Raw genomic sequence first — 70,039 nt, forward strand, 5'->3', positions numbered from 1 at the left:
AAGACATAATCTCGTTTATTTAAACGAAGACGAAGAACACTTGAACAACTACAAAATAACAAACGACGTGAACAGACCTGAACTTGAGAACAAAACACATGAACACACGAACAGGACGGAACACACGAACGAACGAAACGAAACAGTCCCATGTGGTACAAACACTGACACAGGAACAAATACCACCAAACAAACAGTGAGAACAGCCTACCTTAATATGGTTCTCAATCAGAGGAAACGTAAAACACCTGCCCCTAATTGAGAACCATATCAGGCTAATACATTGAACCCAACATAGAAACACATAACATAGAATATGTCCACGGTGGCGGCTCTGGCTCTGGACGTGGTCCCCACCCCACCATAGTCAATCCCTGCTTCCGTGGCCTCCTCCTAACGGCCACCCTCCATATAAACCCCACTGGATTAAGGGGCAGCACCGGACTAAGGGGCAACACCGGAGTGAGGGGCAGCTCCGGACTGAGGGGCAGCTCCGGACTGAGGGGCAGCTCCGGACTGAGGGGCAGCTCCGGACTGAGGGGCAGCTCCGGACTGAGTGACGGCTCTGGCAGGTCATGGCTGGCTGACGGCTCTGGCAGGTCATGGCTGGCTGAAGGCTCTGGCAGGTCATGGCTGGCTGACGGCTCTGGCAGGTCATGGCTGGCGGGCGGCTCTGGCTGCTCCTGTCTGGCGGGCGGCTCTGGCTGCTCCTGTCTGGCGGGCGGCTCTGGCTGCTCCTGTCTGGCGGGCGGCTCTGGCTGCTCCTGTCTGGCGGGCGGCTCTGGCTGCTCCTGTCTGGCGGACGGCTCTAGCGGCTCCTGTCTGGCGGACGGCTCTAGCGGCTCCTGTCTGGCGGACGGCTCTAGCGGCTCCTGTCTGACGGACGGCTCTGAAGGCTCAGGACAGACGGGCGGCTTTGAAGGCTGAGGACAGACGGGCGGCTTTGAAGGCTCAGGACAGACGGGCGGCTTTGAAGGCTCAGGACAGACGGGCGGCTGTGAAGGCTCAGGACAGACGGGCAGTTCAGATGGCGCTGGGCAGACGGATAGCGCAGGCGGCACTGGGCAGACGGATAGTGCAGGCGGCACTGGGCAGACTGACAGTGCAGGCTGCACTGGGCAGACGGCAGACTCTGGCCGGCTGAGGCGCACAGTAGGCCTAGTGCGTGGTGCCGGAACTGGTGGTACCGGGCTAAGGATACGCACCTTAACCTCTAACGCCTCACAAACCCGGATCCGGGAGCACCCCCATCAAAAAAGCTGACTAGCATAGCCTAGCCTAAAGCCACAGGGATATCATATAATAAAATGTTCATGAAATCACAAGTCCAAGACACCAAATGAAAGATACACATCTTGTGAATCAAGCCATCATTTCTGATTTTTAAAATGTTTTACAGGGAAGACACAATGTAAATCTATTAGCTAACCACGTTAGCAAAAGACACCACTTCTTTACTCCACCATTTTTTTACTCCATCAGTAGCTATCACAAATTCGACCAAATAAAGATATAAATAGCCACTAACCAAGAAACAACCTCATCAGATGACAGTCTGATAACATATTTATTGTATAGCATATGTTTTGTTAGAAAAATGTGCATATTTCAGGTATAAATCAACTAGAATAACTACAGAGACCATCGTGTATTAGCTAATTACTCATCATAAAACATTTCTTAAAACTACAAGGCGTACAGCAGATGAAAGACACAGATCTTGTGTATCCAGCCAATATTTCAGATTTTCTAAGTGTTTTACAGCGAAAACACAATATAGCGTTATATTAGCTTACCACAATAGCAAACATCAAAACAGCATTGATTCAAGGCAAAAATAGCGATAACGTATAAACCACCAAAATATATTAATTTTTTCACTAACCTTCTCAGAATTCTTCAGATGACAGTCCTATAACATCATATTACACAATGCATATAGAGTTTGTTCGAAAATTTGCATATTTAGCGGCACAAATCGTGCTTATACAATGAGAATAGTGTCCAAAACCTCAAGCAATCTGTCCGGCTCCATCTTGGAGAGGCACCTATTCTAATCGAAAACTATTCATAAACTTGACTAAAAAAATACAGGTTGGACAGCAATTGAAGGACAAATTAGTTCTTAATGCAATCGCTGGGTTACATTTTTAAAATGAACGTTACTTCAAAATACAGCGTGCGATAAAGCAAGGCTGCACTGCAAGTAATGGCGGCTTATGCATTTTACTTTTTTCAACAGAACAACGAATTATCAGCATAAATAGTTCTTTTGATGAACTCTCATCAGAATCTTGGGAAAGGTGTCCTTTGTCCAAAAGAATCGTTGCTAGGTTGGAGAACGTCCTCTTCAGCGTTGCAATTAGCAGTAAACAATAGCAAGAGAGAGAGAGATACCCAACTTCCTACAACGCCACGAAAATAAATACCCGAAAATCGCAATATACTGACATAAACTGATATAATTCGGTTCAAAATAACAACATTATGATGTCTTTAACACCTATATCGAATAAAAACAGAGCCGGATATATCTAAGAGCTAAAACAGGAGCTTCTGGCACGACATGCCAAGATCCTCCCTGCGTCAGAGCGAAGAGTCAAAAGAGGGGACACCTCGTTTCCAAGCAATTTATAAACAAAAACAAAATAAAGGAAATAAGGTCAGGAACGTGACAGCTATAATGACATTTAGAGGGGCGGGTGGGACTTTGGATATCGGCTATATGTTGTCTTACCTCCTTTAGTAATAACAGTAATCGCATTTAGTCATTGGTCCATTTCTCATTGACCGGGATTGTCTTTCAAAAAACGTTTTGCCTCTTCGGGAGTTTTTGAAGTGTCGCAGGGCTCCTTGGTGAAGAATCCTGAGCTTGTTTGGGTATTTGAATCCCCTAAAGATGCCTCGGTCAATGGAGTATATCTTCACCTCTTCAAACTCTCAGCGCTTTCGGCGTATTCCAGCTGACAGGTCCCGGTGTAAGGTGAGTTTGGCGTTTCCCACTGTAATGGTGTTGGTTTTTGCCGCCTGTAGAACTCGTTCCTTGTCGGTGGTTGTCTGGCTGCTGGTGGGGGCCTCAGTGCTCGGTGAGCTCTCTCGAGTTCTATGGGCCTGTCGGTGGACAGGTGGAGCCACTCGGGAAATTTGTCTTGCAGGTAGCGGATCAGTGGCATGTTTCCCTCTTCTTTTTCGCCCAGATTTAATAGAACACAATTATTCTTTCGCCCCCTGTTTTCCAGGTCCTCTGTTTTCTCTTCCAGCTGCTCAATTTTTTTTAGCATATGCTATTGTTTCCATGGGATCTGTCAATAAGTTTTCCGTGGATAGGATTCGCCCCTCTGCCTCGTCCAGGCACCCCGCGTTTATGGTTATCTTGTTGTTGATGTCAGGCAAAGCATTTTCCAGGATTGTCACCTTGCCCCCTATCACACTGAGCTGAGAGTTAATGGCATCTAGTTTAATGTTGAGTTCTCTACATTGGGATCTCAACTCAGAAAGGATGTCTTCGACAGAGTGCGAGGTTGGCATTCGTTGGGCCTCGGGGGGAAATGGGTCCTCTTGCTCCTGGCTAATGGCGCTCGCTTTTTCTGAAGCTAGCTGCTTCTCGGAGGCTTTTTCCGTCGCTAATGCTCGAGTCAGGGTAAAAATGTCACCTGTAGTGTCGCCTTTTGTAGCCGCCATGACTTTTTGACTAAAGCTAAAGGAGTTTAAACTTGAAGTGGAGGTAAGATTAGGAATTGGAAACTACTTGTTCAGGGGTCACGAGATCCCCCTCGGGAAAAAGTATTCTTGAAACAAAGCACATTCGTTGGGTGAATTTGGAAAGGGAGAGCTGAATGTTCTGTCCTTCATTTACAACAGGGTGTGAGTTATTAACCCCCACCAGTTCCCTCCTCCCCCCTCTGCAGGTGAGAGGGGGTCTGGTTGAAGTCATTCATTGCAAATCTGATCTGACCTATTTGGGTCCTCACAGGACACTCACGACAGTCCCCCTCTGGTGGTTTCAATCTTGAAATGATTCTGCAAGTTGCAACCCACCACGTGAATGACCACAGGGTGTCCTGGTTTGTGAATCATCATGGAAGTCCCCCTCTGATGGTAAACCTGGTAGTATTTCTGCAAGCTGCAGATCCCCACAAGAATGGACATGGTTGTGGATCGTCGATCCAGACCCGTCGTCCGGTTGTCCAGGCTGGTGGATCTAGGCAGTAACTTAGACAGACGTTAATAATGCACAACACTCATGCAATACATCATTACAGGTCTCCCGGGTGGAGCAGTGGTCTAGAGCACTGCATCATAGTGCTAGCTCCGCCACCAGAGTCTCTGGGTTCACGACCAGGCTCTGCCGCAGCCGGCCGCGACCGGGAGGTCCGTGGGGCGACGCACAATTGGCTTAGCGTCGTCCGGGTTAGGGAGGGTTTGGCCGGTAGGGATATGTGGATATTGTAAAGTGTAAAGTGTATATTGTAAAGTGGTTGTTCCACTGGATATCATAAGGTGAATGCATCAATTTGTAAGTCGCTCTGGATAAGAGCGTCTGCTAAATGACTTAAATGTAAATTACATTTCTTCCTCAAATTAGCGGGATTGTGGCCCTAACTGGTGGTTGTAGCGGTGTGTTGCTTAGGACCTAAGTTGATAACTACATGATGAGTCTACAGCTGTAAGGCTTTGAACAGTCTACAGGGATGACCTATGGACCTCTTGGGAGAAACTGGTGATTAATGTAGCTGTAGAGTCAAAGGGGCTTCTGGGTTTATTTTCAACTTTACCAAGACTGGTATTTTGCTCTGACACTTTGTATTTTGCACTGATCCTAGTATAAATCCTCATTAAATGTTTCATTGTGCATGTGCGTTTATGCTTGCACAAGCGTACATGCCAAGGGCAAGAAAATCAAGTATCCTGGTAGGCTGCGACCTGGGCAGAATGAGTCTGACGTCATCAGATAATTTCCATGTCAATGACCAAGTGTCAGGAAGAATGGGTGCTGACCTCAAGCCATATGCCAAGGGGACCTGTATTGGTTTTAGTACCATTGTAGTGGCAATAGGTATGAAGAAGTCTATTTCATAGCTATGTTATCCACGGAGGAGCTAACCTCACGACGGAAGTACTCTATAAGCACTGAACCAGTCGTATGCGGTATGATCATGGTTCATGACTTCTTATAACTTTACTCCTGAATGGAGGGTTCTATTTATTAGCGTCATGTGTGTTAACCATCAGAAGAGTGTTTTGGAGATTCCCTTCCACGTGTTGCAATATGAGAGACTACTATTTCCTCTGTCGCTGTTATCAATGGCAATTTGACTTGTTAGGTCTCTAACCTTCTTGCTGACTGTCGCTAGACTGACAGTTGCTGGCATTGGTAATGTTTACCCAAGGGGACCAGCTACCCTACCAATTTATGCCGAAATGTTATCCTACTGGAACACATGATTAGAGCATTTTACTAGTTGTAGTGTATTTGAGACTACACATAATAATTATTGTTACTATTTTTGGGGGGGTAGGTGGAAAGTCCACTGGACTTCTTTTACGACCAGTGTGGGACACCTCAAGATGTATTCTAAGGTTATCCCCATCGAGGGGCTCGTCCGCTCCTCTCTGTTCTCGTGGGGAGGTTTACAAATTGATTTGTTTCCTGATCGGGCGGCCTCATACAGTGTTGCACGTAGCCTCGACCCCCGCACTGGCCTCAACGAAGCTCATCATGGGTCTCGGCTAGTATTACCCACCTTTGTGTCTCGGGACCCCCCTCCCAGCGTGGTTGATGTTGGTGTCCGAGGTACAAACTAAAAGATTGTGCCCTTTGTACGAGTTGTCAGCAGCCGTGTTGTCAGTAGATTGGTTGTAACATTTCAAACAAATCTAAACTTGTACGTGCTTCAAAACGCCTGCCATTCACCACAGCGTGCGCGTGTGGCAACCGTTCCTGTACTTGCAAACTGAGACGAGGATATCTTTCGGCGATATCGCACAGTGTTTCACCAGTTGGAGTCACCGGGTCAGTGGCGGGACTGACTCCATTAGTTTTATTTCAAGGTGTTTCAGTCCCCCTTAAAGCAGAAAATGTATCATCAGAGGCAGAGTCCACTCTGAACGTTGATGCTTTGTTTCGTGATATGGCCGCGGTGCTAGTGGAAGTGTCTGAAGGACAAGATAAGTTAATCTTAGCTACAGTGTTGCATGACTCCAAGGAGGAGGAAGTTGCTCACTCACAGAGACTGTGGACTCAAAATCATGAAAAGAATAGTCTACCACGTTTGTTGATTGTATGTGCCGAGATATCGTAATATCTGCTTGAGTCAGATTCTGCACGAAGAGGTATCGAAAAGTGTTTATCCCAAGGGGGCCTGTCGACAGATACGCCTTGTGGATGACTGTGTTGCAGCCAGTGTTAGGAGAAGTCAGTGTGGTCGGTGGAGACAGCACGGTTACTTGTGACCAAAATTGGTTGTTTATCCAATCCATCATTGGGACCAAACAATCCATCAAGTCTGCTCCGAGTAGCAGGTATAAAGTTTCGAGGCTCGTAACCATACACAGGGTGAACAAGCAAAACATTTTGGAAGTGTAGTTTCAGCATGAGTCTCAATATGAGAGGCGAGGTAGTCTGAGTGAAATCTCAAAGTTTAGTCTTGCATTGTTCTGTTTTTAGCCAATGTTTAGCTGGGTTCACAGCCCTTTTGAGATCATTAAACAATGTTTGAGAGATGAGCGATATTGTCGAGCCTGAATAAATTAGTGCATCACGGTTTAAGCAATCCTCCAGGATTGTTTCCAGATAGCGAATTTCAGAGTTGCGTTTTGTGGTCCATATTCCCCACAAAGTGGAGTGGTTGTTCGCAATAATGTGATAGTCATTTGTGTTTATGGTGAAAACAGATCGACTTATCGGAGTTTGAGTGGAATTGGCTATTGTGATGTGGTTTACCTTCCGCGTCGCAACATTTGTATCTGAGTCTATAGTCTAAGCCTGTGGGCTTGTTTCTTGATCAAGCAGGCCAGGATAGGGTTTTGAGTGAGAGCGGGGGTAATTTGAATGTTTACGTACTCGCTAATGGTATTCATTTCGGCGGACATGTTCTCCGGAAAATCCACGCCTAGTCATGGCGACTCGTCTTTTTTCTCGTTGTCAAATTTATGGCACGTTTGTACTTCTCTCAGCTGAACTTCTAGAGAGCATCAGTCTATGCTTCGGTCGTCATTGAACCCTTTGTCACTCTTGTGCCCTGACCCTTTGTGTGGGTTGGGTGCAGGAACGTAGCGATCAGATTGATTGTAAGCGGTAGTCATTTCACTAGCAACATTCTTTACAGTTATTTTGACCACAGTGATTATTGGTATCGTGGTTTTGTGGTAGATGCCGCTGTTGAGCATCATCTCTCACCGCTATTATCCCTGATTATGCACCCTCTAACTGGAGTGAGTGCTCCTGTTAAGTATTGAAAACCGAAATGTCAGGGCTCTTTGCGCGACTCACTCTTGATGCCTCAAAAGCTGTGCTCGCAAGCTCTCTGAGTTCTGAGATTGGCAAACCAACATAGGCTGTAGGGCCCAAGTAGATAATGAAGTTGGGATACATGTTCGAAAGAAACATTTGTTTGAATGGTAATTCCATTCCTGTTTCAGTAAGCTAAACGATGCCTATAAAAGTATGCTTGTGGGTGTTCATTCTGTGCTTGTTTGACAGTGTTAGCCAGCGAGCTGTTGTGTTTGCGAGATGCAGAACCACTGAATTCTATTTTCAAAGCCGTGGAGAGTTTTGCGTAGTTGTTTTGCACGTGTTGCTGTTGTAGACGGATGAACCTTGTCACGAGTCTATTCGACGTTCGCTTCAACAGGTAAAGCCTGTCAGTACCCGTAGCGGTCAGGTAGCCATCCAAGGTGTCCTCGATGTCTGCTAAGAATGTCTCAGTGTCGTATGGCTTCCCTGGATTGGGGTCAAATGTGCGGAAATTCTTGATGATATTGTCAAGGCGTTCTGTGCCAAGTGCGCGGAGAAGGTTGGCTTCATCCTGTGGGGAATTTTGGGCCGAAATGCAAAGAGGAGAAGCCAAGCATTGGCAGCGAGGAGCGGCCATATTACTCTGTGCCGAATGGCCAAGAGGAAAAGACTGAGGGACATCTGAGAGAGGCAACGTCTGAAACATTATGTCATCTTCACTCCTTTGTGTACCGAGCTCCGGTTGTGAGCTTGGTTGCTTTGTTGGGTAGTCACGCTGTGGCTCGTGACTTTTCTGGAGTTCCTCCAGATGGTACCTAAGCGTGGTATTCTGCTGCATAGCACAGTCCACTTGGGCGCTTAGAGTACTTATTTTAGACACGTGAGTGTGGCACTTGCTCCGTTTGGCCTAATACTTATCTATCTGTCATGGTTTGCAGGTAGAGGTCTTGAGTGCGGAGCGAGGGATTCATTAATGAGATTTCCTCCGTTTCTTGTTCGTGATTTCCTCCGTTTCCTTTTCTTGATCGTGCTTCAGCTGGGCACTGCGGTACTGGACCAATCTTTGCTGGCGGCCATACTTCTGTGCTAAACTGAAGAGAACCTTTACAATGCGTGGGCCTGATGGTTTATTTTGAATGGTGTTTATCACCATTTCTTCAGTTCGCTTATGGCATTGTCTTAGTCCATGTGAGGTCAACGACATCAGGAGGGCTAGCTCGGAACATTTGAAAATTGATTTTAAAGAAGCATTTAGCATTAAAAGACTCCAAAAAACAGCCAATAATTTCAGGTCCAGTACCTGCGTTGGGCCGCGGGTGTGAAAGACTGCTCTGCTCTGCTGGAGTCACCTTTATTGATAACTTTGACACCTTCTGGAAACAGAAGATACTCTACAGGAATGACGGAATCCATCCAAATCATCTTGGCTCCTGGACTCTGTCCACACACTCAAGGCTGCGTTGAAACAATGACTGGTAAATGATCGAAGACCAGCTCAGTTAATCCCTACCATTGTGACAATGAGTCGTCATAATGCTGCATCAAATGTACATGAGCTTAGGGACATCGGCAAACACAATGTAAGTCATTAATTTATGTACCCCTAAATGCACGGAATACGTTTGTTTATCCTACAGCTATTGTAAGCAGTAATCATGAGCCTATAAACCAGAGTTGCACTGTTAGCACTGAGGCGGTGTGCAATAGTAAGAAGACCATTCATGCCGCTCACCCTGCACTATTAGCTCCAATGTAAATAACATGAGCAAGTCTACCTCTGATACGCTTCCCAGTAAAGCATTAAAAACAATCAAGCAACCCAGAAAAGTGCTAAAAAAAAAGCCCATATTAACATATGGAGCCTAAGAAACAAGGTCCATGAAGTCAATAACTTGCTAGTAACAGATGACACTCATTCTGAAATCTCTGAAACTCACTTAGATAACACCTTTGATGATACAGTGGTAGCAATACATGGTTATAGCATCTTCCGAAAAGACAGAAATGCCAACGAAGGCGGTGTTGCGGTCTATATTCAGAACCACATTCCTGTAAAGCTTAGAGACGATCTAATGTTAAATACTGTTGAAGTAATATGGCTACAGGTTCATCTGCCTCACCTAAAGCCCATTCTTGTGGGAAGCTGCTATAGACCACCAAGTGCTAAGAGTCAGTATCTGGATAATGTGTGTGAAATGCTTGATAATGTATGTGATACTAACAGAGAAGTATTTTTCTTGGTGATTTAAATATTGACTGGCTATCACCATTCTGCCCACTCAGGAAAATACTTCAAACTGTAACCAGTGCCTGCAACCTGGATCAGGTTGTCAGTCAACCTACCAGGGTAGTTACAAACAGCACAGGAATTAAATTATCAACATGTATTGAGCACATTTTTACTAATGCTGCAGATATTTGCTTTAAAGCAGTATCCAAATCCATAGGATGTAGTGATCACAATATAATAGCCATATCTAGGAAAACCAAAGTTCCAAAGACTGGGCCTAATATAGTGTATAAGAGGTCATACAATAAGTTTTGTAGTGATTCATAAGTTGATGATGTAAAGAATATTTGCTGGTCTGTGGTGTGTAATGAGGAGCAACCAGACGCTGCACTTGACGCATTTATGAAACTACTTATTCCAGTTACTAATAAGCACGCACCCATTAAGAAAATGACTGTAAAAACTGTTAAATTGATGAGGAATTGGAAATTGTATGGTTGAGAGGGATGAGGCAAAAGGTAAGGCAATTAAGTCTGGCAGCCTGTAAGGACTGTCGTTCTCCTCCTCCTCGGACGAGGAGAGGAGAGAAGGATCATCAGACCAAAATGCAGCTTTCGGGAAATAAGCCATCTTTTTAGTTAACACGACGATGGCAACACGAAACAAAACACTTTCAAATATACAAAACAAGAAAACGACGTTGACGAAACCTGAACATAAACTTACATAACTAAACGTAAACTCACGGACAGGAAACAGACGACATCAAAATAAACGAACAGCCAAACAGTCCCGTATGGTACATACATTCGACGACACAGGAGACAATCACCCACCCACAAACAGTGAGAACACCCTACCTAAATATGACTCTTAATTAGAGGAGAACGCAAAACACCTGCCTCTAATTAAGAGCCATACCAGGCAACCAAAACCAACATAGAAACAGATAACATAGACTGCCCACCCAAAACACATGCCCTGACCTAAACACATACAAAAAACAACATAAAACAGGTCAGGACCGTTACACAGCCCAAATGATTGGCAAACGTACTTCAAATTAAGAAATCATGTGACTAAACTAAATAAAAAATAAAAATAAATAAAAATAAAAATAAACTACACTATGAAACAAAGATAAATTACATAAAGCCAACTCGGCTCCTTCATTTATTGAATCAGATGGCTCATTCATCACAAAGCCCACTGATATTGCAAACTACTTTAATGACTTTTTCATTGGCAAGATAAGCAAACTTAGGGATGACATGCCAGCAACAAAAGCTGACACTACACATCCAAGTACATCGGACCAAATTATGAAAGACAAGAATTGTACTTTTGAATTCCGTAAAGTCAGTGTGGAAGAGGTGAAAAAATTATTGTTGTCTATCAACAATGACAAGCCACCAGGGTCTGACAATCTAGATGGAAAATTACTGAGGATAATAGCAGACTGATTGCCATTCCTTTTTGCCACATCTTCAATTTAAGCCTACTAGAGAGCGTGTGCCCTCAAGCCTGGAGGGAAGTTAAAGTCATTCCGCTACCCAAGAATAGTAAAGCCTCCTTTACTGGCTCAAATAGCCGACCAATCAGCCTGTTATCAACCCTTAGTAAACTTCTGGAAAAAATTGTGTTTGACCAGATACAATGCTATTTTACAGTAAACAAATTGACACAGAATTTCAGCCTGCTTATAGGGAAGGACACTCAACAAGCACAGCACTTACACAAATAAATAACTGATGATTGGCTGAGAGAAACTAATGATAAAATTATTGTGGGGGTTGTCTTGTTAGACTTCAGTGCAGCTTTTGACATTATTGATCACAGTCTGCTGCGGGAAAAACGTATGTGTTATGGCTTTACACCCCCTGTGTCACGACTTCCGCTGAATTCGGCCCCTCTCCTTGTTCGGGTGGTGTTCGGCGGTCGACGTCACCGGCTTTCTAGTCACCACCGATCCATGTTTCATTTTAGTCTAGTTTTGTCTGTATTACACACACCTGGTTTCAATTCCCATATCATGTTCCTTATTTGACCCTCTGGCATACCTTTCTGTTCTGTCTGTGATTGTTGGTGTCTTAGTGGTTCGTGTAGGTGTTATTATGTCTGTATTTTCCTTATGAAAAGGAAGGAATAGCGCTTTGTGGAGAAATGGACTTGGGAGGAAATATTAAACGGCAAGGGACCATGGGAACAACCAGGTGAATATAGCCGCCCCAAGGCAGAGCTGGAGGCAGCGAAAGCCGAGAGGCGGCATTATGAGGAGCTAGCTCGGCAGCACGGCTGGAAGCCTGAGAGGCAGCCCCAAAAATGTCTTGGGGGGGAACACGGGGAGCTCAGGTAGGAGACCTGCGCCAACTTCCGTGCTTACCGTGAGGAGCCGAAGATGGAACCAGAGCCAGTCGGGGTGGAATTGGAGGTGAGCAAGGGGAGTGAAGCAGAGACTGTGAAGGAATTAATGGGGAAATTAGAGGAGAGTGAAATGAGGGGGTTGCTGTGTTGGTGCATGAGACACGACATCCGCCCGTCGGAACGTGTCCGGGATTTGCTGTTGCCTGAGTCAGCTCTACATACTCGTCCTGAGGTGCGTGCTAACCGCCTGGTAATGACAGTGCCAGTTCCACGCACCAGGCCTCCTGTGCGCCTCCCTAGTCCTGCACCTCCTGTGGCAGCCCAACGTACTAGCTCTCCTGTGGTAGCCCCACGCACCAGCTCTCCTGTGGCAGCCCTTCGCACCAGTCCTCCGGTGCCGGCGCCACGAACCAGGCCTCCAGTTCCAGCACCCCGCACTCGCCTTGAGGTACGTGTCCCCAGCCCAGTACCACCAGTGCCAACACCACACACCAGGCTTCCTGTGCGTCTCCAGAGTCCTGTACGCCCTGTTCCTCCTCCCCGCACTAGCCCTGAGGTGCGTGTTCCCAGCCCGGTACCACCAGTTCCTGCACCACGCACCAGGCTTCCTGTGCGCCTCCAGGGTCCAGTATGCCCTGTTCCTGCTCCCCGCACTAGCCGTGAGGTGCGTGTCCCCAGCCCGGTACCACCAGTTCCGGCACCACGCACCAGGCCTACTGTGCGTCTCCAGGGTCCAGAACTCCCTGTTACTGCTCCTCGCACTCGCCCTGAGGTGCGTGCCCCCAGCCCGGTACCACCAGTGCCGGCACCATGCACCAGGCTTATAGTGTTCCTCGGCAGTCCAGTATGCCCTGTTCCTTCTCCCCGCACACGCCTTGAGGTGCGTGTCTCCAGCCCGGTACCACCAGTTCCGGCACACGCACCAGGCCTACAGTGCGCCTCGGCAAGCCTGAGCTGCCTGTCTGTCCAGCGGCGCCTGAGCTGCCCGTCTGTCCAGCGCCGCCTGAGCCGCCCGTCTGTCCTGAGCCGTCAGAGCCGCCCGTCTGTCCTGAGCCGTCAGAGCCGTCCGTCAGTCAGGAGCCACTAGAGCCGTCCATCATTCAGGAGCCGCCAGAACCGCCCGCCAGTCAGGAGCCGCCAGAGCCGCCCGCCAGTCAGGAGCCGCCAGAGCCGCCCGCCAGTCAGGAGCCGCCAGAGCCGCCCGCCAGTTAGGAGCCGCCAGAGCCGCCCGCCAGTCAGGAGCCGCCAGAGCCGCCCGCCAGTCAGGAGCTGCCAGAGCCGCCCACCAGTCCGGAGCCGCCCCTCAGTCCGGAGCCGCCCCTCAGTCCGGAGCCGCCCCTCAGTCCGCAGTCGCACCTCCGTCCAGTGGCACTCTCTACGATGGTCTTCAGTCCGGGACCCGCTGCGAGGGTCCCCGCTCCAGAGGCACCACCAAAGCGGTTAATGACTATGGTGGAGTGGGGTCCACGTCCCGCACCCAAGCCGCCGCCGTAAGAAGGCCCACCCGGACCCTCCCCTTCTGTGCCAGGTTTTGCGTCCGGAGTCCGCACCTTTGGGGGGGGGGATGTACTGTCACGCCCTGGCCTTAGTTACCTTTGTTTTCTTTATTATTTTGGTTAGGTCAGGGTGTGACATGGGGGATGTATGTGTTTCGTCTTGTCTAGGGGTTTTGTATGTTTATGGGGTGTTTACTAGTCTAGGTGTTTGTATGTCTATGGTTGCCTAGATTGGTTCTCAATTAGAGGCAGCTGTTTATGGTTGTCTCTGATTGGGAACCATATTTAGGCAGCCATATTCCGTTGGGTATTTCGTGGGTTATTGTCTATGTATTGGTTGCTTGTGTCTGCACTCTATATATATAGCTTCACGTTCGTTTTGTTGTTTTGATTCGTTTGTTTAAGTGTTCTTCGTTTCGTGTTAAATAAATAGAAGAATGTATTCGTATCACGCTGCGCCTTGGTTCTCCTCTCTTCCTCCATACAACGAACGTGACAGACTGAAATAACTGCAACACTCAACAAAGAGCTGCATTCAAAGTGTGTGGCAAGGAATGTTAGCCCTAATATTTCTAAAATTAAAGCACTGTATTTGTAGCAAAACACTCACTAAACCCTAAACCTCAATTAAATATTGTAATAAATTATATGGAAATTAAACAAGTTGAGATGACTAAACTGCTTGGAGTAACACTAGATTGTAAACCGTTATCTTCTTTGGGATAGGGGGCGGTATTTTGATGTCCGGATGAAAAGCATGCCCAAAGTAAACTGCCTGCTACTCAGGCCCAGAAGCTAGGATATGCATATGATTGGTAGATTTGGATAGAAAACACTCTAAAGTTTCTAAAACTGTTAAAATAATGTCTGAGTATAACAGAACTGAATTGGCAGGCGAAACCCCGAGGACAAACCATTAAAAAAAAGAAAATTCAGCATACCACTGATTTTAATGCCTGGCACTTTTATAATAGGGTGAAATCGTCCCCGATTGGAGTTCCTATAGCTTCCACTAGATATCAACAGTCTTTAGAAAGAGTTTCAGGCTGGGTTTTGGATAAATGAGGGAGAAGTTGTAGTTTTTCTAAGTGGCTCCCATTTTGGCTGTAGTGTTTCCAAGCACATGGCCGAGAGAGCACATTCTTTTTGTTTATCTCCGGTAAAGACAATAACGATTCTCCGTCTTAAATGTTATTGTTTATTTGCATATTAGGGTAGCTAAGGTTTGATTAGAAATGTTTATTGACTTGTTTGGGTAAGTTTATTGGTAACGTTTGGGATTCATTTTGTATGCATTTTGAAGGAGGGAAACCGAGTGGATTATTGACTGAAGCGCGCCAGCTAAACTGAGCTTTTATGGATAAAAATAAGGAATTTATCGAACAAAAGGACCATTTGTAATGTAACTGGGACATTTTGGACTGCCAACAGAAGAAGATCTTCAAAGGTAAGGCATATATTATATCGCTATTTCGCTATTTCTGACTCGTGTCGCAACTCCCTGGTTGAAAATGATTTGATATGCATTTGTGTGTTGGACGCCGTCCTCAGATAATCGCATGGTTTGCTTTCGCCGTAAAGCCTTTTTGAAATCTGAAACCTTGGCTGGATTAACAACAAGTTAAGCTTTATTTTGATGTATTGTACTTGTGGTTTCATGAAAGTTTAATATTCATAGAAATTTTATTTGAATTTGGCGCTCTGCCATTTCACCGGATGTTGGCCAGGTGGGACGCTACCGTCCCACGTATCCATAAGAAGTTTTTAAGACACTAACAGCTTACAGACGGTAGGCAAATAAGGCCACAGTTATGAAAACTTAAGACACTATGCAGGCCTTTCTACTGACTCTGAAAAACACCAAGGGAAAGATGCCCAGGGTCCCTGCTCATCTGCGTGAACATGCCTTAGGCATGCTACAAGAAGGCAGGAGGACTGCAGATGTGGTGAGGGCAATAAATTGCAATGTCCATACAGTGAGACGCCTAAGACAGCGCTACAGGGAGACAGGTAGGACAGATGATCGTCCTCGCAGTGGCAGACCACGTGTAACAACACCTGCACAGGATCGGTACATCCGGACATCACACCTGCGGGACAGGTACAGGATGGCAAAAACAACTGCCCGAGTTACACCAGGTATGCACAATCCCTCCATCAGTGCTCAGACTGTCCGCAATAGGCTGAGAGAGGCTGGACTGAGGGCTTGTAGGCCTGTTGTAAGGCAGGTCCTCACCAGACATCACTGGCAACAACGTCGCCTATGGGCACAAACCCACTATTGCTGGACCAGACAGGACTGGCAAAAAGTGCTCTTCACTGATGAGTCGCGGTTTTGTCTCACCAGGGATGATGGTCGGATCTGCGTTTATCGTCGAAGAAATGAGTGTTACACCGAGGCCTGTACTCTGGAGCGGAATCGATTTGGAGGTGGAGAGTCCGTCATAGTCTGGGGCGGTATTTCACAGCATCATTGGACTGAGCTTGTTGTCATTGCAGGCAATCTCAATGCTGTGCATTACAGGGAAGACATCCTCCTCCCTCATGTGGTACCCTGGTGCTCATCCTGACATGACCCTCCAGCATGTCAATGCCACCAGCCATACTGCTCGTTCTGTGCAGGATTTACTGCAAGACAGGAATGTCAGTGTTCTGCCATGGCCAGCGAAGAGCCCGGATCTCAATCCCATTGAGCACGTCTGGGACCTGTTGGATCGGAGGGTGAGGGCTAAGGCCATTCCCTCCAGAATTGTCCGGGAACTTGCAGGAGCCTTGGTGGAAGAGTGGGGTAACATCTCACAGCAAGAACTGGCAAATCTGGTGCAGTCCACAAGGAGGAGATACACTGCAGTACTTAATGCAGCTTGTGGCCACACCAGATACTGACTGTTACTTGTGATTTTGACACCCCTTTTGTTCAGGGACACATTATTCCATTTCTGTTAGTCACATGTGTCACGTTCCTGACCTGTTTTCCTTTGTTTTGTATTCATTTTAGTTGGTCAGGGCGTGAGTTGGGTGGGTTTGTCTATGTTTTGTATTTCTATGTGGGGTTTTGTGTTCGGCCTGGTATGATTCTCAATTAGAGACAGGTGTGTATTGTTTGTCTCTAATTGAGAGTCATACAAAGGCAGCCAGGGTTTCACTGGTGTTTTGTGGGTGTTTGTTCCTGTGTCCTCACAGGACAGTTGAAGGTTAGTCACGTTTGTTGTTTTGTAGTTTGTAGTGTCTTGTTTGCTGTGTGTTCATTAAAAGATGGCTTATTTCCCTCAATCCGCATCTTGGTCCTATCCATGCTCCTCCTCGTTAAAGGGGGAGAACAACATTGACTGCCTTTACAGAAACACCCACCACAACAGGACCAAGCGGATTGAGGAGAGAGAGAAAGAACTAAGGCACTGGACACAGGAGGAATGGTCTTGGGAGATCATGGACGGAAAAGGACCCTGGGGAAGGGTTGGAGAGAATCGCCGCTCTCGGGAGGTGAAGAAGGCAGCCACAGCCCAGGAGCGGTGGATTGAGGAGGCAGCACGGATGAGAGGCTGGAAGCCCGAGAGGCTCACCCAAGAATTTCTTGGGGGGGGGCTAAAGGGGAGTGTGGCGAAGCCGGGTTGGATACCTGAGCCAACTCCCCGGGCTTGCCGTGGAGTAAGAGGGCGTCGTACTGGTCAGACACCGTGTTATGCGGTAAAGCGCACGGTGTCCCCAGTACGCGTGCTTAGCCCAGTGCGGGCTATTCCACCTTGCCGCACTGGGAGGGCTAGGTTGGGCATCGAGCCGGATGCCATGAAGCCGGCCCAACGTATCTGGCCTCCAGTACGTCTCCTCGGGCCGGCGTACATGGCACCAGCCTTACAGGTGGTGTCCCCGGTTCGCCTGCATAGCCCAGTGCGGGCTATTCCACCTCGCCGCACTGGCAGGGCTACGGGGTCCATTCAACCTGGTAAGGTTGGGGAGGCTCGGTGCTCAAGAGCACGTGTCCTCCTTCACGGTCCGGTATATCCGGCGCCACCTTCCCACCCCAGCTCAGTACCACCAGTGCCTACACCACGCACCAGGCTTCCAGTGCATCTCCAGAGCCCTGTTCCTCTTCCACGTACTCTCCCTATGGTGCGTGTCTCCAGCCCGGTGCCTCCAGTTCCGGCACCACGCACCAAGCCTCCTGTGCGTCTCCAGAGCCCTGGACGCACTGTTCCTTCTCCCCGCACTCGCCCTGAGGTGCGTGCCCTCAGCCCGGTACCTCCAGTTCCGGTACCACGCACCAGGCCTAGAGTGCGCCACGAGAGTCCAGTGTGCCCTGTTCCTGTTCCCCGCACTCGCCCTGAGGTGCGTGCTCTCAGCCCGGTACCTCCAGTTCCGGTACCACGCACCAGGCCTATAGTGCGTCTCAGCCGGCCAGAGTCTGCCGTCTGCCCAGCGGTGCCTGAACGGCCCGTCTGCCCAGCTCCGTCTGAGCCATCTGTCTGCCCAGCGCCGTCTGAGCCATCTGTCTGCCCAGCGCCGTCTGAGCCATCTGTCTGCCCAGCGCCGTCTGAGCCATCTGTCTGCCCAGCGCCGTCTGAGCCATCTGTCTGCCCAGCGCCGTCTGAGCCATCTGTCTGCCCAGCGCCATCTGAGTCAGCCGTCTGCCACGAGCCATTAGAGCCGCCCGTCTGTCCCGAGCCAGTAGAGCCGTCCGTCAGTCAGGAGCCGCTAGAGCCGTCCGTCAGTCAGGAGCTGCCAGAGACGCCCGCCAGTCAGGAGCTGCCAGAGACGCCCGCCAGTCAGGAGCTGCCAGAGACGCCCGCCAGTCAGGAGCTGCCCGACAGTCCGGAGCTGCCGTACAGTCCGGAGCTGCCGTACAGTCCGGAGCTGCCCTACAGTCCGGAGCTGCCGTACAGTCCGGAGCTGCCCTACAGTCCGGAGCTGCCCTACAGTCCGGAGCTGCCACTCAGCCCGGACCTGCCGGAGTCCCTCAGCCAGGACCTGCTGGAGTCCCTCAGCCAGGACCTGCTGCCCCTTATCCCGGTGTTGCCCCTTATCCCGGTGTTGCCCCTTGTCCCGGTGCTGCCCCTTGTCCCGGTGCTGCCCCTTGTCCCGGTGCTGCCCCTTGTCCCGGTGCTGCCCCTTGTCCCGGTGCTGCCCCTTGTCCCGGTGCTGCCCCTTGTCCCGGTGCTGCCCCTTGTCCCGGTGCTGCCCCTTGTCCCGGTGCTGCCCCTTGTCCCGGTGCTGCCCCTTGTCCCGGTGCTGCCCCTTGTCCCGGTGCTGCCCCTTATCCCGGTGCTGCCCCTTATCCCGGTGCTGCCCCTTCATTTAGGTGGGGTTAGTGGGAGGGTGGTCATTGGGAGGGGGATAAAGAAGCGGGGATTGATTATGGTGGGGTGGGGACCTCGTCCACCGCCAGAGCCGCCACCGTGGACAGACGCCCACCCAGACCCTCCCCTAGACTTTGTGCTGGTGCGCCCGGAGTTCGCACCTTAAGGGGGGGGTTCTGTCACGTTCCTGACCTGTTTTCCTTTGTTTTGTATTCATTTTAGTTGGTCAGGGCGTGAGTTGGGTGGGTTTGTCTATGTTTTGTATTTCTATGTGGGGTTTTGTGTTCGGCCTGGTATGATTCTCAATTAGAGACAGGTGTGTATTGTTTGTCTCTAATTGAGAGTCATACAAAGGCAGCCAGGGTTTCACTGGTGTTTTGTGGGTGTTTGTTCCTGTGTCCTCACAGGACAGTTGAAGGTTAGTCACGTTTGTTGTTTTGTAGTTTGTAGTGTCTTGTTTGCTGTGTGTTCATTAAAAGATGGCTTATTTCCCTCAATCCGCATCTTGGTCCTATCCATGCTCCTCCTCGTTAAAGGGGGAGAACAACATTGACTGCCTTTACAACATGTCTGTGGAACTTGTTCAGTTTATGTCTCAGTTGTTGAATCTTGTTATGCTCATACAAATATTTTCACTTGTTAAGTTTGCTGAAAATAAACGCAGTTGACAGTGAGAGGACGTTTCTTTTTTTGCTGAGTTTAGTACTGTGTGCCTCCCATAGTCTTTTCTGGACTTGGGGACTGTGCAGAGACCTCTTGTGGCATGTCTTGTGGAGTATGCATGTGTATCCGAGCTGTGTGCCAGTAGTTGAGACAGACAGCTACCTCTCATAAATAAAAGTAGTGATGAAGTCAATCTCTCCACTTTCAGCCAGGAGAGATTGACATGCATATTATTAATATTAGCTCTTTGTGTACATCCAAGGGCCAGCCATGCTGCCCTGTTCTGAGCCAATTGCAATTTTCCTAAGTCCTTTCTTGTGGCACCTGACCACACGACTGAACAGTAGTCAAGGTGCGACAAAACTAGGGCCTGTAGGACCTGCCTAGTTGATAATGTTGTTTAGACGGCAGAGCATCGCTTTATTATAGACAGACTTCTCCCCATCTTAGCTACTACTGCATCAATATTTGTTTACCTTAACGACCGTTCCGCAGGTGCATGTTCATTAATTGTTTACGGCTCATCGAACAAGCATGGGAAACAGTGTTTAAACCCTTTACAATGAAGATCTGTTGAAGTTATTTTGATTTTTGGGTCTGCACCACAGGCTCACACCAACATCTGTCAGATGTGTGTAGGGTTTACCAACTGGGACTCACAGCAGGTTTTGTTTGTGTGTGTACTCATATCTATGTTCTCAGTGATCACAGAACTTTAAAGTAGTATGGAGTCCTATTTGTAAATGAGTGTGTGTGTGGGAAAGGGGATGCCTAATCAGTTGCACAACTGAATTAATTAAACCAAAATGTATCTTCAGCATTTAACCCGTACTCCAGCCTTCCATACAGAGGGAGGACACGCTAGGCCAGGCAGGGCCAGGTTTGCTCGCCATCCTGCTCTACTCTGTGTTTAATGTAGCTGGAACTCTCCTCTCTCTTCTCTAGGTGTGTGTGCTGGTGAATATGCCAAAGGAGTCTGAGACTGTAGCACACATTCATTCATTAACATGAGAGAGGGGGATAGAGAGAGATAGGGAGAGCATGATTAGGGTGACCATAATCAAGGGCATGTATTACTGTAAGACATACATCAGAGGCCTGACATCTACAAAGCTGGCTCAATCACACACGCATGCATGCACGATCACACACCTATCCCAACACCATAATGTCCTTGGCAGCACATTAAGCACATCCAAAAAGAATGTCAAAAAGAGAATCAGAATGAGAGAAAGAGAATTACAATAAGAGAGACAGAGAGACCTACACCACATCACCATGGAGACACAACATGGCAACGGTACACCCAGGCGACATTTCCTCTAGGGGAGAAAAGACTGACACGTTGCTAATTGACTTTATTCCCTGCATGTCAAAGCTGAACGCTTCCCAATCCAAATAATTTCATTAGACACACACATCCCCCCAAACAGACACACGCACACAGTAGACACACCATGGAGAATGATAGACCCCTCTAGTGGCCAAAAGTGTATTTAGCATGGGCTCAATGTGGTGCATTGAGGACTTCCACCATTTTAGTGTAGTCAACTGGGTGGGACTTCCAACTTCTTTGGCTTATCCTTCCTAGGGACCCTGTTGGAGTCATGTCTAGGGTTGCACATTTTGGGGAATATTCAGAGGTGGAAACTTTCTGTGGGAATTAATGGGAATATGGGAATTAACGGAAATATATGCTAATTAATATTAATACCATTTAAAATGTAGATGTTTTTTGCATTGGATATATTTACCATATCATATGGAGACAGAAACATAGACCTTTAACCTTATCATAAGTAGATATAATTGCAAATGTTTTTTTTTTTTTAAATAGTTACTAAATGAACTTTCATTAAATGAGTTGACTCTTCACATGGGATGATTTCACTGAACATCAAAAGAAAGGGAATATTGAATGATCCCCAATGATCCATCGCATCTCCCAGAAACGTTTTCAACATACATCTGTAAAATTATAATCTTGAAACTAAAGCTTTGTTTGTCTTCCTCTCAGGCTTCCATGTCTTCTCCCTGGACTTCCTCAATGTACACCTCTTGAATATCAGACTCTGAGGCCTCATCTTCACTGTCACTTTCCAACTTTGTTGAGGATGGCTCGTTGTCAGGCTCAAAAAGCCTCAAATTTGCCCGGATGGCCACCAATTGTTCAACCCTTGTATTGGTCAGCCTGTTGCGTGCTTTAGTGTGTGTGTTCCCAAACAAGGACCAGTTGCGCTCTGAGGTGGCTGATGTTGGTGTGATTTGGAGGATGATGGAGGCAAAGTCCCTTCCATCAGGTGGCTGATGAGATATGTTGGCACGACTGCCATATTGTATCTCCATCCCAAAGCCCTTGCTTGGAAGTGTACTTCACCAGACTGCCAAGAACCTTGCTCTCATCCAGGCCAAGTTGGCGAGACACGGTAATGATGACACCATAGGCCTGGTTGATCTCTGCATCAGACAGGATGCTCTTTCCAGCATACTTGAGGTCAAACATGTACGCTACGGCGTGTATGGGCTTCAGGCAGAAGTCTTCACGCTTTTTGATGCATTTCAGAACTGCAGTTTCCTCTGCTTGGAGCAACAGTGCTATAGGTTTCAGGAGTTTCAGGCTGCTTACCACTCTCTCACAAATTACATCATCCAGGAGGATCCTCTTAATGGGGCTGTGATATGGTCATTTCTTCGAGAGACTCCTTCCCCTCCAGGAGACTGTCAAACATGATGACAACACCACCCCAATGGGTGTTGCTGGGCAGCTTCAATGTGGTGCTCTTTTCTTCTCACTTTACTTGGTGAGGTAGATTGCTGCTATAACTCGATGACCCTTCACATACCTAACCCTTCCCTTGGCTCTCTTGTAGAGTGTATCCATTGTTTTCAGTGCCATGATGTCCTTGAGGAGCAGATTCAACGCATGAGCAGCACAGCCAATGGGTGTGATGTGAGGGTAGGACTCCTCCACTTTAGACCAAGCAGCCTTCATGTTTGCAGCGTTGTCTGTCACCAGTGCAAATACCTTCTGTGGTCCAAGGTCATTGATGACTGCATTCAGCTCATCTGCAATGTAAAGACCGGTGTGTGTATTGTCCCTTGTGTCTGTGCTCTTGTAGAATACTGGTTGAGGGGTGGAGATGATGTAGTTAAATAATTCCTTGCCCACAAACATTCGGCCACCCATCAGAGATGATTGCAATACAGTCTGCTTTCTCTGATTTTGCTTGACACTCTGTTGAACTCTGCATCCAGCAAATTAATAGATAAAGCATGTCTGGTTAGAGGGGTGTACGCTGGGCGAAGAACATTCAGAAATCTCTGCAATACACATTGTCTGTGAGCATCAGAGGTGAACCACTTGCATACACAACTCGAGCAAGACATTCATCAGCATTTCTCCTCCATTGAGTCCAATAAACTTCTGATTCCAGGAGGACCATGGGCTGTTGCTATCGATAAGGTGTCTGATTCATCATTTTCACCTTGAATAGAAGTAGAGGGACTTTTGTCTGAGGTTGCTTATTTAGAGTGCTGGGGGAACTTTATGCACTTGGCCAGATGATTCTGCATCTTTGTTGCATTGTTCACATATGATTTGGCACATTAGTTGCAGATATACACAGCTTTTCCTTCTACATTAGCTGCAGTGAAATGTCTCCACTCATCAGATACTGCCCGTGGCATTTTCCTGTAAGGAATAGAAAAAAAGGAGTAAAAAAACACCAAATGCAATTCCATGTACAAATAAATAGTTAAGCAGATAGATTAAACTACTCCTTTGTAAGATAAATGTTTTAAAATGAAACATGTATGGAAACAGGTGAATTAACACTCATCAAATCAAATTTTATTAGTCACATGTGCCGAATACAACAGTGAAATGGTTACTTATGAGCCACTAACCGACAGTGTACTTTCAAAAAATATGGATAAGAATAAGAGATAAAAGTAACAAGTAATTAAAGAGGAGCAGTAAAAAATAACAATATATACAGGGGGTGCCTTTACAGAGTCAATGTGCGGGGGCACCGGTTAGTTGAGGTAGTATTTACATGTAGGTAGAGTTAATTGAAATGACTATGCATAGATGACAACAGAGAGTGGTGTGGAGAGGGGAGGGGGTAATGTGAATAGTCTGGGTAGCCATTTGACTAGATGTTCAGGAGTCTTAAGCCTTGGGGGTAGAAGCTGTTTAGAAGCCTCTTGGACCTAGACTTGGCGCTCCAGCATCACTTGCAATGTGGTAGCAGAGAGAACAGTCTATGACTAAGCTGGAGTCTTAGACAATTTTTAGGGCCTTCCTCTGACAATGCGGTCCTGGATGGCAGGAAGCTTGGCCCCAGTGATGTACTGGGCCGTTCGCACTACCCTCTGTAGTGCCTTGCGGTCGGAGGCCGAGCAGTTGCCATACCAGGCAGTGATGCAACCAGTCAGGATGCTCTTGATGGTACAGCTGTAGAACCTTTTGAGGATCTGAGGACCCATGCCAAATCGTTTCAGTCTCCTGAGGGGGAATAGGTTTTGTCATGCCGTCTTCACGACTGTCATGGTGTGCTTGGACCATGTTAGTTTGTTGGTGATGTGGACACCAAGGAACTTGAAACTCTCAACCTGCTCCACTGCAATTTCGTCGATGAGAATGGAGGTGTGCTATGTCCTCTTTTTCCTGTAGTCCACAATCATCTCCTTTGTCTTGATCACGTTGAGGGAGAGGTTGTTGCCCTGGCACCACATGGCCAGGTCTCTGACCTCCTCCCTATAGGCTGTCTCGTCGTTGTCAGTGATCAGCTTACCACTGTTGGGTCATCGGCAAACTTAATGATGGTGTTGGATTCGTGCCTGGCCGTGCAGTCATGAGTGAACAGGGAGTACAGGAGGGGACTGAGCATGCGCCCCTGATGGTTCCCTGTGTTGAGGATCAGCGTGGCGGATGTGTTGTTACCTACCCGTACTACCTGGGGGCGGCCCGTCAGGAAGTTCAGGATCCAGTTGCAGAGGGAAGTGTTTAGTCCCAGTGTCCTTAGCTTATTGACGAGCTTTGAGGGCACTATGGTGATGAACGTGAGCTGTAGTCAATGAATAGCATTCTCACATAGGTTTTCCTTTTGTCCAGTTGTGAAAGGGCAGTGTAGAGTGCAATAGAGATTGCATCATCTGTGGATCTGTTGGGGCGGTATGCAAATTCGAATGGGTCTAGGGTTTCTGGGAAAATGGTGTTGATGTGAGCCATGATCAGCCTTTCAAAGCAATTCATGGCTACAGACATGAGTGCAACGGGTCTGTAGTCGTTTGGGCAGATTACCTTAGTGTTCTTGGTCACAGGCACTATGGTGGTCTGCTTAAAACATGTTGGTATTACAGACCTGGACAGGGAGAGGTTGAAAATATCCGTGAAGACACTTGCCAGTTGGTCAGTGCATGCTCGCAGTACACGTCCTGGTAATCCATCTGGCCCTGCGGCCTTGTGAATGTTGACCTGTTTAAAGGTCTTATTCACATCGGCTGCAGATTGTGATCACACAGTCTTCCAGAACAGCTGGTGCTCTCATGCATGTTTCAGTGTTATTTGCCTCGAAGCAAATATATAAGTAGTTCAGCTCGTCTGGTAGGCTCATGTCACTGGGCAGCTCTCGGCTGTGCTTCCCTTTGTAGTCTGTAATGGGTTGCAAACTCTGCCACATCCGACGAGTATCAGAGCTGGTGTTGTACGATTCAATCTTAGTCCTGTATTGAAGCTTTGCCTGTTTGATGGTTCGTCACAGGGCATAGCGGGATGTCTTATAAGCTTCCGGGTTAGAGTCCCGCTCCTTGAAAGCGGCAGCTCTAGCCTTTATTTTAGTGCGGATGTTGCCTGTAATCTATGGCTTCTTTTTGGGGTATGTACGTAATGTCACTGTGGGGACAACGTCATCGATGCACTTATTGATGAAGCCAATGACCGATGTGGTGTACTCCTCAATGCCATCGGAGGAGTCCCGGAACATAGTCCAGTCTGTGCTAGCAAAACAGTCACGTAGCTTAGCATCCGTTTCATCTGACCACTTTTTTATTGATCTAGTCACTGCTGCTTCCTGCTTTAATTTTTGCTTGTAAGCAGGAATCGGGAGTATAGAAGTATGGTCAGATTTGCCAAATGTAGGGCAAGGGAGAGCTTTGTATGTGTCTCTGTGTGTGGAGTAAATGTGGTCCAGAGTTGTTTTCCTCTGGTTGCACATTTAACATGCTGATGGAAATGGATTTAAGTTTCCCTGCATTAAAGTCCCCGGCTACTAGGAGCACTGCCTCTGGGTGAGCGTTTTCTTGTTTGCTTATGGCGGAATACAGCTCATTCAATCCTGTCTTAGTGCCAGCCTCTAACTGTGGTGGTATGTAAACAGCTACGAAAAATACAGATGAAAACTCTCTAGGTTGGTAGTGTGGTCTACAGTTTATCAAGAGCTCCTCTACCTCAGGCGAGCAATAGCTCGAGACTTCTTTATATCGTGCACCAGCTGTTATTTACAAAAATACATAGTCCGTCGCCCCTTGTCTTACCAGACGCCGCTGTTCTATCCTGCCGGTGCAGCTTATAACCAGCCAGCTGCATGTTGATAGTCTCTTCGTTCAGCCACGTCTCCGTAAACCATAAGATATTACCATTTTGAATGTCCCGTTGGTAGTTTAATCTTCCGCACAGGTCATCTATTTTATTGTCCAAAGATTGCACGTTTCCTTGCAGAATGGAAGGAAGTGGGGGTTTATTCAATCGATTACGAATTCTCAGAAGGCAACCCACCCTCCGGACCCTTTTTCTACACCTCCTCTTCACGCAAATCATGGGGATCTGGGCCTGTTCCCTAGAAAGCAGTGTGTCGGCCTCGTCAGACTTGTTAAAGGAAAAAAAGGATTCTGCCAGTCCGTGGTGAGTAGTCGCAGTCTTGATGTCCAGAAGTTATTTTCTGTCATAAGAAACGGTGGCGGCAACATTATGTACAAAATAAGTTTAAAAAAATAAGCTACAAACAACGCAAATAAATAATCAAAAAAACAATCGGTTTGGAGCATGTAAAACGTCTTCCTTCTTCTCCGGCACCATCTGATTGTCTTTTTTTCAGGAGTCATGATTGCCAGTGCAAATAATGTGCAAATAATTAGTAGACTTATAGAAAGGTTTAACCTTACCATGGTTTTATAACTTTAAACCAGTCAAATATATGTGTGTATGTGCCTATTACCTCCCTTGTGGCATTGTCACACCTCCATGCTTATATTTGTCTCCCCCTCTCGCTCCTCCTTTCCCCCTCTTTCTCCATCTCCTACCTTTCTTTCCACCCCACTTTCTTTCTACCCCAAGTACTTCAAATATAATTCTGTAGTAGACTGGTTTGAACACTGTTTCCCATGCTTGTTCAATGAACCATAAACAATTAATGAACATGCACCTGTGGAATGGTCGTTAAGACACTAACAGCTTACAGACAGTAGGCAATTAAGATCACAGTTATGAAAAGTTAGGACACTAAAAGAGGCCTTTCTACTGACTCTGAAAAACACCAAAAGAAAGATGCCCAGTGTCCTTTCTCATCTGCGTGAACATGGCTTAGGCATGCTGCAAGGAGGCATGAGGACTGCAGATGTGGCAAGGGCAATAAATTGCAATGTCCGTAGTGTGAGACGCCTAAGACAGCACTACAGGGAGACAGAACGGACAGATGATCGTCCTCGCAGTGGCAGACCACGTGTAACAACACCTGCACAAGATCGGTACATCCGAACGTCACACCTGCGGGACAGGTACAGAATGGCAACAACAACTGCCCGAGTTACACCAGGAACCCACAATCCCTCCATCAGTGCTCAGACTGTCCGCAATAGGCTGAGAGAGGCTGGACTGAGGGCTTGTAAGCCTGTTGTAAGGCTCTCTCAGCCTATGTCCGGGAACTTGCAGGTGCCTTGGTGGAAGAGTGGGGTAACATCTCACAGCAAGAACTGGCAAATCTGGTGCAGTCCATGAGGAGGAGATGCACTGCAGTACTTAATGCATTCTGACTGTTACTTTTGATTTTGACCCCCTTTTGTTCAGGGAAACATTATTCAATTTCTGTTAGTCACATGACTGTGAAACTTGTTCAGTTTATGTCTCAGTTGTTGAATCTTGTTATATTCATACAAATATTTACACATGTTAAGTTTGCTGAAAATAAACGAAGTTGACAGTGAGAGGATGTTTTTTTTTGTTGCTGAGTTTAGTAAATACTACAGACATGTCTGCCAAAAACAATACAGTCCGTATTATACATATATCCTGCCCATTCCCCTCCCTCATATTCCAATTTGTGCCACCCATAAGAGAGAAACCTACATGCCAAGTATAGACTATATTGTGTTCCACACCAGTGAAAAACTCCAGCCCTGCCTACTTACTGGTTATGGAAAATGTGCTATTTTAGTATTTCTCCAGTAGGTTTTCTCATAGGTTTCCTATGTCAAAGATATTAAAACAAAAACAATATAGTAAATAATACAGTAATGTCTTCAAAACTCTGCAGTAAATATTACAGTCTGCAAAAACACTACAGTAAATACAATCCACAAAAACACTACATTAATTACTATAGTATTTAGGATTTTAAACACTATAGTGAATACTCCAGTAAAGTCTGCAAAACAATACAGTGAATAATATAGTATTTATACCATAGTATACTATATCATTTTTTCATATGGGCACTTTCTCCTGTAATAGAGACGTTTAGTGTAGGCAGTGTGTAGGTAGCCAACATTAAAGCAGATCAGGTTGGTTGATGCAAGCGTCAAACACAGTGTTTTAAAACTATGATGCATTGGTGGAGAATTTTATTTGAATCACAGAAAGTTGAAATGGCTCAATTTCTATAGTATAGTTCTATGTAACTGTGTGTGTGTGTGTGTGTGTGTGTGTGTGTGTGTGTGTGTGTGTGTGTGTGTGTGTGTGTGTGTGTGTGTGTGTGTGTGTGTGTGTGTGTGTGTGTGTGTGTGTGTGTGTGTGTGTGTGTGTGTGTTTCGGTGGTTGTGTGACTGGTGTACTTAGTGCATATTTTTACGGTGTGTGTTTCATTGAATATGAAGCATGCATTTCTTGCTGCCCTGCTTACCTCTGAAACCTCAGCGTTTTCAGGAAGTGGCAGTTACTTTCTCAAACCTGAACTCAAGGCCTTTCTACAAAATGTATTTAATGTCCATCTCTGTTTCCAAGCCAAGGCAGCACCTGAAAAGTACCCAACGAGAGAAAGCAAGTGAAAGATGAAAAGATAAAGGGAGAAAGAGAGGGATAGAGATGAAGAGTGACCATATTTTTATGTATCAAGGAAATAAGAGCTGTCGCAGCCTTTACCAAAGTCGACTTTCCCAAATTACAAACAGTATCTGACCCATTCCACATAAAGAGCAGGAGACAAACAGATCTTATCAGCATGAGCTGAACTATCTGAACTCTTGATTAAGTAATGGAATGGAATTGATGAGTGCATGTTCCAAAATAGCACCTCAGAGTCACACCATTAACACTGTGGTATTTCCTCTGAACACAATACAGGATATATATATATGTATGTACAGTGCCTTCGGAAAGTATTCAGACCCCTTGACTTTTTCCACATTTTGTTACATTACAGCCTTATTCTAAAATGGATGAAATAAAAAAAAATCCTTAGCAATCTGCACACAATAAGCCATAATGACAAAGCAAAAACAGGTTGAAATGTTTGCTAATTTATTACAAATAAAAAAGAGAGTACATAAGAATTCAGCCCCTCTGTTATGTGACTCGAAACTGACCTCAGGTGCATCCGTTTTCCATTGATCATAATTGAGATGTTTCTACAACTTGATTGGAGTCCACCTCTGCTAAATTCAATTGATTGGACATGATTTTGAAAGGCACACACCTGTCTATATTAGGTCCCACAGTTGACAGTGCATGTTAGAGCAGAAACCAAGCCATGAGGTCGAAGGAATTGTCCTTAGAGATCCGAGACAGGATTGTGTCGAGGCACAGATCTAGGGAAGGTAACCCAAAAATGTCTGCAGCATTGAAGGTCCCCAAGAACACAGTGGCCTCCATCATTCTTAAATGGAAGAAGTTTGGAACCACCAAGACTCTTCCTAGAGCTGGCCGCCCAGCCAAAATGAGCAGTGGGAGCAGAAGGGCTTACGTCAAGGAGGTGACCAAGAACCCGATGGTCACTCTGACAGACCTCTAGATTTCCTCTGTGGAAATGGGAGAACCTTACAGAATGACAAACATCTCTGCAGCACTCCACCAATCAGGCCTTATGGTAGACTGGCCAGACGGAAGCCACTCCTCAGTAAAAGGCACATGACAGCCGGCTTGGAGTTTGCCAAAAGGGACCTAAAGACTCTCATACCATGAGAAACTAGATTCTCTGGTCTGATGAAACCAAGATTGAACTCTTTGGCCTGAATGCCAAGCGTTACGTCTGAAGGAAACCTGGCACCATCCCTACAGTGAAGCATGGTAAGGGCAGAATCATGCTGTGGGGATGTTTTTCAGTGGCAGGGACTGGGAGACTAGTCCGGATCAAGGGAAAGATGAATGGAGCAAAGTACAGATAGATCCTTGATGAAAACCTGATCCAGTGCTCAGGACCTCAGACTGGGGGGGAAGGTTCACCTTCCAACAGGACAACGTCCTAAGCACACAACCAAGACAAAGCAGGAGTGGCTTTGAGACAAGTCTCTGAATGTCCTTGAGTGGCCCAGCCAGAGACCGGACTTGAACCCGATCAAACATCTCTGGAGATTCCTGAAAATAGCTGTGCAGCAACGCTCCCCATCCAACCTGACAGAGCTTGAGAGGATCTGCACAAAAGAATGGGGGTAACTCCCCAAATACATGTGTGCCAAGCTTGTAGCGTCATACCCAAGAAGACGCCAGGCTGTAAACGCTGCCAAAAGTGCTTCAAAAAATAACTGAGTAAAGGGTGTGAATACTTATGTAAATGTGATATTTCAGTAAGTTTTTTTAGCAAATGTATAAAATAAATCTATTTCAGCTTTGTCATTATTGGGTAGTGTGTGTAGATTAATGGGGGGGGGAACTATTTAAGCCATTTTAGAAAAAGGCTGTAAATTAACAAAATGTGGAAAAAGTCAAGGGTTCTGAATACTTTCCGAATGCACTGCTATATATATGAGTATATCTGCTTTTCCTTCACACTGCGGTCCAACTCATCCCAAACCATCTCAATTGGGTTGAGGTCAGGTGCTTGTGGAGGCCAGGTCATCTAATGCAGCACTACATCACTCTACTTCTTGGTCAAATAGCCCTTACACAGCCTGGAGCTGTGTTGGGTCATTGCACTGTTCAAAAACAAATGTTAGTCCCACTTAGCGCAAACCAGATGGGATGGCGTATCTTTGCAGAATTCTGTGGTAGCCATGCTGGTTAAGTGTGCTTTGAATTCTAAATAAATCACTGAGAGTTTCACCAGCAAAGCATCCCCACACCCTCACACCTCCTCCTCCATGCTTCACGGTGGGAACCACACATGCGGAGATCATCCGTTCACCTACTCTGCGTCTCACAAAGACACGGCGGTTGGAACCAAAAATCTCAAATTTGGAGTCATCAGACCGAAGGACAGATTTCCACCGGTCTAATGTCCATTTCTACAGTTTTTTTGCCCAAGCAAGTCTCTTCTTATTGGTGTCCTTAGTTGTGGTTTCTTTGCAGTAATTCAACCATGAACGCCAGTTTCACGCAGTCTCCTCTGAACAGTTGATGTCTGTTACTTGAACTAGGTGAAGCATTTATTTGGGCTGCAATTTCTTGGACTAGTAACTCAAATGAACTTATCCTCTGCAGCAGAGGTAACTCTGGGTCTACCGCTCCTGTGGCGATTGTAACGGCAGCCTTCCTCCTCTTTGTCTGAAGAGGAGGTGTAGCAGGGATCGGACCAAGACGCAGCGTAGTTTGTGCTCAACATATTTAATAAAGACGAATAAACGTGAACACTTACAAAACAAAATAACAAATGTGGCAAACCGATACAGCCCTATCTGGTGCAGAGAAAACACAAAGACAGGAAACAACCACCCACAAACCCCAACATAAAACAAGCCACCTATATATGGTTCCCAATCAGAGGTCGAAATAAGGTCGAATCATAACGTAAGTGATCTTCAGGTCGGAGCTCTAGAAAGAGGTCCGAGTTCCCGACTTGGATTTCCGAATTGGATGACCGTTCAAAACTATTTTCCCAGTCGGAGCTCGTTTTTTCTGAGTTCCCAGTTGTCTTGAACTCACTGAAGTCTGAGATTTCCCAGTTCTGAGTTTCCAGTTGTATTGAGCGTGGCAGAAGTCATGCTGGATTGACAGCATGGCCAATGTATTCAACCTTTTCTGGCCCATGATGTTGCGTGTGACTGTTTATCATTTTAAGCTTTGAGAAGAGACCCTTAAACCCAGACTTGGACCACACACCCACTCCACCAAATAGCAGGCAGGGGAAGCAAAATAGGAAGAGCTTTGCAACGCTTGCAGTTAGCCACCGATTCCTTCCAAACCACTCATTGTTGTGGAATGTTTATCTCCAATTGCAGATGAGTACCGATACGTTTTATCAATAATCTCTCTTCAAATGACAAGGTTTGAAAAGGATTTACCAATAGATTGTCAATGTGATTCATGACGATGACTGCTTGTCTAGCTTGCTGACCTTGAGCCTTCTTGGATGGGCATTTCTAATGTAAATCTATGGCAGTACCCAAGGGGGCTTGAACTGCCTAGCTCTCCCTATAGATTCTGCGGTGACGAAGTATCCCCATGAGTGACAAAACACTGAGCCAATCACGGAACAACTAGAGAAGATTACCAATGCCTACACTCTGTATTTTACACTGGCTGCCCCTCCACCACAGAAGGCACTGAGCTAGGCTGAAACACCATTTTGGAGCTGCCTTACTCAAGATAGCAAAAAAGAGACCATGTTTGTTCATTAACTCAATCTTCTTATTTTTTTACATTGTTTGCAAACTGATATGTGCCACTGATTAGTGCCCAAATAACATGCAAAACAGGCAATATTTTTATATTTTATACATTCTTTTTTAGCTGAACAGGTGGGGCTCAAAACAGGTGGGGCATATCATACTAATTTGAGGGTCCCGGTTTTACGTTTACTATGTTATGTCTAGCCTATGAGATCAGGCTGCAAGAAGGGTTGAGATGGTAGGTACAGTAGGATTTTGGGGAAGGATTGCATTTTATTTTATTTTGTAGCCTGGCCTACAATGTTTCAGAATTTGCGGGAGGTCTATCATGGTTGGGGGAAAAGTTGATGCAAAACATTGATGGATTCAAACGTGCTGCTGACAGATCCACGGCAATTTTCCAGAAACTGACACAGTCCTTTTCCAGATACAGCAAAAATCACTTCTAAAGATGAAAACATTCTGCCAACACAGTAAATAGGCTGGTAGTTTATGTAAAATATTTGACAGTAGGGGTAGGCTACAGTATTGCTGTGCGATAGGACCACAATATAATTGCATATTTAATCTCAGAGCCTATACCAAGGTAGGAGAAAGATACTCAATCTATTTATAAACTAAATATTTAACAACAATTTGTATTATGCATGCCGTGGCCTAATGCCAATAGTTCTACATTATACCTCAAATAAAGGGCATTGTTGTCACCATAAAAGGTAAATGGAGGGCGTTTTCCAGCCTGGGTTTTACAACGGGTCTGATTTTATAACGGGAAACGTGTATGTATGACGTGCGCTAAATTTATAAATCTCTATATTTTTGTATTTGCGCAGACTATTCAGAAATGTGGCAAGCAGAAATTTTGCGGGAAATTTACGCAAAGGTTATAAATTACGCCTATGGTCTGACACACAATTGTAGCTCCACCACCTTCCGCCGCAGCTGCGAAAGGCAGACATCGGTGGATGTGGTAGATTGAGACCTAACACATGCAAAAAACGCAGTCACTGACGGCAATTTTACTTATCATGCAATTTAGATCGACCTCGGGGGGTTGTATCAAGGAAATCAAAATAATTACATTTACAGTGGTCAATGCTAGAAAAGAAGGACATAGAGCTGTAGCAGCCTTTCCCAAAGAAGACTTTCCAAAATTACAAACAGTATCAGACCCACTCCACATAACAGCAGGAGATGAACCGATCTTATCAGCATGAACTGAACTCTCTGAACTCTCCATTAAGAAATATAATGGAATTTATGAGTGCATGTTCAAAACAGCCCACAGTTACAGCCTGTGGTATTTCCACTTTCCATACCTCTCGCTCTTTTCAAGACCAAACACATCCTGTATCAGTTTGACACCCACACACCAGCCTCTCACTCTTTTGCATGGCTGCCTCTCACCATCTGTATCTTACATACAGTTGAAGTTTACATACACCTTAGCCAAATACATTTAAACTCAGTTTTTCACAATTCCTGACATTTAATCCTTGTAAAAAATCCCTGTTTTAGGTTAGTTAGGATCACCACTTAATTTTAAGAATGTGAAATGTCAGAATAATAGTAGAGAGAGTGATTTATATCAGCTTTTATTTCTTTCATCACATTCCCAGTGGGTCAGAAGTTTACATACACTCAATTAGCATTTGGTAGTATTGCCATTAAAATGTTTAACTTGGGTCAAATGTTTTGGATAGCCTTCCACAAGCTTCCCACAATAAGTTGGGTGAATTTTGGCCCATTCCTCCTGACAGAGCTGGTGTAACTTTATTATATATTTTTTTATTTAATCTTTATTTAACCAGGTAGGCCAGTTGAGAACAAGTTCTCATTTACAACTGCGACCTGGCCAAGATAAAGCAAAGCAGTTTGACACATACAACAACACAGAGTTACACATGTAATAAACAAAACATACAGTCAATAATACAGTAGAAAAAGTCTATATACAGTGTGTGCAAATGAGGTAAGATAAGGGAGGTAAGGCAATAAATAGGCCATGGTGGCGAAGTAATTACAATATAGCAATTAAACACTGGAATGGCAGGGTGTGCAGAAGATGAATGTGCTACGCGTGCTATTCACCAAATGTAATACAATTTCATAGTTTTAACAAGAGTAATAGTTACCATATTACATTTACGCAAATCATGAATGCTTTTAAAAATATCTATATATTTATTACTTTCCAAATAAATGTTATATTTCCATGGAAATACATGGGTAGCCGTGAGAAAGACACCCCCCCAATAGTGATCGACTATAGAAGATCGCTATGGGGCGCAATCGGGCGATGTAGACTTGTACACAATCACCCAAACTTGTTTAAGGAACATCAGGCAGGATTTAGGCTACCAACTGCCTAGCCAGTTGTAGCTCAATCTTGGGTGCAATGATCACATTCCCGCACTGACTGACTGTGTGGAGGCTCATTGATTTAACTTTACGATAGCCTACATGATACACTAGTAAAGTAATAAAATATATACCTTCCGCCTTATTAGCCACGACTTACCATTCTTTGTGCAGCTTCAAATGTCGAACAAAGTTGGAAATTGTTGCGCCTTCGTCTGTAATTTTCTTCCGGCATGTTTTGCAAGTTGCAATCGTTTTTTTGTTGATACAGCGTTGTCTTTATATCAGAAAATAATCATCTTTCCCATCTTTCCAAGGGCTCCATCTGAATTCACCCGCCGACTTTCCTCTGCACTGCCACGCACAACTTTTTCTCAGCTGGCACAATTTTATTGGCTGCTGTCCGATTCAAACTGTAATCCATTAAATGAAGAGTTGATGCGCTGCACACTTTTTTTAATAGCATCATTTTTAATATTTGGGCTTGGGGAGGGTATCAAGTCAGGTCGAGTCATAAGGCTTAAGTCCAAGTCAAGTCATTGGTGTTAAAGTCAAAGTCGAGTTGCAAGTAATCATATTTGTGACTCGAGTCTGACTCGAGTCCAAGTCATGTGACTCGAGTCCACACCTCTGCTGAATGGCCCCACAGCAATGTTCCAACATCTAGCGGAAAGCCTTCCCAAAAGATTGGAGGCTGTTATAACAGCAAAGGGGGGACCAACTCTGTATTAATGCCCATGATTTTGGAATGAGATGTTCGACGAGCAGGTGTCCACACACAGGGTATTTGCATATGTCATACACTAACAAAATAACCAGAAATTGAAAGAAATGGTAATTCCTGGGTCAACTCATGAGTTGATCATGTGGTACGAATTCAACCAGTTACACCACTTCTTAACAGACATATATGGGGGATGGGGGATTAAATTAATTTGGATGTTTTGGATGTTAATTCCACTTTGAAATCAAACTCTGAGCACACAGTCAATCACTCAGTAATCACTGATGAATGGGTATGTGTGATGTCTCTGAGCTCCATGGTTGTGAGGTTTTAAACATCTCTGTGCTTCTCTCTAAGACGACCATTTCCTCGTTTCTCCGTCCTCCTCAGCCTAAACAGTGGCATGGTTCCTGGTCAGCTAGCTGTGGCACTGATCACTAACTCTGTCCGTCTCTCTCTGTCAGTCACTTCCAGGGTCTTCATGGCGACTCTCCTGTTCTGGGATTTGGTTTCTGTGGTCATCACGCTGTTCCTTGTCTACACAGGTAAGCTACAGTACTATGTGTGTGTTTGTGACTGTGTGTGTGCGTGCGTGCATGTCTGCCTGCTAGCAATCCTGCCTATCTGCCTACTTTTTTAGTGGGTAGATCAGCTTTAATATTGCAGATAGAGTGTAGCTTCCATCAATGTTATTGTCTGCATCATTTCCAATCCCCCATATATGTTTGTATTATTATATAAAATATATATATAGATTTTAAAATATATATTCCTTTATTATTTTCCCTTAACCCTACCATCCCTCCCCTAATTGGAGAAAACTAATGGACAACAACAATTAGGCTTCTACTTGCAGTTTATATATACTATATTAATTTTATGGACACAGTATATTTTTGAATAGTTATCTTTTGTTTGTTTTTAGTCCCATCCTTCAGCTCCACTCAGCCCCTCCCATCTATTGCTGAACACCATCCAGTTTTTATTTATATTTTCCATATATTTCTCAATTGTGCTGTGATGTTTCACAAAAGTTCCGAACCTTTATATTCTCATTGATTCTACATATTGTAAGTTAAGGATAAACAATTTTGCTAAGAGTATTACCATATTTTTTATTGATTTACTAAAACTTTTAAAATCACCCAGCAGTGCAATTTGCAGAGTTAGCTCCAGGTAAATGCTGCAATTCTTCAGCCATTCCTGAACCTGCGACCAAAAACAAGCTACATATGGACAGTACCAAAAACCTCAAATTTGGACTACTCAGACCAAAGGACAGATTTCCACCGGTCTAATGTCCATTGATCGTGTTTCTTGGTCCAATAAGTCTCTTCTTATTATCGGTGTCCTTTAGTAGTGCTTTTTTTCAGCAATGCTACCATGAACGCCTGATTCACTCAGTCAAATCAAATCAATCAAATCAAATGTATTTATATAGCCCTTCTTACATCAGCTGATATCTCAAAGTGCTGTACAGAAACCCAGCCTAAAACCCCAAACAGCAAGCAATGCAGGTGTAGAAGCACAGTGGCTAGGAAAAACTCCCTAGAAAGGCCAGAACCTAGGAAGAAACCTAGGCTATGAGGGGTGGCCAGTCCTCTTCTGGCTGTGCCGGTTGGAGATTATAACAGAACATGGCCAAGATGTTCAAATGTTCATAAAATAATAATAATCGCAGTAGTTGTGGAGGGTGAAACAAGTCAGCACCTCAGGAGTAAATGTCAGTTGGCTTTTCATAGCCGATCATTAAGAGTATCTCTACCACTCCTGCTATCTCTAGAGAGTTGAAAACAGCAGGTCTGGGACGGGTAGCGCGTCCGGTGAACAGGTCAGGGTTCCATAGCCGCAGGCAGAACAGTTGAAACTGGACCAGCAGCACGGCCAGGTGGACTGGGGACAGCAAGGAGTCATCATGCCAGGTAGTCCTGAGGCATGGTCCTAGAGCTCAGGTCCTCCGAGAGAGAGAAAGAAAGAAAGAAAGAAAGAAAGAGAGAATTAGAGAGAGCATACTTAAATTCACACAGGACACCAGATGAGACAGGAGAAGCACTCCAGATATAACAGACTGACCTAGCCCCCCGACACATAAACTACTGCAGCATAAATACTGGAGGCTGAGACAGGAGGGGTCAGGAGACACTGTGGCCCCATCCGATGATATCCCCGGACAGGGCCAAACAGGCCAGATATAACCCCACCCACTTTGCCAAAGCACAGCCCCCACACCACTAGAGGGATATCTTCAACCACCAACTTACCATCCTGAGACAAGACCGAGTATAGCCCACAAAGAGCTCCGCCACGGCACAACCCAAGGGGGGGTGCCAACCCAGAGAGGAAGATCACCTCAGTGACTCAACCCACTCAAGTGACGCACCCCTCCAAGGGACGGCATGGAAGAGCACCAGTAAGCCAGTGACTCAGCCCCTGTAATAGGGTTAGAGACAGAGAATCCCAGTGGAGGGGAACCGGCCAGGCAGAGACAGCAAGGGCGGTTCGTTGCTCCAGAGCCTTTCCGTTCACCTTCACACTCCTAGGCCAGACTACACTCAATCATATGACCTACTGAAGAGATGAGTCTTCAGTAAAGACTTAAAGGTTGAGACTGAGTCTGTGTCTCTCACATGGGTAGGCAGACCATTCCATAAAAATGGAGCTCTATAGGAGAAAGTTCTGCCTCCAGCTGTTTGCTTAGAAATTCTAGGGACAAATAGGAGGCCAGGTCTTGTGACCGTAGCGTACGTGTAGGTATGTACGGCAGGACCAAATCGAAAAGATAGGTAGGAGCAAGCCCATGTAATGCTTTGTAGGTTAGCAGTAAAACCTTGAAATCAGCCCTTGCCTTAACAGGAAGCCAATGTAGGGAGGCTAGCACTTGAGTAATATAATCAAATTTTTGGTTCTAATCAGGATTCTAGCAGCCGTATTTAGCACTAACTGAAGTTTATTTAGTGCTTTATCTGGGTAGCCGGAAAGTAGAGCATTGCAGTTGTCTAACCTAGAAGTAACAAAAGCATAGATGAATTTTTCTGCATCATTTTTGGACAGAAAGTTTCTGATTTTTGCAATGTTACGTAGATGGAAAAAACTGTCCTTGAAACAGTCTTGATACGTTCGTCAAAAGAGAGATCAGGGTCCAGAGTAACGCCGAGGTCCTTCACAGTTTTATTTGAGATGACTGTACAACCATCAAGATTAATTGTCAGATTCAACAGAAGATATCTTTGTTTCTTGGGACCTAGAACAAGTATGTCTATTTTGTCCGAGTTTATAAGTAGAAAGTTTGCAGCCATCCACTTCCTTATATCTGAAACACAGGCTTCTAGCGAGGGCAATTTTGGGGCTTCACCTTGTTTCATTAAAATGTACAGCTGTGTGTCATCCGCATAGCAGTGAAAGTTAACATTATGTTTTCGAATGACATCCCCAAGAGGTAAAATACATAGTGAAAACAATAGTGGTCCTAAAACGGAACCTTGAGGAACACCGAAATTTACAGTTGATTTGTCAGAGGACAAATCATTCACAGAGACAAACTGATATCTTTCCGACAGATAAGATCTAAACCAGGCCAGAACTTGTCCGTGTAGACCAATTTGGGTTTCCAATCTCTACAAAAGAATGTGGTGATCGATGGTATCAAAAGCAGCACTAAGGTCTAGGAGCACAAGGACAGATGCAGAGCCTCGGGCTGACGCCATTAAAAGGTAATTTACCACCTTTACAAGTGCAGTCTCAGTGCTATGATGGGGTCTAAAACCAGACTGAAGCATTTCGTATACATTGTTTTTTTCTTCAGGAAGGCAGTGAGTTGCTGCGCAACAGCTTTAAAAACATTTTTTTGAGAGGAATGGAAGATTCGATATAGGCCGATAGTTTTTTATATTTTCTGGGTCAAGGTTTGGCTTTTTCAAGAGAGACTTTATTACTGCCACTTTTAGTGAGTTTGGCACACATCCGGTGGATAGAGAGCCGTTTATTATGTTCAACATAGGAGGGCCAAGCACAGGAAGCAGCTCTTTCAGTAGTTGGAATAGGGCCCAGTATGCAGTTTGAAGGTTTAGAGGCCATGATTATTTTCATCATTGTGTCAAGAGATAGAGTACTAAAACACTTGAGTGTCTCTCTTGATCCTAGGTCCTGGCAGAGTTATGCAGACTCAGGACAACTGAGCTTTGGAGGAATACGCAGATTTAAAGAGGAGTCCGTAATTTGCTTTCTAACGATCATGATCTTTTCCTCAAAGAAGTTCATGAATTTATTACTGCTGAAGTGAAAGCCATCCTTTCTTGGGGAATGTTGCTTTTTAGTTAGCTTTGCGACAGTATCAAAAATACATTTTGGATTGTTCTTATTTTCCTCAATTAAGTTGGAAAAATAGGATGATCGAGCAGCAGTGAGGGCTCTTCGATACTGCACGGTACTGTCTTTCCAAGCTAGTCGGAAGACTTCCAGTTTGGTGTGGCGCCATTTCCGTTCCAATTTTCTGGAAGCTTGCTTCAAAGCTCGGGTATTTTCTGTATACCATGGAGCTAGTTTCTTATGACAAATGTTTTTCGTTTTTAGGGGTGCAACTGCATCTAGGGTATTGCGCAAGGTTAAATTGAGTTCCTCAGTTAGGCGGTTAACTGATTTTTGTCCTCTGACGTCCTTGGGTAGGCAGAGGGAGTCTGGAAGGGCATCAAGGAATCTTTGGGTTGTCTGAGAATTTATAGCATGACTTTTGATGCTCCTTGGTTGGGGTCTGAGCAGATTATTTGTTGCGATTACAAACATAATAAAATGGTGGTCCGATAGTCCAGGATTATGAGGAAAAACATGAAGATCCACAACATTTATTCCATGGGACAAAACTAGGTCCAGAGTATGACTGTGACAGTGAGTAGGTCCAGAGACATGTTGGACAAAACCCACTGAGTCGATGATGGTTCCGAAAGCCTTTGAGTCTGTGGACTTTTCCATGTGAATATTAAAATCACCAAAAATGTGAATATTATCTCCTCTGAACAGTTGATGTTGAGATGTGTCTGTTACTTGAACTCTGTGAACCATTTATTTGGGCTGCAATTTCTGAGGCTGGTAACTCTAATGAACTTATCCTCTGCAGCAGAGGTACTTCTGGGTCTTCCTTTCCTGTGGCAGTCCTCATGACAGCCAGTTTCATCATAGTGCTTGATGGTTTTAGCGACTGCACTTGAAGAAGCGTTCAAGTTGTTGAAATTTTACACATTGACTGACCTTCATGTCTTCAAGTATTGATGGACTGCCGTTTCCCTTCGCTTATTTGAGCTGTTCTTTCCCTAATACTTGGTCTTTTACCAAATAGGGTTATCATCTGTATACCACCCACACCTTGTCAAAACACAACTATGATAACATATTTTGATTTGTTTAACACTTTTTTGGTTACATATGATTCCATGTGTGTTATTTCATAGTTTTGATGTCATCACTATTATTTTACAATGTAGAAAATAGTCAAAATCAAGAAAAACCATTGAATGAGTCGGTGTGTCTGAACTTTTGACATGTATGTATATAACATTGCATTATATTGAAAAACAAAGTTTTGAATCCAGTGTTGTTTTGTGTATCAGATCATAAACCATGTGCCATGGTATCGGTACATCGAAAATATATTTTCAACTATTTTGCAATCCATATGGCACAGCTGTACATTTTTTGGTCCTTAAATGAAACTGGTATACTTTTTTATTTATCACAATTTTCTTTAGCCAATTTTGGTCTTTAATGCAGGGACGACAGATAAGTTCCTTATTTTCTCCCCCTTCCACTTGCCTCTTCCATTTTTGCGGTAATGCTGCAATTAGTCAGTTGTAATTTTGAGAGAGCAGACATTTCCATATATTTTTATTAGCTGCATGTGTAACATATCTCCACCAGTCCTATTTATAATATAATTTACAAAGATTAGACCTATTTTATTATTTTTTTCAAAAATATTGTTGTTTTTATCTGGTGGATTAAACTGAAATTGCAACCAACTTTTTATGGCTTGTTTTAAAAATAACACTATTTTAGAGATCATTTCATTTTCAAATTACCGAAAGTGAGAGGTTGTAATCTGAATAAAGGGAAAAAGGCCATTCTTGAACATAGGATGAGACATTCGTACCAATTTACTAGAGAACCAGTTTGGATTTAAGTATAACTTTTGTATGACTGAAGCCTTTAGTGAGAGGTCTACTGCTTTAATATTTCAACATTTCTGCCCTCCAAATTCATATTAATTATAAAAATAGGCCCATTTAATTTTATCTGGCTTGCCGTTCCAAATAAAATTGAATATGTTTTGCTCATATAATTTAAAAAACAAGTCGCTAGGTGTAGACAAGCCATAAGCAAATAGGTAAACTGAGATATGAATACATAGTTGATCATGGGGATTTTTCAACAGACAGGTATTTTCCTTTCCACCGTAACGAGATCTTATCTTTTTTTGCCAACTTTCTATTAAAATATATTGTAGTGAGATCATTTCTTTCATTCGATATATGAATTCCGAGTATGTCCACTTCACCGTCAGACCATTTTATTGGTAAACTACACGGTAATGTAAAAGTAATATTTTTAGTGATCCAATTTGTAATATAATACACTTATCATAATTTGGTTGTAATCCAGAAAGGTTCGAAAAAGTATCTAGATCATCTATGAGGCTGTGGAAGGATCCAAAGTGTGGATTTAAAGTAAAACATGAATAATCAGCAAACAATGACAATGACAATGACAATAACCCCTGGATTTCTAGGCCCTTGATATTATTGTTAGAGCTAATTTAACAGCTAACATTTCGATGGCCATAATAAGTAGATATGCCGATAATGGACAACATTGTTTTACTCCTCTTGACGGTTTAATACTTTCTGAGAAGTAGCCATTATTTACTATTTTACACCTGGGGTTACTATACATAACTTTAACACATTGTATTAGATATTCTCCAAAATGTAAATATTCCATGCATTTATAATGCCAGTCGTACTTTATCAAAAGCCTTTTCAAAGTCAACTATGAATACCAGGCCGCGTTTCCCAGATTATTCATAATGTTCTGTTGTTTACAGTACTTGTCTTATATTATCTTCAATGTATTGTCCATGTAAAAAATCTGTCTGATTAGGATGAATAATATCCAACAATACCTTTTTAATTCTATGTGCTACGCACTTTGCTATAATTTATGGATCACAACACTGTAGTGTAAGTGTTTATATTTATATAAAGATGTTTATATTTACCACTTGGGTCCTGTTTCAGTAATAATGAATTCTGCCCTTCTTGTTTAATATCTGATCACCTTGTTGTCTATCTGCCTACCTGCCTGTCTGTCTGTAAACATTGTCTTTGTTCTTTTCTCTCCCATAGAGTCAGCGACAAAAATGAAAACAAATAAATCAGCTTCTTTGGGAGAAGATGTTTATTTGGTGTGCAATGAATCGATGACGAACACAACTAATCAAGTCATCTGGAGAAAGGACACGGTTCTTATTCTCTCTCATTCCAAGGGGAAAATAACTTACAGAAACTTCACCTCAGGCAGGATGTGTGCTGACCCTCTTACTCCTACAAAGCTTATTATATCTATTGTAGAGCTAACTGACACCGGGACCTACAACTGTACTGTCACAGATCGAAGGGGTGTTAAGACAATGGAGTGGAATTTGACTATCACAGATAACCTCATAGGTAATGATTGTGATTTTCTGTTGATACTGTAACATGTGGAGAAGAAACCGTATTCTGTAACACTAGATATAAAGTAAAGTAGAATTGTGACAAAACTGCACAGGAATTGTGACATGAACAAAACTGCCCAGGAAAATTGTCAGTGTTCATATCCTGGTGATAGCAGTTTTGGTGTTGATATGGTTTTGGTGTTACATTCTGATTTTTCTGTGTAATATTTGTCGTTTTGATTCAGGTGTTAAATTAACTCTGTAAGTCTTAAATTAACACTCATTGGTGTAAAAGAACCCCAGTGTTGGTATTAATAACCGGTGTTAAACCAGCATGCTCTATTGCAGTTAGATTTTTTTGAATCGTTTGTTTCACTATTTATGTTTTTGCATGTATATTGATTGATTAATTCATCTTATGCTTATATAAATAACATACATTTTTCCAAGATAATCCAATCTGTTAAATGGATTTATTGCTCCCTTTACTGAAATGGTTGTTCCATTGAAGGTAGTCTCATATCTTAATCTTTTAAACCGAGCAGTCATTCTGAATGTAGGTTGCGGGTGAAAACAATTCCAACGGTTGGCAATTTTTTTATTTACTCTTTTTTTAACTTGGCAAGCCAGTTAAGATCTCATTCTTATTTACAATGACAGCCTATGACGGCTATCCCCACTCTGGCTGGATTCCAATAGGAATTACACATCACTTCGCAAACCAGCATAATGTGACTTGCTTTGTATTGGGGTAAAAGTAGGTCCTCATAATGTCTCATGAAGTACCTGTGGTATTGTGTTAAACAATTAGATTATAATGATAACATTCACTTAGGATCTCACTTACTGAAGGCCACAGGACTGAAAATGGATGAATACAACAACCATGTCTTGTCACTAACAAATACAGTCATGGGTGGTAACTCTACATTTCACACAATATGCAAATAAGGCTTTACACTAAGCAGTGTGTTAATTTAACACTGAAAAGTATGGACCCTTATAGACACAGGACCAGTGTTAATTTAACACTGGAGAATTTGCTGTGAAGGTATCAGCTGTGAAGGTAACACCATAACAGTGTACCTTTAACAGTGACCTTGTATAAATCTATTTCAAAAGTGTTAAATACAAGGTAGTAGGGAACACCATAACAGTGTACCTTTAACAAAGAGTTAGTATAAAATGTTATGTTGCAAAGTATCGGTGTTTAAAAGAGCAACACTGAAAAGTGTGAATTCAACACTTTCTGGTGGTTCTCATATAAACACTTTTGAAGTGTTATATTGAACAGCCACAGTGTTCAATTTACCAATCAAATGTTGTGTAGACATTATTGTGATAATTATTGCAAACAATTAATATTGTATGTTATTCCCCCAATTTAATATATTGTAGTAAAGCAAAGGAATATGACACTCATTTTAGATCTTTGAGACTTTTCTGATAATCCCAATTTTTTGTCTGTTTGACTTAACACAGATAATGCTGAACATGGCCTACAGATGTTGTTGGTCTTCACAATTCCGTCTGCTATTGGAGGAGTGGCTCTGTGCATTGGTATCTGCTGTATGGTCTGGCTGTGTAGGTGAGCAACTCAAATAAGTGTATCTAAGGGCTCAATCTGATCATTGGTCGATCCACGTTATAGCACGTTTGACATTTATTAAAAGGTCATTTCCGATTGAGCCGACATATGCAGCATTTACTGTGATAGTGGGCTCCACTAATGCTGAAAGAGTGCCTTTAAAAGGTGCAACGCCCACAAAGCACGATTGGATTGAATCCCAGCCCTAATACATGTTACCTTGTTTCTGCAGGAAAATAAAAAAGGAACAGACAAGTCATTGTGAAAGGCGAGGAGAGGTCAGTAGCTGAAAGCACTTGATCCTTTTTCTAAACGGAATGGCTGCTCAACCTGTGTTCGTCTTGCCCCCAGGACACCATTTCACGTTTTCTAAAACTCCTGTTTTTCACGTTTTCCTTACACACTAAAAACTTTACACATCCTACTTATGTTTATGTTGTTTAAAAAAAAGTAAAGTACGTAAGGAGTTTTAGAAAATGGGAATTGTCAACCTGGGGGCTGAACGAACACACGTTTGCACAACCTCTGCCTTTTTCTAAAACCAGGGATGTTGTCTTCTCTTAATCAGTTTATATGTTCATTATTATTCAACATGTCCTTACCTGGGATGGGAACTCACAACCTCTTGGTTCATGGAATTCCAATCTTCCTGGTAGGCCACCATGTCTGTGTCAATAACTGATTTCACTTGTAGTCCTACACTTTGGACATCAAAGTCAATCTCAGCTTTGTTAAAAATATACTCAAGAAAAACTATTATATTTATCATAGTGATTCAGGAGTAACATTAAAACAGAGTAATATGCCCCAGCAACATTAAACAACTAGACAGAAAACGTTAATATTGCTGAAATAAGTCAAAGAAATCAATGATGAGAGAATAGACAGAATAACGGATAACTAAGGTCTCCATTCAATCTGTTATTGCTGAAACGTTACAGATTCTGCGATAGAAATCTAAAAGTAATATCCGATTGAGCCGACATATGCAGCATTTACCGTGAATGGAGTCTCCTCTAACGCAGGAACATTGCCTTTAAAAGCTGCAATGCCTATGACCTTGATCGGATTAAATTCTGGCCAAAACTAGCAGTGAAGATGGCACTCTTTTGCTAAGTGCAAAGGTGTGTATTATAGGTAACGAATGTATAGAAGAATGCTACAGTTTTTGTGGTGCAGCAGTAAGATCAGTGTACTTCACATTCAGAGGTTATGAGTTCAAATCAAAGGTGGATTCATATTTTAGCTGAACAGCAATAACTCATGAAATTACACATGAAAACATGTCATCACATGTGAAATGTCACTTGAAGTGTTGAAACAACTAATGTTTGTTTCACATGCGGAATGTCACGAAGTGTTCCAAAAATATGTTTTCACATTATTTTGGATGAAAAGTCAAATATGAAGTGTTCCAGAAACACGTTTTCACAAGTGAAATGTCACATGAAGTGTTACAAAAACACATTTTCACATGTGAAATTTCACGTTCCACTTGTGAAGTCATGTTTTTTAACATGCGATAACATGAAACTACACAGTTAGCCATTGCTGCTAATTTTGAGATCTTTTTTTCATTTTACAGTAAATTTATATAGTAATACTGCATTAGTGTTTAAGCTGAACAGCGATAACACATGAAAATACACATGAAAACATGATCACATGTGAAGTGTTTCAAAAACACATTTTCACGTGAAATGTGTGACGTGTTCATAAAACAAAAGTTTTCACATGATTTCATATGTGATATGTCACATGTCAAGTGGTCCAAAAACAGATGTTTTCACATGAAATGTTGGGTTTAGTGTTCCAAAAACAAATGTTTTCACATGATTTCACATCTGAAATGTCACGTGAAGTTTTACAGAAACACGTTTTCACATGTGAAGTGTTACAAAAACACGTGAAACGTGAAATTTCACTTCAAATAATGTGATTTCTCACTTGTGAAATCATGTGATTTAATATGTGATAACAGGAAACCACACAGTTAGTCATTGCTGTTAATTTAGTGATTGTCTGTCATTTTACAGTACATTTACGGTAATGTATACTGTATATATACTGGATACTGTATTAGTTTTGCTATATACTTACTGTCAATTGCAATGCACTTGAGTAGCTTACTTTTTGGCCTACAAATTAACTTAGCATGCCTCACTTGCATTTGCATTTAAACTTATATGACACTATAGATGCGCTTATTATGTTATAGTAGGTTACCAGCTACTGAGTTGAAGTGAAAATAGTGGAAACAACCTTTTATGTATTTATACAGCTGAACTGCATTTTGTCAGTAAATATAGAAAAACAAACTATATTCAGGAAGTACATCGAAATTCTCATTCTAATTCCAATTAATTTCAATACCTGAAAGTTAGGAGTTGGAATTTGGTTTACTTTCTGAGTTGAATGAAACTTAAATGGAATTGACCTCAACATTGGTTAGCACAGTTGGGACGCAACCGCTCCTGGGATTTGAATCACAACCTTTGATATTAAAGCAATCAGAATTTCCAGCTTCGCCACCAGGTCTGTGGCCAAAACAGATATCGGCCACAGATTTATTGGCAAGAACACATTTCTGCACTTTGCTAAAAGTTGCCCGGAATCAAGTCAATAATTGTGTGATTATCTGACAACACCAACGAAAAAGTAACAGTGCTCAGGGACACTTGAATTTAAGGCCTAGATTCAATCAGATCAACCATAAACACTTGGAGGTGTAACTGCATTTGAGCTGTCAAATCGGTGAGCAGCTGCTCGTGTGGTCATTGTCACGAAGCCGCACCCATCCTTTCACGCGTTAGAAGGTCAGGGGGCTGGAACATAATAATAAATCATTTGTAGACTGCAAATTGACTGCAAGAAGCCCAAACAGATACAATATTTTACTAAACATAATCATTTTAAACCATGCTTACATGTGTATACAACCACATACAAGGCCTCAGAAAGTATTCACACCCCTTCACTTTTTCACATTTTGTTGTGTTACAAAGTAATATTAAAATGTACGTAATTGTATTTTTCTCAACAATCTACACAAAATACACTAATGTCAAGGTTGAAGAAAAAATCTAAAATTTGAAAATAAAATGTTTTATATACAGTACCAGTAAAAAGTTTGGACACACCTACTCATTACAGGGTTTTTCTTTATTTTCTAAATTGTAGAATAATAGTGAAGACATCAAAACTATGAAATAACACATATGGAATCATGTAGTAACCAAAAAGGGTTAAACAGATAATTTATTTTATATTTGAGATTCTTCAAAGTAGCCACCCTTTGCCTTGATGACAGCTTTGCACACTCCTGGCATTCTCTCAACCAGCTTCATGAAGTAGTCACATGGAATGCATTTCAATTATCAGGTGTACCTTGTTAAAAGTTAATTTGTGGAATTTATTTCCTTCTTAAAGCGTTTGAGCCAGTCAGTTGTGCTGTGACAAGGTAGGGGTGGTATACAGAAGATAGCCCTATTTGGTAAAAGACCAATTCTATATTATACCTCAAATAAGAAAAGAGAAACTACAGTCCATCATTACTTGAAGACATGAAGGTGAGTCAATCCGTACAATTTCAAGAACATTTACAGTTTCTTCAAGTGCAGTCGCCAAAACCATCAAGCGCTATGATGAAACTGGCTCTCATGAGGACCGCCACAGGCAAGGAAGACCCAGAGTAACCTCTGCTGCAGGGGATAGGTTCATTAGAGTTACCAGCCTCAGAAATTGCAGCCCAACTAAATGCTTCACAGAGTTCAAGTAACAGACACATCTCAACATCAACTGTTCAGAGAAGACTGTGTGAATCAGGCCTTCATGGTCGAATTGCTGCAAAGAAACCACTACTAAAGGACACGAATAAGAAGAAGAGACTTGCTTGGGCCAAGAAACACAAGGAGCAGCATGGAGGAGGAGGTGTGATGTGTGGAGGTGACTATCTCATGAAGCTGGTTGAGAGAATGCCAAGAGTGTGCAAAGCTGTCATCAAGACAAAGGATAGCCACTTTGAAGAATCTCAAATATAAAATATTTTGGGATTTGTTTAACACTTTTGTGGTTATTACATGATTCCATATGTGTTATTTCATAGTTTTGATGTCTTCACTATTATTCTACAATGTAGAAAATAGTAAAAATAAAGAAAGAGCCTTGAATGAGTAGATGTGTCCAAACTTTTGACTGGTACTGAATTTCTTCATTAGATAAGTATTCAACCTCCAGAGTCAATTCATGTTAGAATCAACTTGAGCATCGATTACAGCTGTTAGTCTTTCTTGGTAAGTCTCTAAGAGCTTGCCCATTATTCTTTAAAAAATTATTCAAGCTCTGTCAAATTGGTTGTTGATCATTGCCAGACAACCATTTTCAGGTCTTGCCATAGATTTAAGTCAAAATTGCCGCTCAGGAACATTCACTGTCTTCTTGGTAAGCACATCCAGTGTAGATTTGGCCTTCTATTGTAGGTTATTGTCCTTCTGAAAGGTGTATTTCTCTGCAGACAATGGACAGACACACTTCCTCTGGGATTTTGCATATGCTTATCTCTATCAAGACGGTGCCTTACTGGATGGCCGCTGTTTTGCGAGCTCAGACCCAAATTTGCTATATTTTGTTGTTTTGGTGTTTATCTTTATTTTCACTAAATGTATCTACTATCAATTCCTAGTAGTGGCGATATTAAGACAAAGGGAAAACTGACCACCTCTTCCCTCCATTCTATTGGCATAATAAGATGGATGACCTCTGATCGTGGATTTCCTACCAACAGTACTCTCGTAAATATTCTCAGCATTTCTGCAACATTGCCATTGGACCAGATACACCACATGGCTCTCCAACACGATGGATTCTCTATTCACAGAGCAGACAGGACAGTGAAGTCAGAGAAATTGAGGGGGTGAGGGTTTTGCATCTTGATTAACAAAAAATGGTGTGCTGACTTGAGCGCAGTGGAAGTATTGACCCATTGTTCACGTCTTGGAACACCTGATGGTCAAATGCCGACCCTTCTACCTCCAAGCTAGTTTTCAGCTGTTATGGGGAATGTTACGTACATGCATTCGGAAAGTACTCAGACCCCTTGACTTTTTCCACATTTTGTTACGTTAAAGCCTTATTCTCAAATAGATTTTTTTTAATTGTCCTCATCAATCTACACAAAATACCGCATAATGGCAAAGCGAAAACAGTTTTTTTGAAAATGTTTCCAATAAAAATCTGAAATTGCTAATTTGCATAAGTATTCAGACCCAAAATTGAGCTCAGATGCATTCTGTTTTCATTGATCATCCTTGATGTTTCTACAACTTGATTGGATTCCACCTGGGGTAAATTCAATTGATTGGACATGATTTGGAAAGGCACACCTGTCTATATAGGGTCCCACAGTTGACAGTGCATGTCAGAGCAAAAACCAAGCAATGAGGTCGTAGGAATTGTCCATAGAGTTTCGAGACATGATCGTGTCGAGGCACAGATCTGGGGAAGGGTACCAAAACATTTCTGCAGCTTTAAAGGTCCCGAAGAAAACAGTGGCCTCCATACGGAAGAAGTTTGGAACCATCAAGACTCTTCCTAGAGCTGTCTGCTCGGTCAAACTTTGCAATCGGGGAGAAGGGCCTTGGTCAGGAAGGTGACCAAGAACCCGATGGTCACTCTGACAGAGCTCCAAAGTTCCTCTGTGGAGATGGGAGAACCTTCCAGAAGGACAACTATCTCAGCAGCACTCCACCAATCAGGCCTGTATGGTAGAGTAGCTAGATAGAAGCCACTCCTCAGTAAAAGGCACATGACAGCCCTCTTGGAGTTTGCCAAAAGGCACCTAAAGGACTCTCAGACCATGAGAAACAAGATTCTCTGGTCTGATGAAACCAAGATTGAACTCTTTGGCTTGAATCCCAACCATCACGTCTGAAGGAAACCTGGCACCAACCCTACGGTGAAGCATGGTGGTGGCAGCATCATGCTGTGGGCATGTTTTTCAGTGGCAGGGATTGGGAGAACAGTCAGGATCGGGGGAAAGATGAACGGAGAAAAGTACAGACGGATCCTTGATGAAAACCTGCTCCAGAGAGCTCAGGACCTCAGGCTGGGGAAAAGGTTCACCTTCCAACGGGACAAGGACCCTAAGCACACAGCCAAGACAACACAGGAGCGGCTTCAGCACAAGTCTCTGAATGTCTTTGAGTGGCCCAGCCAGAGCCTGGACTTGAACCTGATCGAACATCTCTGGAGAGACCTGAAAATAGCTCTGCAGCAACGCTCCCCATCCAACCTGCCAGGGCTTGAGAGGATCTGCAGAGAAGAATGGGAGAAACTCCCCAAATACAGGTGTGCAAAGCTTGTAGCGTCATACCCAAGAAGGTCTGAATACTTATGTAAATATGTTATTTCAGTTTTGTTTTTTGTTTTTTGCAAAAATGTCTTAAAATCTGTTTTTGCTTTGTCATTATGAGGATATTGTGTGTATATTGATGAGGTATTTAAAAAAAATCTAATTTATAATAAGGCTGTAACGTAACAAAATGTGGAAAAAGACAAGGGGTCTGAATAATTTCTGAATGCACTGTACATACACGCCTCAGGACAAGAAAAAGAGCAAGCTAGCACTCAACGAACTGTACGAGGCTATAAACAAGGAGGATACCTTACATCCGGAGGATGCCTTTCTTGTGGCTGCCAATTTAAATTCAGTGTCATTAATAAAACCCTTTACTGCAGTGGGATAAATCAGGGTCACACAGACTAATCTACTTTGAAATCTACTTTGAAACAAAACTATACACCTCAGACACATGGTTATGGACCTAAAAAAGAAGACACCTGTACCATGTCAGATATAGAGATGAAATGCATTCAATTTTAAATATGCATCCCAATATTACACTTTATATACAGTACCAGTCAAAAGTTTGTACAAACCTACTCATACAATGTAGAATAATAGTGAAGACATCAAAACGATTAAATAACACATATGCAATCATGTAGTAACCAAAAAAGTGTTTAACTAATCAAAATATATATTATATTTGAGATTCTTCAAAGTAGCTACCATTTGCCTTGATGACAGCTTTGCACGTGCCTGACATTCACTCAACCTGCTTCATGAGGCGGTCAACTGGAATGCATTTCAATTAACAAGTGTGCCTTGTTAAAAGATAGCCCTATTTGGTAAAAGACCAAGTCCATATGTAACGATGTGTGCTGAGAGTCGGGAAGCAAGTTCAGAGAGTGAATGTTTTAGCAAATAAATGAAAACATAATACAAAACAAGAAACACGAACAACGCACAGACATGAAACAGAAACAGAAACAATGACGCCTGGGGAAGGAACCAAAGGGAGTGACATGTATAGGGCAGGCAATCAAGGAGGTGGAGTCCAGGTGAGTGTCATAATGCGCGTAACAATGGTGACTGGTGTGCACCATAACGAACAGCCTGGTGACCTAGAGGCCGGAGAGGGAGCACACGTGACACCAAATTATGGCAAGAACAGCTCAAATAAGAAAAGCTAAACGACAGTCCATCATTACTTGAAGACATGAAGGTCAGTCAATCTGGAACATTTCAAGAACTTTGAAAGTTTCTTCAAGTGCAGTCACAAAAACCATCAAGCTCTATGATGAAACTGGCTCTCATGAGGACCGCCACAGGAAAGGAAGACGCAAAGTTAACTCTGCTGTAGAGGATAAGTTCATTAGTTACCAGCCTCAGAAATTGCAGCCGAAATAAATGCTAACAGACACATCTCATCATCAACTTTTCAGAGGAGACTGCGTGAATCAGGTCTTCTTTGTCAAATTGCTGCAAAGAAACCACTACTGAAGGACACCAATAAGAAGAATAGACTTGCTTGGGTCAAGAAACACGAGCAATGGACATTAGGCAGGTGGAAATCTGTCCTTTGGTCTGATGTGTCCAAATTTGACATTTTTGGTTCCAACCGATGTGTCTTTGTAAGACGCAGAGTAGGTGAACAGATGATCTCTCCTTCATGACTGTTTAAAAAGCATTCACGGGGAAACTGGTTGAGAGAATGCCAAGAGTGTGCAAAGCTGTCATCAAGGCAAAGGGTGGCTACTTTCAAGAATCTAAAATATCAAAAATATTTTGATTTGTTTAACACTTTTTTGGTTACTACATGATTCCTTATGTGTTATTTCATAGTTTTGAAGTCTTCACTATTATTCTACAATGTAGAAAATAGTAATAAATACCAAGAGTCTGCTTAGGAGACAAATACTCTCAACTGTTTGAATAAAAATAGAGTTTAAGTTACGTGTGATGAATGTTGAAAACAAAAACTTTAATTTCTATATGCAGGAAATCCTATTTTAATAATGGGCATGGTAAGAATTGACAACCAAAGTGCGAGTCATAATTCCCATGACACCTAGCAAATTGTTTTTTATAAGATAAATTTAATGCTAGCTAGCAACTTGCCTTAGCTTACTGCATTTGCTAACAGGCAGGCTCCTCGTGGATTGCAATGTAATCAATGCAAGATTGGATTGGAGCATATTTTCAAAATCTGACACAACAGATGGATTAACAACAAGCTAAGCTATGTTTTGCTATATTGCACTTGTTATTTCATGAATATAAATATTTTTAACCATATTTTTTTTATTTGGCGCTATGCAATTTAGCGGTTGTTGATGAAAATTATCCCGCTAAAGGGATCCGTGCGTCAAGAAGTTAAAAGCTTAACTTCTTGTTAATCCAGCCGCTTTGTCAGATTTCAAAAAGGCTTTACGGCGAAAGCATACCATGCGATTATCTGAGGACAGCGCCCAGCACACAAAAGCATTAAAAACATTTTCCAACCAGGCAGAGGAGTAACGAAAGTCAGAAATATCGATAAAATAAATCACTTACCTTTGAAGATATTCCTCTGTTTGCAATCCAAAGGGTCCCAGCTACATCACAAATGGTCGTTTTGTTCGATAAAGTCCTTCTTTATATCCCAAAAAAGTCAGTTTAGTTGACGCGCTTCATTCAGTAATCCACCGGTTTCCCTCGTTCAAAATGAATCCCAAACGTTACCAATAAACGTTATCAAAACAAGTCAAACAACGTTTCTAATAAATCCTCAGGTACCCAAATATGTAAATAAACAATCAAATTTAATACGGAGAATAGTATGTTCGTTACCGGAGATAAATAATGAAGTGCGCGCCCTCACCAGAACGCGGTACAAACACTACAGCCAAAATGGGAGCCACTTAGACAACTACAAATTCTTGCTAATTTTTCCAAAAACAAGCCTGAAACTCTTTCTAAAGACTGTTGACATCTAGTGGAAGCCCTAGGAACTGCAATTTGGGAGGTATTCCTTATATATTCCCATAGAAAGGCATTGTAATCAGTGGTGAGCTAAAATATTCTGGATGGATTGTCCTCTGGTTTTCGCCTGCCATATCAGTTCTGTTATACTCACAGACATTATTTTAACATTTTTAGAAACTTTAGTGTTTTCTATCCAATACTACCAATTATATGCATATCCTAGCTTCTAGGCCTGAGTAACAGCCAGTTTACTTTGGGCACCTTTGGGCAAACTTCCGAATACTGCCCGCTACCCCGAAGAAGTTAAGAATATTTGCATTCTGTGTATTTGCATTCTTCCTTTAAGTTATTCTTGTGGAGTCACTACAATGTTGTTTTTCCATCCTCAGTTTTCTCCAGTCATAGCCAATAGCAATGTCTGCTATCGGTATAATGCCAGGAGCTGCTTGTGGATTTGACAGCTCTAACGCAGATACACCTCCGACACCGCCAAAACAACTGCTATGCTAAGTCCGCACTCAATGAGCTGTATAAGGCCATAAGCAAACAGAAAAATGCTCATCCAGAGGCGACACTCCTAGTGGCTGGGGACTTTAATGCAGAGAAACTTAAATCCGTTTTACCTCATTTCTACCAGCATGTTAAATGTGCAACCAGAGGAAAAAACTCTAGGCCACCTTTACTCCACACACAGAGATGTGTACAAAACTCTCCCTCACCCTCCATTTGGCAATATCTGTCCTTAATTCTCTCCTCCTGATTCCTGCTTACAAGCAAAAACTAAAGCAGGAAGCACCAGTGACTCAGTCAATAAAAAAGTGGTCAGATGACGCAGATGCTAACTGTTTTGCTAGCACATACTGGAATATGTTCCGGGATTCTTTCAGAAGCATTGAGGTGTACACCACATCAGTCACTGGCTTAATCAATAAGTGCATCGATGATGTTGTCTCCACAGTAAGCGTACGTACATACCACAATCAGAAGCCATGGATTACAGGCAACATCCGCACTGAGCTAAAGGGTAGAGAAGTCACTTTCAAGGAGCGGGACTCTAACCCGGATGTTTATGAGAAGTCCAACTATGCTCTCAGACGAACAATCAAACACGCAACGCGTCAATACAGGACTAAGATTGAATCGTACTACACCGGCTCCTACGCTCGTCGGATTTGGCAAGGCTTGCAAACTATTACAGGCTTCAAAGGGAAGCACAGACGCGAGTTGCCCAGTGACACAAGCCTACCAGACAAGATAAATTAGTTCTTTGCTCGCTTCGAGACAAGCAAAACTGAAGCATGCATGAGAGCCTCAGCTGTTCCGGACGACTGTGTGATCATGCTCTCCGTAGCCGATGTGAGTAAGACCTTAAAAAAGGTCAACATTCGCAAGGCCGCAAGGCCAGATGGATTACCAGGATGTGTACTCCGAGCATGCACTGACTAACTGGTAAGTGTCTTCACTGACATTTTCAACCTGTCCCTGACTGAGTCTGTAATACCAACATGTTTCAAGCAGACTACCATAGTCCCTGTGCTCAAGAACACTAAGGTAACCTGCCTAAATGACTGCAGACCCGTAGCACTCATGTCTGTAGCCCTTGAAGTGCTTTGAAAGGCTGGTCATGGCTCACATCAACACCATTATCCCAGAAATCCTAGACCCACTCCAATTTACATACCATCCAAAAGATCCACAGATGATGCAATCTTTATTGCACTCCACACTGCCCTTTCCCACCTGGACAAAAGGAACACCTATGTGAGAATGCTATTCATTGACTACAGCTCAGTGTTCAACACCATAGTGCCCTCAAAGCTCATCACTAAGCTAAGGACCCTGGGACTAAACACCTCCCTCTTCAACTGGATCCTGGACTTCCTGACGGGCAGACCCCAGGTGATAAGGGTAGGTAACAACACATCTGCCACGTTGATCCTCAACACAGGGGCCCCTCAGGGGTACGTGCTAAGTCCCCTCCTGTACTCCCTGTTCACCCATGACTGCATGGCTAGGCACAACTCCAACACCATTAAGTTTGCAGACGACACAACATTGGTAGGCCTGATCACCGACAACGACGAGACAGCGTATAAGGAGAAGGTCAGAGACATGGCCGTGTGGTGCCAGGGCAACAACCTCTCCCTCAACGTTATCAAGACAAAGGAGATGATTGTGGACTATAGGAAAAGGAGGACAGAGCGTGCCCCCATTCTCATCGACGGGGCTGTAGTGGAGCAGGTTGAGAGCTTCAAGTTCCTTGGCGTCCACATCACAAACAAACTAACATGGTCCAAACACACCAAGACAGTTGTGAAGAGTGCATGACAAAACCTATCAGGAGACTGAAAAGATTTGGTATGGTTCCTCAGATCCTCAAAAGATTCTACAGCTGCACTGGTTGCATCACTGCCTGGTATGGAAACTGCTCGGCCTCCAATCGCAAGGCACTACAGAGGGTAGTGCGTACGGGCCAGTACATCACTAGGGCCAAGCTTCCTGCCATCCAGGACCTCTACCAGGCAGTGTCAGAGGAAGGCCCTAAAAATTATCAAAGACTCCAGACACCCTAGTCATAGACTGTTCTCTCTGCTACCAAACGGCAAGCGGTACCGGAGCGCCAAGTCTATGTCCAAAAGGCTTCTGAACAGCTTCTACCCCCAAGCCATAAGACTCCTGAACAGTTAATCAAGTGGCTACCCAGACTATTTCCATTGCCCCTCTCCCCCACCCCTCTTTTACACTGCTGCTACTCTCTGGTTAATATCCATGCATAGACACTTTACCTCTACCTACATGTACATATTACCTCAATTACCTCGACTAACCTGTGCTCCCGCACATTGTCTCTGTACCGGTACACCCTGTATATAGCCTCGCTACTTTTATTTTACTGCTCCTCTTTAACTATTTTTTTCCTTTTTATTATACATTTTTTATTTAACACTTATTTTTCTTAACTGCAGTTTTGGTTAAGGACTTGTAAGTATTTCAGTGTAAGGTCTACCTGCATCTGTTGTATTCGGCGCACGTGACAAATACAATTAGATTTTTCCACTAGAATCTAACCCTAAGCTAGAATCTAGCCCTAAGTGTGCATAAATGCTCTCTGGATTTTAACTTGCAACCTTTTGGTCTGGAGTGTATTAATGTTTCAGCAGTGCCTTCAGATGGTTACTTTCATAGCAGCCACATAACGACAGCAGTCTTTGGATTTTATATGGCGGTTGGCAACCAACATTAAGGTGCATTACCACCACCAACTGGACTTGAGTATGGACCTCAGTTCATCTTTCAATCACCCACGTGGGTATATGCTCCTAAATACCAATGAGGAGATGGGAGAGGCGAGAGGCGGCACTTGCAGCGCGTCAAGCGTCACAAATAAAACCAAGTTCTATTTTAGCGCCTGGCTACGCAGACGCTCGCGATCAGCGTGGGTGCAATGACTGAATAACATGTATGTGTAAATGTATTTTGCAATGCTCGCTCGGTTCTCGAGCACGCAATGGAAGCGGTGTGGTCAGTATGTTAGTAAACCCGCTTCAACTGCAGTACAGTGTACCGTCAGAAAGCAGTTTAGCAGTTACACCGGCGGGTCCCGGTGGCAATAAATTAATACAACCAAAAGCTTACATTGACTTGGAAGAGTTCCAGTGTTGGATAGCCATAGCCAGCTAGCTAACATAGCATCCCTTTTTGTTTAGGCCGGGGTGTTTGTTAAGGCTAAGCTAGCAAGCTGCATTTGCTAGCTAAGTAAGTGAAAGTGAAAAAAAATACATCAAAACATAGCTAGCTCTCTCTCTCACTTTCGCTCTTGCTTCTCCTTCATTTTTAAGAAATGTATTTGTACATAACTGTTCAACTATTGTCTTTCTATCCCTTTGAGTCAACTACTCACCACATTTATGCACTGCAGTGTTAGCTAGTACTAGATTCATTCTCTAATCCTTTGACAACATGTGGACAACATGTCAGTTCATGCTGCAAGAGCTCTGATAGGTTGGAGGACGTCCTCCGGAAGTTGTTATAATTACTGTGCAAGTCTAAAGGGATGAGAACCATGAGCCTACTAGGTTTTGTATTCAAGTCAATGTAACCAGAGGTAGATGGAAACTAGCCTTCCTCCGGCTACACAATGATGCTACCCCGAAGAGTGCTGTTAAGGCTACTGTGGACCTTCATTGCAAAACAATGTTTTAATCAATTTTTTGGTGAGGTGAATATACACTACATGACCAAAAGTATGTGGACACCTACTCATCGAACATCTTATTCCAAAATCATGGGCATTAATGTCAAGTTGGTCTCCCTTTGCTGCTATAACAGCCTCCACTCATCTGGGAAGGCTTTCCACTAGATGTTGGGACATTGTTGCAGGGACTCGCTTCCATCCAGGCACAAAAGCATTAATAAGGTTGTGCAATGATGTTGTGCGATTATCCAAATCTACTAATAGTATGCATATATTAGCTTCTGGGCCTGAGTAGCAGGCAGTTTACTCTGGGCACGCTTTTCATCCGAACGTGAAAATGCTGCCCCCTATCCCTAACAGGTTTTAATAAGGTCGTGCAATGATGTTGTGCGATTAGGCCTGGCTCGCAGTTGCCGTTTCAATTCATCCCAAAGATGTTCGATGGGGTTGAGGTCAGGGCTCTGTGCAGGCCAGTCAAGTTCTTCCACATCGATCTCGACAAACCATTTCTGTATGCACCTCGCTTTGTGCACAGGGGCATTGTCATGCTGACAAAGGAAAGGGCCTTCCCCAAACAGTTGCCACAACGCTGGAAGCATTGAATCGTCTAGAATGTCATTGTATGCTGTAGCTTTAAGAGTTCCCTTCACTGGAACTAAGGGGCCTAGCCTGAACCATGAAAAACATGCCCATACCATTTTTCCTCCACCACCATACTGTACATTTTGCACTATGCATTAGGGCAGGTATTGTTCTCCTGGCATCCGCCAAACCCAGATAAGTCCGTCAGACTGCTAGATGGTGAAGCGTGATTTATCACTCCAGAGAACACGTTTCCACTGCTCCAAAGTCCAGTAGCGGCAAGCTTTACAGCACTCCATCCGACGCTTGGCATTGCACATGGTAATCTTAGGCTTGTGTGCGGCTCACAAAGTTAATGTGCTGAAGTTACTTCCAGAGGCAGTTAGATGTTTCCAATAAGTCTGTGGCCCTTCTCTTTTACTTTCACAGATCTAGTGGTGGAGCTGCACAGTAGCAGGACATTATAGATTGCTATTGACCAAGAAGTTAAGAAGTCCCAATTGTCATCACAGTACAAGATTTTACAGTAATTTAAATCAGAATACAGTAGCATACTGTTTATTTAAAGAAATAACACCTTCATGTTTTTGTATATATTTACTTTATTTTTACTGGAATTTTAGGCAAAGCGCAGAAATGTGTTGTTGCTAATAAATATATACTCTATCACCATTATGTCCACAGACCTGGTGGCACAGCTGGAACTTCAGGTAGTTAGCAACCAAGAAGTTGTTAGTTCAAATCCTGGTTGAGTCCCAAGTAAACATTATACAGCAGCATGCTGTCCTTCAGTATTAACACCTTAGTTTCTCTGTAAAAATAGTATCTAACTCATGGGATCATATGTTGAAATTTTTCCTCCCATTTTGTCATATTGTTTATTTCACATGAGATATTGTTCTCACATGTACTAAGATGTTGTCATGTGTAGTTTTATGTTATCACACGTTGCTTCGCATGTCGTCACATTTCTTCACGTTGTCACATTAACTTCTCTTTTTGTCTCACATCTTTTAACTCCCTCCTTTCATCCCCCTTTTCACCTCTCATATATCTCTTATCTTCATTCTTCTCTCCTTCTCTCCTTCACTCCTCTCTTCTGCTCACCTCTCTTCTCTCCCCTACAGGAGAGCAATGCCCCATCTCAAGGTCACACTGCCCAAAGAGCACAGTGCCAGCGGAGTCAGTACTTCGAAAGATTCAACTCAGTCTACGAACATTACTAAACACATCAGAAGCAATCAGAAGTTGAATCAATAACAAATCACTCCCCACCCGATTTTTGGTAAAAATCTGAGGGATGGGGCTGGAGAAATGTAACCACTCTCAAATTCCTGGACAGAGCTATGGATGCAAGGACTGATTATATAACAATTATAGTTTCGCCATGTTTTGAGGCACCATGTTTGTTTACATTTAGTTTGTTTGCAAACATTGGAGTAAAATATGCTTATATATCGGGTTCTGATAGGGTAAAACAGCTGAACTAAGTTCATGAGGCATTTCTAAGTTATATTCTTCAAGAATCAATGGGTACATATCACAAATGTATAAATTGACAAAACTACTGCAGATTTCCCCTTTAAAGTGAATTCTCGAATATCTCATAAAGACCTTACTTTATGTAAATAAAGTTGGAATGTCACGTTCCTGACCTATTTATGTTAGTTTTTGTGTGTTAGTTGGTCAGGACGTGAGGTTGGGTGGCCAGCGAGCCATGAGCAGCCAGAGCCGTCAGAGCGCCATGAGCAGCCAGAGCCGTCAGAGCGCCATGAGCAGCCAGAGCCGTCAGAGCGCCATGAGCGTCGAGAGCCGTCAGAGCGCCATGAGCGTCGAGAGCCGTCAGCCTGCCATGAGCGTCGAGAGCCGTCAGCCTGCCATGAGCGTCGAGAGCCGTCAGCCTGCCATGAGCGTCGAGAGCCGTCAGCCTGCCATGAGCGTCGAGAGCCGTCAGCCTGCCATGAGCGTCGAGAGCCGTCAGCCTGCCATGAGCGTCGAGAGCCGTCAGCCAGCCATGAGCATCGAGAGTCGTCAGTCAGCCATGAGCTGTCCTTCAGCCTGAAAAGGCTGGATACCCAGAACTGCCCATCAGTCCAGAGCTGTCTCTCTGTCCGGAGCTGCCTTTCAGTCCGGAGTTGCCCCTCTATCCTGATCTCCCTCTCTATCTTTATCTACCTCTATAGTCTTATCTATCCCTCTGTCTTGGTTTATCTCTCTGTCCCGGTATTGTCATTATTAGATATGTTATTAGGAGGATTTTGTGGGGGAAGTAAGAGGGTGGACATTCTTGAAGGGAGGGGGCTAGGATGGATTATGGTGGGGTGGGAACCGCGCCCGGAGCCTGAGCCACCACCGTGGTTAGATGCCCACCCAGACCCTCCCCTAGACTTTGTGCTGGTGCGTCCGGAGTTCGCACCTTGTGGGGGGGGTACTGTCACGTTCCTGACCTATTTATGTTAGTTTTTGTGTGTTAGTTGGTCAGGACGTGAGGTTGGGTGGGCATTCTATGTTATCTGTTTCTATGTTGGTTTCGGTTTGCCTGGTATGGCTCTTGATTAGAGGCAGGTGGTTTGCGTTTGCCTCTAATTAAGAGTCATATTTAGGTAGGGCATTCTCACTGTTTGTTTGTGGGTGATTGTCTCCTGTGTCCGTATGTTATGTTCGTACCACATAGGACTGTAGCGTTTGTTTGTTTCGTTTTCGTTTCGATGTCGTCTGTTACCTGTACGTAAGTTTATGTTTAGTTATGTAAGTTTATGTTCAGGTCTCGTCAACGTCGTTTTGTTATTTTGTAGTTTTGCAAGTGTTTGTTTCGTTTCGTGTTTCCATCTTTATCGTTGTTTAATAAAGATGGCTTATTTCCCTGAAGCTGCGTTTTGGTCTGAGGATCCTTCTCTCCTCACCTCGTCCGAGGATGAGGAGAGCGTCACCCGTTACATGGAATGTGTGTAAACCTACTCTCTCCTCTGGCTATGGAATTACACTCAAATGTACAGTAAGAATAAGAGTAAAACAATTAAACTAAAAACATTGCCTTCTTATTAGGTAATACACATTAAAGGAGCATTATGCAGAAATCACTGCCATTTCCTGGCTGCTAAAATTCTAATCGTTTGCCTAATTTCAGTTTGTGACAAAACAAGCAGTAATTGTGTAGAGAATCATTGCACCATCTAAACCGCTGTGAAATATACTTTCTACAACAAAATACATTGTATTTTCAGCTGTTTGAAGCTGGTGTACAAAACTAAAAGTAAAATATGCAAAAATGAAACTTAAGAACGGGAAGCATAGAAATAGCACACACACAACAGATATACTGCTTCTTAGACTTGCTTTCATTGAGAATGACAGATCTATACTAAAAAAATAACTGTAACTGAAACATGCAACAATTTCAAAGATTTTACTGAGATACAGTTCATATAAGGAAATCAGTCAATTGAAGTCAATTCATTAGGCCCTAATCTATGGATTTCACGACTGGAAATATATTGGTCACAACTACCTTAAAGATACCCCAAACATGCTCAATGGGTGACAAGTCTGGTGAGTATGAAGGACATGGAAGAACTGGGACATTTTCAGCATCCAGGAATTGTGTACAGATATCCTTGTGACATGGGGCTGTGCTTTATCATGCTGAAACATGAGGTGATGGCAGCAGATGAATGGCACTACAATGGGCCTCAGGATCTCGTCACGGTATCTCTGTGCATTCTAATTGCCATCGATTAAATGTGATTGTGTTCGTTGTCCGTAGCTTATGCTGCCCATAACATAACCCCACTGCCACCATGGGACACTCTGTTCACAATGTTGACATCAGCAAACTGCTCGCCCACATGACGACATACATGCAGTCTGCCATCTACCCAGTAGAGTTGAAACCGGGTTTCATCTGTGAAGAGCACACTTCTCCAGTGTGCCATCTGCCCGGTAGAGTTGAAACCTGAGACGTTTTCTGACAGTTTTTGCAGAAACTCTTCGATTGTGCAAACCCAGTTTCATCAGGTGTCCAGTTGGCTGCCCTCAGATGTTCCCGCAGGTGAAGGTGGCGGATGTTGAGGTCCTGGGCTGTTATGGTTATACGTGGTCTGCGGTTTTGAGGCCAGTCGGACATACAATACAGCAAAATTCTCTAAAACGACGTTGGTGTAACGGCTTTCCTCCTCATCTTCATCAGAAGAGGAGGAGCAGGGATCGAACCAAAATGCAGCGGAGTTTGTAGACATTATTTATTAAAGAAAGAACACGAAAACACGAACTTGACTAATAAACTATCAAAACAAATAAACGGTGTAGACAGATCTGAACGACGGACTCACATAACACACGAGAACGCACGAACAGGGAAAAAAACCTACACATAAAAAACACTGAACAAACAAACCGAAACCAGTCCCGTGTGGCATAACGACATACACAAACACAGGAGACAATCACCCACAACGAACACTGTGAAAACACCTACCTAAATATGACTCTTAATTAGAGGAACGCCAAACACCTGCCTCTAATTAAGAGCCATACCAGGCAACCCATAAACCAACATAGAAACAGAAAACATAGAATGCCCACCCAAACTCACGTCCTGACCAACTAACACATATAACAAACTAACAGAAATAGGTCAGGAACGTGACATAACCCCCCCCCATAAGGTGCGAACTCCGGGCGCACCAGCACAAAGTCTAGGGGAGGGTCTGGGTGGGCATCTGACCACGGAGGTGGCTCAGGCTCCGGGCGAGGTCCCCACCCCACCATAGTCAATCCCAGCTTCCATCTCCCCCTATGAATGTCCACCCTCATCTTACCCCCACAAAATCCTTTTTGTAACATCAACAGCAGGGGCAGCACCGGGACAGAGGGATAGATCAAGACAGAGGGATAGCTCAAGACAGAGGGATAGATCAGGATAGAGAGGTAGCTCAGGATAGAGAGGTAAATCAGGATAGAGGGGCAACTCCGGACTGAAAGGCAGCTCCGGACAGAGAGACAGCTCTGGACTGAGGGGCAGTTCTGGGTAAATAGCCGCTCCGGGCTAAGGGACAGCTCATGACTGGCTGACGGCTCTGGACGCTCATGGCTAGCTGACGGCTCTCGACGCACATGGCTGGCTGACGGCTCTCGACGCACATGGCTCGCTGACGGCTCTCGACGCTCATGGCTCGCTGACGGCTCTGGCCGCTCATGGCTCGCTGACGGCTCTGGACGCTCATGGCTGGCTGAAGGCTCTGGACGCTCATGGCTCAATGACGGCTCTGGCAGATCCTGTCTGGTTGGCGGCTCTGGCAGATCCTGTCTGGTTGGCGGCTCTGGCAGATCCTGTCTGGTTGGCGGCTCTGGCAGATCCTGTCTGGTTGGCGGCTCTGGCAGATCCTGTCTGGTTGGCGGCTCTGGCAGATCCTGTCTGGTTGGCGGCTCTGGCAGATCCTGACTGATGACTGGCTCTAGCGGCTCCTGACTGACTATCGGCTCTGACGGCTCGGGACAGACGGGCGGCTCTAATGGCTCAGGACAGACGGATGGCTCAGACGGCGCTAGGGAGACGGATGGCTCAGACGGCGCTGGGGAGACGGATGGCTCAGACGGCGCTGGGGAGACGGATGGCTCAGACGGCGCTGGGGAGACGGATGGCTCAGATGGCGCTGGGGAGACGGATGGCTCAGATGGCGCTGCGGAGACGGATGGCTCAGACTGCACCTGTCTGGCGGAAGGCTCTGGCTGCTCCTGTCTGGCGGAAGGCTCTGTAGGCTCATGGCAGACGGGCAGATTTTCAGGCTCATGGCAGACAGGCAGTTCATGCGCCGTTGGGCAGACGGCAGACTCTGGCCGGCTGGGACGCACTGTAGGCTTGGTGCGTGGTGCCGGAACTGGAGGCACCTGACTGAGGACACGCACTTCAAGCCTAGTGCGGGGAGCAGGGACAGGGCACACTGGACTCTCAAAGCGTGCTATATTCCTGGTGCGTGGTACCGGCACTGGTGGCACCGGGCTGAGTGCACGCACATCAGGACGAGTACGGGGAGAAACAACAGTGTGCACAGGACTTAGGAGACGCACATGTGGCTTAGTGCGCGGTGCCGGAACTGGAGGCACTAGGCTGGAGACACGCACCATAGGGAGAGTGCGTGGAGGAGGCACAGGGCTCTGAAAACGCACTGGAAGCCTGGTGCGTGGTGTAGGCACTGGTGGTACTGGGCTGGGGCGGGGAGGTAGTGCCGGAAATACCGGACCGTGAAGGCGTACTGGCTCCCTTGAGCACCGAGCCTGCCCAACCTTACCTGGTTGAATGCTCCCCGTCGCCCGACCAGTGCGGGGAGGTGGAATAACCCGCACCGGGCTATGTAGGCGAACCGGGGACACCATGCGTAAGGCTGGTGCCATGTAAGCCGGCCCGAGGAGACGCACTGGAGACCAGACGCGTTGAGCCGGCCTCATGACACCTGGCTCAATGCCCAATCTAGCCCTACCAGTGCGGGGAGGTGGAATAACCCGCACTGGGCTATGCACTCGTACAGGAGACACCGTGCGCTCTACTGCGTAACACGGCGCCTGCCCGTACTTCCGCTCTCCACGGTAAGCCTGGGAAGTGGGCGCAGGTCTCCTACCTGCCCTTGGCCCACTACCTCTTAACCCCCCCCAAGAAATTTTTGGGGTCTCCTCTCGGGCTTCCAGCCACGTCTCCTTGCTGCCTCCTCATACCACCGCCTCTCTGCTTTCGCTGCCTCCAGCTCAGCTTTGGGACGGCGATACTCTCCCGGCTGTGCCCATGGACCTCTCCCGTCCAATATTTCCTCCCAAGTCCATGATCCCTGTGTATAATCCTGCTTGAACTCGCGCCGCTTGGTTCTGGATCGGTGGGTGATTCTGTAACGGCTTTCCTCCTCCTCTTCATCAGAAGAGGAGGAGCAGGGATCGAACCAAAATGCAGCGGAGTTTGTAGAAAGAACACGAAAACACGAACTTGACTAATAAACTATCAAAACAAATAAACGGTGTAGACAGATCTGAACGACGGACTCACATAACACACGAGAACGCACGAACAGGGAAAAAAACCTACACATAAAAAACACTGAACAAACAAACCGAAACCAGTCCTGTGTGGAGTAATGACATACACAAACACAGGAGACAATCACCCACAACGAACACTGCGAAAACACCTACCTAAATATGACTCTTAATTAGAGGAACGCCAAACACCTGCCTCTAATTAAGAGCCATACCAGGCAACCCATAAACCAACATAGAAACAGAAAACATAGAATGCCCACCCAAACTCACATCCTGACCAACTAACACATATAACAAACTAACAGAAATAGGTCAGGAACGTGACAGTTGGTAAAAAAATTAACATTATATTATCTGGCAACAGCTTTGGTGTACGTTCATGCAGTTAGCATGCCAATTGCACGCTCCCTCAAAATCTGAGACATTTGTGGCATTGTGTTATGGGACAAAACTGCACATTTTAGAGAGGCCTTTTATTGTCCCCAGGACAAGGTGCACCTTATTAATGATCATGCTGTTTAATCAGCTTCTTTAAATGCAACACTACACAAGAAAGTGTAGAACAGTGTTGCAGACAGTGCCACCCTGTGTTATATTGTGTTGTAGGGTTAATGATGAAATGCAAACAGTCATTCATCTCTCACCACAACATGTCCAAGATGTATTCTACCCTTGTCAACAATGGGTATGGTTAATGCATTGGTTTAAAACTCTCAAATCAAATCATATCAAATGTTATTTGTCACATGCACCGAATACAAAAGATGTAGACCTTACAGTGAAATGCTTACTTACAAGTCTTTAACCAACAATGCAGTTTTACGAAAAATACCCCGATTTTTTTTTTTTTTTAAAGAAACAAAAGTAGCAAATAAATAAAGAGCAGCAGTAAAATAACAATACTGAGGCTATATACAGGGGGTACCGGTACAGATTCAATGTGTGGGGGCACAGCTTAGTCAAGGTAATTGAGGTAATATGTACATAGAGTAGGTAGATGGAGTTATTAAAGTGACTATGCATGGATAATAAACAGAGTAGCAGCATTGTAAAATAGGGGGGAGATGGGGGGGGGGGGCAATGCAAATAGTCTGGATAGCCATTTGATTAGATGTTCAGGAGTCTTACGGCTTGAGTGTATAAGCTGTTTAGAAGCCTCTTGGACCTAGACTTGGCGCGCCGGTACCGCTTGCCGTGCGGTAGCAGAGCGTATAGTCTATGACTAGGGTGGCTGAAGTCTTTGACCATTTTTAGGGCCTTCCTCTGACACCGCCTGGTATAGAGGTCCTGGATGGCAGAAAGCTTGGTCCCAGTGATGTACTGGGCCATACACACTACCCTCTGTAGTGCCTTGCGGTCGGAGGCCGAGCAGTTGCCATACCAGGCAGTGATGCAACCAGTCAGGATGCTCTCAATAGTACAGCTGTAGAATCTTTTGACGATCTTAGGACCAATGCCAAATCTTTTCAGTCTCCTGAGGGGGAATAGGTTTTGTCGTGCCCTCTTCCCGACTGTCTTGGTGTGCTTGGACCATGTTAGTTTGTTGGTGATGTGGACACAATGGAACTTGAAACTCTCAACCTGCTCCACTACAGCCCCGCCAATAAGAATAGGGGCATGCTCAGTCCTCCTTTACCTGTAGTCCACAATCATCTCCTTTGTCTTGATCATGTTGAGGGAGAGGTTGTTGCCCTGGCATCACACAGCCAGGTCTCTGACTTCCTCCCTATAGGCTGTCTCGTCGTTGTCGGTGATCAGGCCTACCACTGTTGTGTCATCGGCAAACTTAATGATTGTGTTGGAGTCGTGCCTGGCCATGCAGTCAGGGGAGAACAGGGAGTACAGGAGGGGACTGAGTACGTACCCCTGAGGGGCCCCCGTGTTAAGGATCAGCGTGGCATATGTGTTACCTACCCTTACCACCTGGGGGCGGCCCGTCAGGAAGTCCAGGTTACAGTAGCAGAGGGAGGTGTTTAGTCCCAGGGTCCCTAGCTTAGTGATGAGTTTTGAGGGCACTATGGTGTTGAATGCTGAGCTGTAGTCAATGAATAGCATTCTCACGTAGGTGTTCCTTTTGTCCATGTGGGAAAGGGCGTGGAGTGCAATAGAGATTGCATCATCTGTGGATCTTTTGGCCGGTATGCAAAAGGCCCTGCAAGGCCCTGCAGCCTTGTGTATATTGACCTGTTTAAAGGTCTTACTCACATCGGCTACGGAGAGCGTGATCACACAGTCGTCCGGAAAAGCTGATGCTCTCATGCATGCCTCAGTGTTGCTTGCCTCGAAGCGAGCGTAGAAGTGATTTAGCTCGTCTGGTAGGCTCGTGTCACTGGGCAGCTCGCGGCTGTGCTTCCCCTTGTAGTCTGTAATAGTTTGCAAGCCCTGCCACATAAGACGAGCGTCAGAGCCGGTGTAGTATGATTCAATCTTAGCTCTGTATTGAGGCTTTGCCTGTTTGATGGTTCGTCACAGGGCATAGCAGGATTTCTTGTAAGCTTCCGAGTTAGAGTCCCACACCTTGAAAGCGGCAGGTCTACCCTTTAGCTCAGTGCGAATGTTGCCTGTAATCCATGGCTTCTGGTTGGGGCATGTACGTACAGTCACTGTGTGAACGATGTCCTCGATGCACTTATTGATAAAGCCAGTGACTGATGTGGTGTACTCCTCAATGCCATCGGAAGAATACCGGAACATGTTCCAGTCTGTGATAGCAAAACAGTCCTGTAGTTTAGCATCTGCTTCATCTGACCACTTTTTTATAGACCGAGTCACTGGTGCTTCTTGCTTTAATTTTTGCTTGTAAGCAGGAATCAGGAGGATAGAGTTGTGGTCAGATTTACCAAATGGAGGGCGAGGGAGAGCTTGGTACACGTCTCTGTGTGTGGAGTACAGGTGATCTAGAATTCTTTTCCCTCTGGTTGCACATTTAACATGTTGACAGGAATTTAGTAGAACTGATTTAAATTTCCCTGCATTAAAGTCTCTGGCAACTTAATTGGAAGTGAAAGCATGTTACCCTGCAGTCTAAAATGTAAGACTTATCTTCACATTTCAAAAGTAGTGTAATTAAAGCTTTTCACCTACTTAGATTGTTACAGGTTTTGGTTTTTCCATTTGTTTTGAGTTTGGACTTTAGCACGTATGGTACACCAATTGGTGTCACCTTGTTAGTAAGTATGTGTTACACCTGTGCTGGCTTGTCCATCTTGTTAGTTGAAAGGTATTTTGCCTGTGCTGGCCCAAGTGATATTTAAGAGTGGCTGGCCCAGTGATCCAGTTGTCTTGAGAGATGTGGAGGGTCAACACCGTTTAGTTGGCTTTCCCTATTTGATTTCTAGAAAAACATTCCTTTGTCTGATCTTCCCTGTTTTAAAATGCAAATTAATTACTTAAAAATCATACAGTGTGATTTTCTGGATTTTTGTTTTAGATTCCGTCTCTCACAATTGAAGTGTATCTATGATAAAAATTACAGACCTCTACATGCTTTGTAAGTAGGAAAACCTGCAAAATCGGCAGTGTATCAAATACTTGTTCTCCCCACTGTATGTAGGTGAAATACCCTGTAATTGACTAGAATGACTGATTGCATTATCAGACAAACATGTAGGCATGTATTATCATAACAGTATTTTTTATTATGGCAATATACAGAAACACTGAAACTTGATGTTTTCTGCTACCTTGGTGGTCTGCAGCACCACCAAGGACCATTCTCAGATGATGTAGTAGACCATATCAGAAAACATGTAGTTACTTTTGTCATTTATTATGCTTTAAGTCAAGCATATACAAAAGCTATTTCTCCAATTTGGTCAAAGTAGGCCATTGGCTAACCACAACTTTTCATACAGTGTCTAATATGCTCACGAACAACAAGCACTAACTTGTGGATCTGACAGTGTGGGGCAGAGACATTGGAACTAATGAGTGAAAAATGAACCGGTTCTTTTCTGTGTATGTGCTGGTCTTAAAGTGTAACTGTATACAAACATACTATTCATGCATCAAGTCTCTGTTTATGGGTAATACACACTGTTGCTGGTATTTTGGCCCATTCCTCCATGCAGATCTCCTCT

General features: G+C 44.1%; 1 long non-coding RNA gene across 1 annotated transcript; it reads left to right on the forward strand.

Annotated features, from left to right (window-relative positions):
* The first annotated feature begins 32,980 nt into the window (after nt 1–32,980).
* LOC129816824 (uncharacterized) lies at nt 32,981–60,638 on the forward strand. Its single transcript, XR_008753616.1, has 5 exons — nt 32,981–33,064; nt 42,955–43,275; nt 44,748–44,853; nt 45,086–45,131; nt 60,065–60,638. It is a non-coding gene; the product is annotated as an uncharacterized LOC129816824 (long non-coding RNA).
* Nucleotides 60,639–70,039: the final 9,401 nt, after the last annotated feature.

Source organism: Salvelinus fontinalis, chromosome 19 (assembly GCF_029448725.1).
Source record: "Salvelinus fontinalis isolate EN_2023a chromosome 19, ASM2944872v1, whole genome shotgun sequence".
In the NCBI taxonomy this organism is placed as follows: Eukaryota; Metazoa; Chordata; class Actinopteri; order Salmoniformes; family Salmonidae; genus Salvelinus; species Salvelinus fontinalis.